We start from the raw sequence: 72,089 nt of genomic DNA, 5'->3' as shown, positions 1-72,089 counted from the left end.
ACTAAGCAATAAACTACAAGAAATCCCATATGTCAATGGGAGATGATGATACTTGATACCTTCATCCACTGAAGCAGGCAACTGCATACACACATAGCAATCCTTCACATCCATCGCATCAACATACTCATACAGCAGCTTTGCATACGCGTTAAGCTTAAAATCACCCCTCGACAAATCCATGTGGAGTCTGCGATCATCCCTCAACTTCGATGTTCCCTGCTCTCTGATATTGACACCTCTCTGTTCTGGGGTAATAGGTGTGGGTGCTCCCTGAACCTTTCCCTCTTGCCTGTGAGCCACCATGTACGAACTTATCACTACTGCAAATATGGTGACTATCACAACTCCTATCAATGTGCCTATTATCAATTTAGCCCTACGATGTGGGTTTGCAGGATCTGCCATCTTCGGAATATACTCAGTGTCCAATACAGTCTCTGAAATGGTAAGTCTCTTTCTCATTAATGTCTCTTTCGTGAACTTAGGCAAACCTCCCTAACTTTTCTTCGTTCTATAACGGAAAAATCCCTAATTTTGTTCTTCTTCCGCTCGGGTCTAGGTTATCTTCTTCTCTGCTTGCAACCCTCTCAAATCAATCCAACATAACCGCTGGTCCCAACAGCTCCAGGACTCCCTGCAATATTTCGAGCTTAAGAATGATCAGTTCTTGTGGGTCTGGCACAGTAGTGAACGTCGGGAACTCCAAATTGTCCAAGATCATACCTCGAATGACACTCAGGAAAGGCGGACTCGGTATATGAATTGTCAGAATTCCTTCGATCTCCAATCCCGGAACTTTCAACAACACTTCCACTCTCTGGAGCGGGACACTGTTGACCAATGTCATCGACCTCAATCTTCCCGTGCTCGGTAACCCTGGCATCAGTCACTTGATATGCCCACTCTGGTGAAGCGTACTTCCGACTTGGCACTCTTGTTCTCTTTGATCTTCTCACGCCTTGAGGATTCTCCTCGTCGCCTGATCCTTCTTCTGGCTCCTCCGAAACTGGTGCAAGATCTGTGTCCGGTACCGACCTCAGGTTTACCCGGTTCTGTCTTGCGGGCCAAACCCTTTCTGCTTCGGTGGCACCTCCGGTCTTCCCTTCGATACCCTGTGCACTGATCTCCTCCTCTTCGGCAGAACTCGATTCCGTACTACCCACTGCACCTCTTGCTCCTTCGCCTATTTCTGGGTCAGTACTTCTTTCACGTCCTTCCCCAACTCGATTCAGTGCCCCATCAGCCGCTTCAGCAACCCTTACAGCTTGTCTGGCCCTCTCAGGTGATTCTATCGGCTCAGCTGGACTTTCGATCTCGAGAGGGGCTGTATCTTCTAAGGGTGCTGGGACTCGGCGGGTATGGGAAGCATGCACCCAGTTCGGTAGACCTCCACACTTGACAGCTGTGTTCGTAATGAGGATCACTTGAAACGGGCCGCGCCACCTTGCATCCAAGCAACTCTTCCTCACGTGCTTGCGAACTAGGACCCAGTCGCCTGGACACAGGTCGTGGCACAAGTCACTCGCAGCTGGAACCGTTGCTGTCTGCACCTGCTGAGACACAGAACGGACCACGTCAGCAAGGCCTTTACAATAGTCCAGGATCATATCATCAGTGATATTTATCAGCGCAGTGGCAGGTATTGCAGGCAAACGCATCACTCTTCCCATGAGGATATCATGGGGAGACAACCCAGTTCTTCTATCAGGCACACTTCGGAGGCTCATAAGGACCAAGGGTAATGCATCAGGCCACTTCAGAGACGTAGACGAACATACTTTCGCCATCCGAGCCTTCAGAGTTCCATTCACCTGCTCCACTATCCCTGAAGCTTCTGGTCTATAGCTACAATGTAGTCTCTGATCTATATTCAGGGCAGCACAAAGCAACTTCATAACTTCGCTATGGAAATGAGTTCCTCTGTCCGATTCAAAGGACGTCGGGAACCCGTACCTTGGAATGAGTTCTCTCAATAGTAGTTTTGCTACCGTGAGCGTGTCACATCTACGTGTAGGGTATGCCTCCACCCACCTGGAAAAGACACATACTATGACTAATATGTACCTCAACCCATTACACTTTGGCATCTCAACAAAATCCAGCTGCATCCTATTGAAAGGTCCTCCTGACCTCCCTATGTGGCTCAACGTCACAGCTGTCCTCTTTCCTACATTCATCTGTTGACAAGTAACACACCTCTGGCACACGGTTTCAGCCACTGCCCGAAACTTTGGGTTGTACCAAGTCTGACGAAACACTCTCATCATTGCGTCTCTCCCAAGATGCACAGCACCATGTATCAGCCTCGCCATGGGGTTCAACAACCCTTCCGGCAACACTGCTCGTCCATCATTTGAAACCCATATATCCACATCTCCTTTCTCGCATCCAGCTCGTATCCAACTGTCTCGCTCCTGATCAGAAACCCCTTCCTGAAGCTGTTTCAGTTCCTCCCAAGAGTCTGCCATTGCTAACATTTGATCATACACCAATTCCTTCTCAGTTTCTTCAATGTGAGTCTCCGTAAAATTGCATCCCTGCTCTGCACAAAACCGAGCTACTTCATCAGCATAGTTGTTACCCAACGAAACAAAATCATTCCCCTTCGTATGTGCAGCACATTTAACAACGGCAATTTCATCAGGGCCTTGCAATGCCTCAAGCAATTTTCGTACATGGTCACCATTTCTTATGGGTGAACCTGACGACGTCATGAACCCTCTCTGGGACCATAGCTGTCCGAAGTCGTGAACCACACCAAACCCATATTGGCTGTCCGTGTAAATCGTTACACGGATCTTCTCAGCTGCCAAACAGGCACGAGTCAAAGCAATGTGCTCGGCCACCTGCGCGGAGTGTACTCCTTCTAGACAAGCGGCTTCAACCACACCCGTGATGGTGCATACAGCAAACGCTGCTCTCAGTCGACCGACACTGTCTCTTAAACATGAACCGTCCACAAAGAAAATCTCATCTGAAACTGGGAGTGGTTCATCGACAATGTCAGGTCTCGGTTTGGTGCATAGTTCCGTAACGTCGAGACAATCATGGTCCTCACAATCTTCCTTATCATCTATTTTGGGAACAGGTAACAGTGTAGCAGGATTTAAAACAGCACACCTCTTCAATGTCACATTATCGGCTGCAAGGATAACTTGCTTGTAGCGAGTCAGCCTATTATTCGTGAGGTGCTGTGTTTTAGTCCTAGTCATCAACAATTCAACAGAATGTGGCACATGTACAGTAAGAGGATGACCCATCACAATGCTCTCACATCTCTCGATGCTGACACCTGTTGCCGCAACGGATCTGAGACATCCGGGCAACGCAGAAGCTACTGGATCTAAAGTAGCTGAGAAATAGGCAACTGGTCTACGGACACCTCCATGATTCTGAGTTAACACTGCTAATGCGCAACCTTCTCTTTCGCAGCAGAACAATGCAAATGCCTTGTTGTAATCCGGCATTCCCAACGCAGGAGCGCTACATAAGGCTTCTCTCAGCCTCAGAAATGATTTCAAACAGTCGTCGTCCCATGGTACCGGATCACTTACATCCTTTCGCGTCAGCCGCTGTAAAGGCTTCGCTTCAAAGGAAAAGTTTGGGATCCACTGGCGGCAATAGCCCACCATTCCCAAAAACATTCTAACTTCCCTCTGGGTCGAGGGAACTGGCATTCTTAGGATCGCATCAATGCGATCTGGAGACACCTTCCTTTTACCCTTTTCGATTCTGTGCCCCAAATACTGTACCTCAGGTAAACAGTATTGCAACTTGCTTGGAGACACCTTATGACCATTTTCTCCCAAGAAGTTCAGCAATGCAATTGTATCAGTCCTGCAAGCGTCTTCTGTTTCTGACGCAAGAAGCAGGTCGTCAGTGTATTGCACCAAAACAGAATTTCGCGGCAACACAAGACTTTCGAGATTCTTCTTTAGGAGCTGATTAAAAATCGATGGGCTCTCCGTATACCCCTGTGGGATACGACACCACGTTAATATCCGATTTTCTAGTCTAAATGCAAAAAGAAATCTGCTCTCTTCGTGTAGGGGAATCGAAAAAAATGCTTGACACAAGTCAATCACCGTGAACCATCCAGCTTCACATGGAATCTGGAACAGTATCACAGATGGATTCGGTACCACTGGACAACATGGAACGACTATGTCGTTTATTTTCCGCAGGTCTTGCACTATCCTGAACTTCCCACTTGGTTTCTGCAATCCCATAATGGGCGAATTACATGGACTACCCATAATCTCCACCAGTATTCCCTGCCTAATCATAGACTCGATCACAGGTTTGATCCCAGCAATCGTTTCAGGGGATAATTTATACTGAGGAGTTCTCGGGAATTCCGCGTTTGGCTTAACCTGTATCTTCACTGGTTCCACTCCCCTGACTAAGCCAATCTCCTCTCCACTTAGGTCCCACACGTCAGCCGATACTGACTCCCTCAAATCCTGTGGAAGCTCCTCCACTGTCAAAGCAGGGTATATTTCCACACACACCCGCTGATTTGCAACCTTAAAGGTCGCATCCTCATCTCTTGTCTGCACCTCGACTCCTTTCGGGGTACAGTAAATTGTGCAATTGAGCTTGCACAATAAGTCTCTCCCCAACAAGCAAACAGGACTAGAATCGCACACCACGAACTGATGTCGATCCCTAAAGTTTCCTATCCTGACTGGAATCGGTTCTGTCAAGGGGCTAACTAGCCTTTTGTTCGCTACTCCAACCACTTGTATGCTTTCTCCCGAAAGGGCTACACCCGGAACTACTGCTGATCTTATAGTTGACCTGGTAGCCCCCGTATCAACCAAAAAGGTAGTAGGATGTCCGTCGAGTTCTGCTTCCACGAAGGGTCCTCTCTGATCCACCTCTAGAATGGCCCTAAGTATGCAATCATCGTCCTGGCCTAAACTCAACTGGGCCAGCAGATCCACATCTTTCTCTTCGTTTACTTCAAACATGGGCATCTGTAAATAAGTTCGAGCTCCCTGCTGTATGTTCTGTATTCTGGGTGGCTGGGGAACCTGCACTTGCGAGATGCCGGTCCCCCCTTGCATCATTCTCGGTACAGTCACCGTCTGTACCTGTTCCGCCCCAGGGACCTGACTCATTCCTCCCTCTATCTGTGGCTGATTATAGGGGTTCAAGGGACACTCGCGCCTCCAGTGTCCCACCTGGTGACACTGGTGACAAGCTGTCGTCTTTTTCAGTATTGCTACATCTATGCCTGTCCTAGGGTCTACGGGCCTCGGCCTCCCCTGACCCTGCACGTTCTGATTCCCTGTCTGGTAGTTTCCCTGTCTCCTTACCACTGGACCCCCATTCGGCGGTCCCTGAGCAGCTTGCATCTGAATGAGCAATAGGTTATCCTTCATCTTCTTGTGTTTCAACTCAATCTCATCCGTGCAGTACCTGGCGTACCGCAAGATTTCATCTACGGGCTTATTCTGCCAACAGATTAAATGCTGCTGTATCATGAGACTAACCTCGGGCTTCAAACCCAGCACGAACTTAGACACAAACTGTCCCATATCCTTCGTTTCCAGTTCATCTAGGCCACTGTATTGCTTAAAAGCCTTCAAAAGTCTCTCATAAAACTCATGTACTGTCTCCTTAGGCTCCTGCACCGTCCTGTCTATTTTCACCCAATCAATGTCTTGGGGTGAAACCTTCGATTTCAACCAGGTAATCACTTTCTCATACAGCCTCATCACCGCGGGCGACGGACCATTTGTAATCATATTCCTCTCAGGCTCATAGTCCGGCCAATCAACAGCAATTTTACATGCGTTCCACAGATCTCCTGGAACCACAATATCAAATAAGGTGTTCAGGTCTATCCACAATACCTTCGAAATCTTAACAAAACGCTCAACTTGCTTGTACCACTCTGCAGGCTTCTCCCTGAGCCTGGGAAAATCATTCGTAAATGATGCCAAATCCCCCCTGCTCCATGGTACATGCACATATCCTCCATTCGCCACTTCCCTCAGGGGAAAGGTCTTTGCTAGTAACAACCCTTCACCCGGGGTCCCTCCTTCCGCTCCCCTAGAGGTCTTTTTCTTTGACCATTTCTCTTCCCATTTATCCAGCGTCAACCATGGCCGCATGGCTAGGACCAGTTCTCTGGCATGTGACCTCAATCCAACAACCCTCTTCTCCTCCAACTCTCGCTCAGTATAATGCATCCTATGGCTTCCTTGCAACACCCTAGTCTTGGATAAATCCACATCATATTCCTTCGCCAATCCCCTCAATTTCTCGTGTGCCATTCGTGCTTTCCGCGTCACATCTTTCGCCACGAAAAACAGCTCATCTGGATTGTAAGATACTATCCCCTCAAGAGGTAGACTTCCATATATAATTTCATCTACCTCTGCCTTGAGCCTTACTATGTCTATCATCCCTGCCTTCAAGGCTCCTTTCAACACCTGACAACTTGCTCCACGTCCCTCATCATATTCGCATTCTGGTTCCTTCCCTCTCCTCTCTTCTGGTGTTTCTATGGGAGCAGAATAACTCTTAAAGTCATCTCGAGTTTTCTCTGCTTGGCCCACATTCCTGTTCAGGTGCCTCTCCGACGGTACCCATGACCTTAAATCTGATCTCGACTCCATCAGAGTCCTCGGCCTCTCCGATCTCTGGTCCTCTTCGCCCCTAGATGTATCTGACACCGCTGCTAATGGTGTACTCCATTGGACAGGGCTTGGAGGTCGGGCCGCTGCCCCTTCCAACCCACTTTCCCCGCTTTCTCTCCTCGTCCTTTCTGCCACTCGTTCTGACCTCTCTCTTTCCTCTGATTCCGGACTGTATATCGACACAATCGGTCCAATGGTGACCGGTACCCTCAATGCATCCGGTAACCTCATCTCTCTTTCAATCCTCCCACTAGCCTCAGACTGACCCTGTGAACTCGCTGTTTCAAACGAAACCAACCCTTCTACTCGGGTCTCAGGTTGGATCGTTACCCTTCTAGCTTCTCCCCTCTCACCCCACCTATCATCCTCTTCGTCCGGATTATAAGGAGGTGGTCTCTCGTCTAACAGTCTTTGCAATACCCCATCATCAGAGTCACTCTCCTCTTCCTGTGCTTTCACATGCCTTATCCCCGTCGAGTCTATCAGCAAGGGATACAATTTCTCTTCCTCAATTGTCTGCACTCTCCATCTTTTCTCCGCTGCGTCCCACTGAAATGCCCTAATCGACTTCCTCATCCTCTCCTGACTTCTTCCCTTTTCCTTATCATGCGCTGCTCTAATCCACGCATGTAATGCTTCGAACTGCGCCGGTCTTGGCAAGGGTCTTAAGGACCCCATCACCGTCTTCAGTTGGTACAGCACTGCTAGTCTAAATGAACCATACCTCGGGAACGCTAGTTCCCCTTCACCTTGTGTAATCTTGTGCCAATTCTCAATCCAAACTATAGTATGTAACCCCACATTCTTTGCCATGTAATGTGCTGGGGTGTCCTCAGGAGGGGCTTCTTCTCCCTCACGCACGACCACATGTTTATCGCCTCTACACAATTCTCGCAAAACCCTAAGACACTTCATGACGAGCGAATTTGATCTTGCGCTCTATTTACTTCTTGTTCTTAAATCCTCCAATAACAGCGCGACTCACACCAACCGGCCTATCACAGCGCGACACCCTCTGACGTCACCTTCCTCCGTTCGCAGCAGTTCCCTTCTCCAAACACGTTTCACGCTTGCTCTCGTCCCATTCATACACTGAAATAACCAATTAAGTTACTTCTCTGGCTGTCCGTCCACAGCCTCTGACTGTTCGTCCACAGTCTCTCGACCTTGTTGACCTCGTTTGGCGCCCGTCTGCCCCCGTCCGGCCAGACAGATCGCCACTGATAGGTTACTAACACTCCGATCCGCACACAACAACCCACGACCAGCGTTAAGTTGCCATACACACACACGTTCGCTCCCCCTATCTCGGTCCAGGTGATCGATGGTACCTCACGATCTCCTTTGGGTGGTCAACAAAATCTATCTCAGGTGTCTTCTACACCACAATGCCCGGGCTGCGCGCGCTCACAGCCTGATCTCACAATCACACGACATACACATCAACTCCGCAAGACATCACACAACAAATCAACACCGCAATCTACAATATCTCATTTTCATACTCACTCCTGGAACTGCTGCTTTCGGCCGCGCTGCTACTCGCCGTCGATGCTCATCTGCTGCCGTCTGCTGCTCGCTATCTGATGATTCAGCATCACTTATCGTCTTTTGGGCCTCGAGGATCACTTATCCTTATCTAATCTAATCGTCCCTCGCTATCGGAAGTAACCATCTGTTTCTGCTACCAACAGCTCCGGCCCATTTTAGTATCTCGCAATTATCTACTAGAACCCACTCTGGTCGGATGGAACTTTTTACTTGCCCAATAGCGTAAAGGGAATAAACACAATTATCAAAATTACTGTCCACCATTTGCCATAATCAAGGACGCGAAACTTAATCTCTTGGCTCTCTGGCTTTTATTATCAGCATAAAGATTTGAAGATACAGAGTCCTCAATACGAGGCACAACAAGTACATAGGCACTAACACAAATGCTACTCTACAAAGAATCCGCATACGGCTAAAAATAACTAAAAGCACAATTTCTAAAAGCATGAGGTAGAAAACTACCAAGCCAATGTCGATATTAGGGACACTGGACCATACCATCTCTGTCCCTACTCTGTACTAGATGACATCCCTACTTAGCAATCCCCAAGACCCTCAATCGAGTAAAAGGTGTCAGAGTGAAGCTTCCTAAGAAGTCTTCACTTAGAGAGCTTGATCTAAGTTGCCCCCTCTATCTCTTCGCCTAGCCTTCCTCTGCTCAGGGCCGCTCTGATCTGCCTCCACCCTCGGGGCGCTTTCCCTAATACAGAACCCCAAATCTCAGAACACGCCCTTTGCGCCTCCTCTTCTGCGGGGTCGACTTTCAGTAATTTTCCACAGAGCGCTGTCCAGTTCCATCGTCCATCGCTTGGCCTTGAATCCCAGACGCCATCCGCACTAGGAGTTACGATTGGCACATTCCAATGCACTCCCATGTCTGGCTTTTTCTACATAAGTCAATTTGTGAACAAAGAGCTTCTCTACTAACGAGCAACTGTCCTTGCACCTGGGGTGAGATCATGCAAGGCAGACATACTTCACATCTTTTAACTTGCAATTTACTACAGCCTAAAACCTCTACTGGAATAAATCTTTTTTGGCCTATTGCCCTTGGCTAACATAAGAAAATACCAGGCCTTTCGCCTCAACGATATATGCGAATTCTGGCCACTACTTCGGTTACACAAGCAGGTCTAAATCACAGTATTGACATTTACGTCTTTCTTTCATGTGTGGTCAAACTAAACAGTCTACAGACACGAATTCTAATCTACACGTTTTAACATCACATTGTTCAAAGGACTAAGCTCTATGCATTGCTTCAATATATACATAAGATGCTTGTACATAGCTAACACTTCTATTGAAATCAACATAGGTTATACAATTTTTAATACATTTCACACAAAATACCTGAGTACACATTTGATTATATGCGGGTGCCGACTAACAGTGAATATAACGCACCCCTACGATTTTCAACCTTCTAAGCGCTACATCACAGGAAAGGCTTTATTCCTGGAATATACAAGGACCGCGACAGCGATCTCCCTCTCTGTCCCAGTCCAGCTGGCAACTGCCCAACAGAGGAATCAAACGCACTGGCGTAACGAAACTTGAGGCCCCCCGGCAATGTACGTGGAGGGGCCCCCTCCAAACTAAATCGGGAGCTCTCCGGCCAGAGTTCCTTGCTGAGGGGGCCCTGGAGCTTATGGGCCCCCCACACTGCTGGGGATGCCCGTGTTACGCCACTGATCAAACGGTGAGAGGGCCCGCAGTCGGAGTCATACAGGGAAAAACAGAGTGCAGATCAATTTTAAAGGGAAACAGAGTATGGAAAACATGGAGAGGAATACATCATACCCCCCTTAAACAACAAAACGAATAGAGAACATAATCACGTGACTTAGAAGGTGGTCTGACGATACCTTGAGAGTGAGAAGACACATTCTTCTGACTCGTCACATCTTGCACAACAGAAGCATCAAAACAATTATCCAAATTTTGAAAAATGGAAGTGTCAGCACTTTGAGAAGTGTAACTCTGATCAGTGCAGATGTTCGAAGGACAGGATACTTGCTCAGAGCTTGGCTAAAGATCATAGCTCACAGTGTAATCCTCAACATCATCTCTATCAGCATAGACACGTTTAAAAATATCAAATTTTTGTTTATTTAAACAAATAACACTATCCTTGTTCAACCAAGCTTTCCCTTCAAATAAGACAGAATGTTTGCTGACCCTTACAATGCGTACAGGAAGAGAAAATATTGACTCCCCTTTGCAGACCTTATATGTTTTTTTAATCAGCACCCAATCATTGATGGCAAAATGAGTATCCTTGACCCTGTGTTTATTATCGTGCAGTAGTTTTTGTGCCTGCTGTTTTGTGGCCACTCTGTTTCTGACCAGTTAGGCATTGCTCTCCACGTTTCTACCCTCAGCCAAGTCCTGACCCACAGAAAATTTACGAAACCAATCAGGCATTAGACTAGAGTTTGGTTCTCTCCCTCTGAGAGCCTTGAAAGGAGTAACCCCAGTGGTGGAATGGGGAGAGGAATTTCACAGCCCAGACCTTTTCTTGCAGGAAATCTGCCATACAAATGTTAGCTGCCAAAGCAGTTTGGATCCCTTCTTTGAGAAATCTATTAGCCCTTTCAACAAGTCCATTGGAAGTTGGACTGTAGAGAGCAACTTGTAAATGTTTGACATCAAATTTATTCAAAAAGGCCTCCATCTGTTTGCAAACAAAATGTAAACCATTGTTTGTGACAAATGCACATGGAGGACCCTCCACCTTAAAGATGTTATCAAGAAAACGAATCACAGAGGAGGTGTTTGCTGTTTCGACAGAATAATAATAAATCCATTTAGAGAAGTAGTCAATAGTTACCAATAAATACCTCAATTCACCAGAAAGCAAGGTAAAAGGCCCAGCAAAGTCCAATGCAATGTTTTCCCTTAAGGGCTATCAGGAAAAGGAACAGGATGTAACGGTTTCTTGGTCATCTTCCAATGTTTGTTGGAGACTGCACATTGAGGACAGCACTCTATTACACTGAGTATCTGAGAGTCCATACCTGGCCACCAATAAATCTGCCTCAATTTCTTGAAATTGGCCAAAACCCGCAAGTGTCCCTCGTGAGCTATATTGATGATCTTGGGTCTGAGTTTGGTGGGAGGAACAAAAAGACCCTTACTGGTACAAATCCCATCCTCAAAAGATAACTCTTTGGAAACCTGATTGTATTATCTAATTTCAGTGGAAAGATTTTTCTCAGAGGGCCACCTATATTTTGTATAGCTGTCAACTTAACCCAAATTCACATCTTCTTTCAAAGCCTCATCCCACTCTTCTTGGGAAATGGAGCCATAACAAGGAAACATAGCAGCCACAAGTCCAACAAGTCCACAAGTCAGAAAAATCAAGCAAATCACCACTTTAATCCAAAGGCAGTCGAGACAGACAGTCTGCTCGGACATTTTTCCCCCTTGGATGTATTTAACCCCCAAATCATACTCTTGAAGTTTAGACAACAAACATACCAGACGAGCAGAGGCCAAACCCAAACCTTTACCTGCCAACAAAAATACTAAAGGCTTGTGGTCGGTGAAAACTTCACACGAGTTACCACAAATGTAGGTTTAAAGTTTTTGTACAGCCCACACTATAGCCAATGCCTCTCTCTCAATAGTGCTATAGTTAGTTTCAGGACTTGACAGTGCCCTGGAAGCAAAGGCAATGGCATTCTCTTGCCCATTAACTCACTGTCTAAAAGCAGCTCCTAGCCCCTTGAGACTGGCACCAACCATGATAAACAATTTGCCTGTGGAAACAAAAGGTTGTAAACCAAGAGCACTGAATACCAATAATTTGAGTTTTTCAAAAATGGCATTAAAAGTTTCTGACCAAATGAATTTAGCTCCTTTCTTCAAAAAAGATCGCAACGGTTGAACTGTGAGAGCATACTCAGGAACAAATCTGGCCTAATACTCGCATAGCCCCAAACATGAACGCAATTCATCCTTAACAGAAGGGGTCGGGGCTCTTTGAATAGCCTCCACAACAAAATTTAAGTTTAATACCCTTATTAGGAATAAGATGGCCCAAATACTCCACTTCTTGCACCAAGAGTTTACATTTACTAGGTTTGACTGTCATCCCTCTGTCTTGAAGAATACCTAACACCTTGTGCAAAGCTAGCACATGTTCTTCCTCAGTTTCTGTGTAGATAAGAAAATCATCCTGAAACGCTTGCACATGCTGCATATCACCAAATAACCCATCCATTAACTTTTGAAATCCACTCGCTGCCGATGCGAGGCCGAAAGGTAACCACAAAGACTTGAAGGCACCAAACAGAGTCACAAAGGCAGTGAGATGTTGAGATTACTCTGAAAGTTGTACTTGGTGATATGCCGAGTGCAAGTCAATTATGGAAAATAATTTAGAGGAACCAATGTTTGGGAAAATCTCATGGATGTGTGGCAACGGATGACATCAACCACTATGTTCTGGTTGAGAGACCTTAAGTCCACACATTGCCTGAGGTCCCCAGTTCTTTTCTTCGTCAAAACAATGGGAGAAACTCATTAAGAATAATCAATGGGTGCTATGATGTTCTCCTCCTTGAGCTTATTCAATAAGATTTTAAGATGCTCCCTTATACTCAAAGGCACGGGCCTAACCTTATGAACTACCGGCTGGCCATCTTTCTTAAGTTAGAGGCAGTGTTCAAAACCAGAGACAGTGCCAACTACATCCTTGAAAACATTGGAATAAACATCAAACAACTTGGGTATTACATTGGCATTGGGGTCCATGTAAAGCATGTCTATGGCTGGTTCCCCTAAAGTGATAGATGGGTCTTGCCCAGGGCGTAGAATGATTCCAAGATTGGCCAGGTCTTTCCAACCCACAATATCTCTTCCGTTGACCGCCACATAGACTTCTGTGGTAAAAGACCTCCCCAAGCACTCCACAGAAGACCAAAGAAAACCAAGAAGATCAATATCTTACTCTCCAAATGCTATGGGATTGATGTCAGGAGGAAATAGAACCATTCCAGCAGGCCAAGCGTTAAATAAAGTAAGATCTGCCAAAATTGTAATAGGCGCACCGGAATCAGCCATGAAATGCACATGCTTCCCATCAATACATGCATCCATAGTGGGTCCCCTGATAGGTTTCTCCGAACTGACAGATGCAACAGTTGGGAGATCCACTGTTAACAGTACATCAGAAAACTTGGATGTATTTTCGCGAATCTCAACATTCTCAAGATTCACACTGCTAATTCTAACTCTGTTGTTGTAAATGCTTACGGCAGCCATTCCCTGCACACTCCTTGAAATGGACCTAATTTCCAACATTTGTTACATTTTTTGCCAACAGCAGGACAAGAAGGATTGCTACCAATGTGGCTCCTTGAAACACATCTATAACATATTGGTTGAACACGAGTTTGCTGACTCCTGAAAGGTCTCTCGTCATTAGTAAATTTATCCGAAACAGCACACACAACATCCTCATTTATAATAGAACCCACAGACGGTCGTGATTGTGCAGCATAATTTGACAATACTTTCGAAGTCACCATAGATCTCTCAATACCCTTAGCCACATCCAAAGTTTGTGCCAAGGTAGGATTACGACATGTAAGTAAACGCTCTTGGATTTCTTTAGAGAAACATTAAAATACAAACTGGTCTCGTATATAAGTGTCAACATTTAGTCCAAATTCATAGTTTGCAGCAAGTACCCTAAGGGTGGCCACATAGTCTTCTACAAACTCATCTTGTGATTGCTTGCACACAACAAAATTAAATCTCTCGAATAATACACTGGATTCATCAGAGAATTGTTTTCTCATTCTTTCCTTGGCTTCCAGATAGGGGTTCCAAGGAACACCCTCAGAGCCTGTTGCAGGAACAGAAGGAAGGTTGTCAAATACTCCCTGGGCTGCTTTGCCAAGATGATTAAATAACAAAGCCAATTTCCTGGTGGGAAAATTTTTGTCAGCGTCTATGGCAGCTAAATAATTTTCAAAACTTCTGTGCCATTCTTCCCATTTGACTTCCGGTCTGCCAGGCTTAGAGAGAAAAGGTGGAGGTTGAATCACTCCTTGAGCAGAAGCCATTTGAAGTTAACAAAATAATGCAGGTATGAACAGATCAAACAGTAAAAACTCCAGGGACTAAGAAAAGTAAGCAATGGTTCAAAATAGCAAATGCTCCAAGATGTACTTCCCACTTACCACAGTGTAGATACAGAGAAGCCAAAAACAGAAAAGTGTAACTTGCCAGGAAAATTCTTAAGTCGCTGCACTGCAGGGAACAAGAAACACTCACCTTCGTGGCAAAAGGGAACTTTGAAATTTAAAAATACAGCTGGCTGCCAGAAGACACAGTAACATTAACAGCTGATCTGAGTTAAAATGGCCGCACGGTGACATGACGACGTGAGGAAGGACCTGATGATGAGATGCTGCAAGGTGCACTGCTTAGCAATCCCAGAGGAGAACTCCGTCACAGGACGACGTCCAACTGTGACTCGAGGACCAGGAAGTCGGGCAGGTCGCGAGTGCAGCGGTGAAAAACTCTAGGTGCGAGCCACACAGAATAATCGTGCGGGGCTTGCGACAATCCCGAAACTCACCACTAGGCCCAAGCCGAACAAGGGCAGCTGACCCAATGAAGCAGAATGGAAGCTGTGTGAAGAAGGTGAGAGATATTTAACGGGGAAGCGGTGATCCGAACATCGGAGAGGCAGGAGGACGTGGCTCCGCGGTCGGTGGGTCAAATGCTTTCACCTCACTCCTGGTACCAAATGTGGAAGGGGTGACAGTAAACTCCAAATGCTTAGAAGTCGGTAACACAGGAAAGACTTTGGGGCATATCTGCAAGGGCCGGCGATAATTATCACTCAGCGCTCTTAGCGTGAGGATAATTATCGCCGGCCAACTCTGAATTTTATCGCGGAGATAGCGTGCTATAAGCAACGCTTATCTCCAAAGCGATAAAATTCAGAGTGCAAGCTGCCAATTGTGAGATTATCGCTGGAAATACAGAGATAATCCCACAAGGTTTGGCGATAGCTTGCTGATAGGGATAGACATACTTAGCCATGATATCCACCTTACATAGGAAATCATGGCTAAGTCAGAAAAATACCAGACGTAAAAAAGCAGCGTTAACCACGGTTAGCGCTGCTTTTTTTATCGCTAACAGGGTTAACGATATTCTTGATAAAAGGAGAAATGTCGCATAGCGACATTTCTCCTATTATTTTACTCTGGAACGCCCCCTTTGCATCTCATTAGAGATGCAAGGGGAAGCGTAGAGTAAAAGGGTGCTAACATGCACATTTGCGTGTTAGCACCCTGTTGCTGATAGGGCGCTAGTTTTATCTCTGCTTTTTTGGCTTTTAAAGCCAAAAAAGCAGAGATTAAGCCCTTGTTGAAATGCCCCTTTATTCCTGAAATATACAAGGAGCCATGACAGCGAGCTCCCTCTCAGTCCGAGTCCAGCTGGCAACTGCCCAACGGAGGAATCCAACGGGGAGAGGGCCTGCAGTCGGAGTCATAAAGGAAAAACAGAATTCAGATCAATTTTAAAGAGAAACAGAGCACGAGCAAGAAAGCATGGAAAACATGGAGAGGAATACCACACTCCTTGGACCGTTCTTGGGTTTAGTCGTTAAAATGTCAAGAAATTCCATAACTGCAACTTGTATACACTTGTTGTACAAGTGCCCACCATTGTGGAGTAGCAAACTAAAGCAAAGAGAGAAAATATTGTAATCCTCCGAAGACACAAGTACAGTGGAGAACTTTTACAACCAGTGAGTACGGTGATACTATCATGCTGGAAACGCACCTGAGCATGTCAGGAAGACAATTATAACAATAACAATAACTTCCTACTACATTTCTGATGTTTCTATGCAATGTAACTACAAGCGTAGTATTAGCCCGTCTACTGCTATGCTCTTCACCGACCTTTGAAGGATGAGAGGCCAAGTCAGCCTTGACGTGGTGCAAACTTTGGCAGATGTGCTCGCCTTACACTGACAAACGAGCATCACAATGAGGCATTCCGCCCGCACATGATATGTGGATCCAGAGGTTTAAGTGGGATGAAAAAACTAGGGGGGTGGGGTTCTTTCAAAGGGGCGTGGTCGACGAAATTAAGGGTGTGGCATAAAACATTTCAGCAAAATAAATCTGTGGTTACCATAGTGTGCCGCCCGACTGGTATTTTGTCTCTTTGTCATTATGTCCAGATATATAATACAACAGGTAACATTACACCTAGTACAAGACAGGACTATTGGCTTTGTCAATGGTTGTTAGTTGCATAAGATAAATAAGCAATAACTATAGCTCTTGCTGGCCTCTGATGATGTGAGTCCCAGATCCCAAGGAGGGGCCTCGCCAGTTCCTGGACCCTTGGAGGTATCAGAGAGAACACCTCCTTGCTTAACGGAAGGGTCCATCAAATCTGAGGCGAAGCCCTGCAAAGCCCCACCTTGCAGAAGCCTTGCAAAGCAACGTTGTGCAGACCTTGTAGAAAAGACATAAGGTACAAATCTTAGCGGACCAAATGTGTCCCTGTGCTCAACCTGTGCTCCTTCACGGTCGGCCTAAAATTGTGACTTTGTCCCAGTCCAGCACTGCCAGATTCCCTCGGTTGGGGCCATTTTCACTTAAACATTTAAAATTCACTCTCTCTGCTTCTATTGATTTATTTTTTGTTGTTCTGATATCATTTTACTTATTAAAATGTACTCTATTTTCTAAATTGGTTTGGGATTTTTCTTGTATTATGTTTCCACTTTATTACTGTTTGCGTGCTGCATAAGTACTTTCCACATGGCTTCCAAGTTAAATCTGACTGCTTTTGTGCTAAGCCACTAAAGGGTTAAGCACAGGTTAATTTAGTGACTTTTGTGGGTCACCCTGACAAATCAGGATAGTGATTGTTGCTTGAGGAGAATAAAAAATTTGCTAGCATTCGCGCCAATAATTTTCAATTCTATTAAGGACACGGAGGCGAGGATTATGCTTTCTCTTTCTTTACTGCAATTCAACAGCAGCCACTTAAAATGCTTTTAACATACATTGAAAACATACATTTCCCAGAATGCTTAGTATAACATCAACAACCATAGAGACTAGCCCTATAAATGACTCTATTCCCATGAACACTTCCTCTTTCTTTGCCCAACGAGCATTGTTCATGACTTAATTGTTCATTGTCCAAACAACTTAAAACTTTGGCCAGGGGGGCGTGGCCTGAGGCGTAAAGATGGCGGTCGCACTCTAAGAGTGCTCCGGACCCCTCCGTCATCCGCCTCGAATCCAGCCCGTATCGGCAGCCATCCACGAGTCCTACCTGCATGTAGGGGACCCCTGACGTGGTGACATCGTTATCCTGAGTCCGGAATTTTAGTGCGAGGCCGGCAGCAGCCAGTGGCCTGCGGCGGCCTGTCTTTCCTACGGCGGCAGCGTCCTGCCGACGGCGCCGAGACACCTCTCGTGAGCCAGAGCGGGTGGGAGCCCTGCGAGTGGTGGCGACCGGGCTGCCTCTGGTGCCGTGACCTTAGGAGGAGTGCCGGTGACTGGCGGGCGAGATCCACCCTGAGGAGCTCTGGGGGCCCGACCGCTCGTGGAGCTGGTGGTAGCGGTCTCGGAGTCTGCATTCTGCATACTCCGGTGATCGGCCAGCGTATCAGCTGGCATGCGGTACGGCATACCGGCGGTGGTGAGGGGTGCCTGCGGATCCTTTCAACTGGTTGGTCCCGGGCTGCGGGCTCCGGCTATGGACTCTCGTGGCTGTTGGCTCAGGCAGCGACGCGGGAAGACGCGTTCCCCGCCCTCCCCGGTTTGGCGAAGTGAACTCTTTGCGCCCCCCTCCCTGCTGAGAGACTGATTTCTGAGCTGGTCCTGCTGCGGGGGGCGCCAGGACACACCCGCGGCCTGCTGTGCTCACATTATTGGGCCTACTCTGCATTGGCACCGTCGACCTGGTGGGATAGGCTGACCTCCGACTGGGACTGAAGGCGGTACCAACCCCGGGTGAGGCGCGGACCGGCTGTCAGCTCGGGCAGCGGCACGCGTGGAGACGCGTGCCCCCCCCCCGGGCATAGCATTGTGGGACAATCTTCAGCTACTCGCCGCGGAGCGCGGCCTCTGAGACCGGTGGGCCCTGGCGTTTCCCGCCGCTCTTGCTGAGTGAGGGGTGGCGAGGCCTGCGACACAGCCTGCGGAGGAGACAAGGCTGTGACTGTCGGCCTGCCGCGCCTGGGACCTGAGCTGATCTCCTGTTGGGATTGAAGGCGACTATACCACCCGGTAAGTGGGGTGGGGATCGACTGTTGGATCGGGCAGCGGAGCACACGTTGTATTGCGTGGCCCCCCCTTTCCCAGGCCTGGCGTGGTGGGGCACTCCACAACCCCCCATTTCTGGATGCTGATCTCGAAGCGGGTGTGCTCTGGTGCGCTGGGGGGACAGTCTCCCGCCGGCCCCCGTGTGGATGACACGAAGACCTGCAGTGCGGCCCGCTGCCTGGACGGGGACGGGCCTCTCCTTCGCTGTCGCCTGCGGCCTGCTCCTCCGGGCTAACCCCCTACCGGGCCTGAAGGTGTCTCCATCCTCCTGTGTGTGGGGCGGGTGACCAGCTGTCGTGTCGGGCAGCGGGACAGGTGGAGAGGCGCGCATGCCCCCCCTCTGTTGTCCTCTAGCGCTCTGAGACTGTCCCGGGGCCGGGGCGATCCGGTACATTGCAGTGGCCTTCTTTTCATCTGAGGTGCAGTGTGAGGATCCGTGAAGTCTGGAGCATGGCCTGCTGTGTCAACGGGGCTGGATCTGTCATACTCTGTGCTTTTGGGGCCCGGCCTTCCGGGGCAAGTGTCTGCGGCCATCGCATCTGGTGGTAATCCGAGGCCCCGCATACGGTCCCTGAGTGACTGCCTGGTTCTTTCATGCGCCGGTGGGGTTCCGACCTCCTGGCAAAGTTTCTGTGCCTGTGGGGTTCCCCCTTATACCTAATCCTTGCTACTCAACCAACGGCTGGACCTGCCACCAGCTACGGGGAGAGACAGGGTCCCCAAATCCACGCCGGCTCCCACACAGACGAAAATGGACCGGTTCACTACCTCTGAGCAGGATCCCTGCGGGAGGGCTGCGGGGGGCCTTCCCCCTCCCCAGGATAGGAATCTCGACACCATCCTTCAGGCCATTAGTGCCTCACAGGCGTCCGTTGAAGGGAAGGTTGGAGAGGTCAAGGTGGACGTGTCTCTCCTCCAGCAGGATCTCCGTAATGCCACTGCGAGGCTGATAAAGGCTGAATCTCGTATATCCACCGCGGAGGATGACATCTCACAGTTGAAAGAACAAGTGGCCCACCTCCGCACTCACACCAAGGAGCTTCACCGGTGGGCCGAAGATGCTGAAAACTGTGCCCGTCATAACAACCTCCGTCTGGTGGGGTTTCCCGAGGGGGTGGAGAAGGGACAGGTGGCCACCTTCGTCGAGGCGTGGTTCACATCATGGATGCCTAAAGACACCCTCTCGTCCTGGTTTATGGTGGAGAGAGCCCACAGGTCCCTTGCACCCAGACCGCCTCCGGGTGCCCCTCCTCGCCCCATCATCTTAAAAGTTCTCAACTTCAAGAACCAGGACGCCATCCTGCGAGCGCCGCGAGTTACGGGTCCACTCAAGTTTCAAAACCATACCATTATGGTATTCCCGGACTACACCAGGGAGGTGCAAGAACTCCGGCTCTCCTATACGAATGTTAAACAGAAGCTGCGGGCCCTTGGCTTACAATATCAGCTCCAGTTCCCTGCACGCCTGCGAGATATTTTCCAAAACCAAACACAGTTCTTTGATACGCTCCAGGCAGCGTGGACATGGCTAACGGAGGAACGTCCCATCCGGCAGGGGCGTGCCCCCCCGTGGCCCGTGGGCTCCCAGCCCAGGGGGCCAAGGTCGCCGGGACGCCGGTGCAGGCCCCGCACGTAATCTTGTAGGGGGCGACAATCACAAACAACAGCACCCAGATCCTTGAGCGTGGCGGCCCATGGGTCCCGAGACTCTTCCAGCCAGTCGGGCTCTCTGCCACGCAACAGGCACCGTTCTACCTGAAGACCTACCCGGACCAACCTCATCGCCATCCCGGGTGGGCTCACCCAGACCAGACTCGGATCTTTCCCGCACTCCTACTCTTTGAGGGCCCTTTGGGCTCAATGTGCTGGCCATTGACGGGATGGGTAACTCCTGCGATGGGGTTCTTTGACATTGGTAGACTTCTAAGTTTAATGTTTAGTTCTAATGCCGATCCATTGCCTACCCGTCCTTCTGGAGGGGTCCTCCCCGCACCCAATACGAGCGTTGTAGTTTGGTATTGTTCATATGGGGGGTTGACAGATGCTTCTGTTCTCAAAGTGTAGGGTGGGGGGTGGGGGTGAAGGGGGTGGTTTGGGAAAGTTTTTCCTTTTATGTTATTGTTTGTTTGCCTTTTTGTCTCAGCACCCACGGAATGACGCATGCTTCCTCTGTAAGAGACAGGTATGTCCTTATTGCAAGCGATTGCCCATACATTTGCGGGCTCCCACACACGTTCACACAACCCTCCCACACCCCAGAGTAGTTACCTCCTGACCTGACTGCTAGTACTACACCTAGGGCGTCTCTCCACGTGCTCTCATGGAACGTCAATGGTCTTCTTGACCGGCATAAACGCACGGCGGTCCTGCGCTATGCACAACGCCTCCACATAGACATCCTCATGCTTCAAGAAACGCACCTCCTTGGAAATTGTTGTCCCTTCCTGGTGCGCTATGGATACGATAGAATGTGGCACTCCGGTTTCTCCAGGGGCTCCCGCGGGGTGGCTATCCTCTTGAGGCGCACTCTGTCCTTTCCCAGGTGACTCACGACCCTCAGGGGTCATTTATATCAGTTTGCGGCTCATTAGCTGGCTCCCCCATCATCATGATATCTATCTATGCCCCCCGCTCGATGGTCTCGCCTACACTCACGCACACCGCTGCCCTGGTGAACACTATGCCTCTGGGCACCACAATTATTGGAGGCGATTTTAATGCAGTTTTCTCCCCGGCCCTTGACACAACAGGTCCTCCCTCCACCTCTCGTACAGCACAAGCGAAGCAGCTCAAGAACTGGTCCGAGTCACTGGGCCTCTGTGATACATGGCGCACATGACACCCGGCACCACGCAATTTACACACACCTCCGCGGCCCACCATACACAGGCGCACATAGATGCGATCTTTGTCCCTGCACCTGACTGCTCAGAGATTTTAGATGTCCGCATCCTGCCTCCAGGTATTTCCGACCACTCTCCAGTGCTCCTTAGCACGGGGGCTCCTCCTCCTTCGGCCCGCCAAACATGGAGAATGAACGCATGGTTCCTCCAAGACAAGGAGTTCAAAAAGGTGGTGGGGACGTCACTCAAGCAATACTTCCTCACCAACGACGGCTCCGTAGCCTCTCCGGGTACCCTAGGGGAAGCAGAAAAGGACACTATCCGGGGGCCGTAAAGGGACAGCTCAAGAGCCAGAGGCAAGCACAATTGCGAGAAATCTCTTCGAGCGAAGCGCAGGCGCTTCGCTTGGAACAACTACTATCTCTGTCAGACGATGCCGCCCAGGCCTGACAGCTTGCTCACCTTCAGGACGAAATTAGGCAACTCTCTCTGGATGCTGCTAAGCTCCTATGGAGGTCGTTGGTAGCGAGAATTTATGGCTGGGGGGACAAGAACGGTACAATCTTGCATAGGCTAGCCACGTATCCTAGGGCGAACTGCATTATCCCAGAGGTGCCAGAAGAGGCCGGAACGGTGCACTGCGCCTCCATGGCGATGGCTAACACCTTCGCCACGTATTGTCAACGTCTATACGCAGTGCGTGCCCCTGACCTATCACTCGCTGAATTCCTTGAGCGAGGTAGGATGCGTCTTCTTCGGCTGGAGGCGACCGCCCAGAAGGACTTGGAACACCCCATTTCTATGAAGGAAATCAAAGAAGCGATCTCCCTTACCTTCTCGGGCAAGACCCCAGGCCCAAACGGCCTTCCCCAGGAGTATTACGCGGCATACTGCGAAATTCTAGTGCCCCGTCTGGCCGACCTGTTTCAGGAAGCGGTGGAACGAGGGTCCTCTCCGCCAGAAACGGACATTGCCACCATCATGGTCCTCCCGAAATCCCAGCCTCCTTCGCATTACTGTGCAGACTATCGTCCCATCTCCCTCCTCAATACAGAAGTTAAGCTGTACGCCGCCATTCTAGCTCAGCGGATGAAGCCCTATTTAACCTCTCTGGTCCACCCAGACCAATGTGGCTTCATGCCTCAGCGTGGGACCCGCCATTGCCTCCGGAGGCTGCAACTGGCTCTAGCCCACCGGCACATGCTAACCCCATATTTGGGTCTCCTGTCCATAGACTTTGAAAAAGCATTCGACTCGGTGGATTGGACTTATTTACAGGATGTGCTGGCCGAGTTGGGGTTTGGGCCTCAATTTAGAGCCCTGGTTCAGGTTCTTTACGCCCACCCGCGAGCGCGTGTGCTGGTCAACGGTGTGCTGTCAGAGGCCTTCCCCATTAGCAGGGGCACTAGACAGGGTTGTCCCCTCTTACCATTGCTATTCACCCTGGCAATGGAGCCCTTGGCCTCCCGGGTGCGGGCTGAGGACCGAATTCGTGGCTGGGAGTGGCCCAATGCAGAAACGGACAACCTCCTCCAGGCCATATTGCCTCCAGATCTTGCAAGCCTTCGTGCAGGCCTCTGGGCTTCGACTGAACCCCGGGAAGTCAGTTTGGGTTCCGCTGCACCTCTCTAGGGACTGCTACAATTGGCAATCCACCATAGCGCTTCGGCGACAATCCTTTAAATATTTAGGGATATGGATCACCCTTCTTCCCGAATTGGGCTGGTCCCTCAATGTCATCCCACTAGTTAAAAAGGCCAAAGAGGATCTCCATAAGTGGAAGACGCTACCCCAACCCCCTGGGAAGGGTCGCCCTTTTTAAAATGATGATCCTCCACAGATCTTTTTATGTCCTCCAGAATACCCCCTTCTGCTTCCCCAGATCCTGGTTCCGGGAATTGGACAGTCTAGCTACCAAGTTTCTCTGGACTGGGGGGAGGGCACGCCTAGCTCTGTCTGCATGCCGGATCCCCTCCTTTGACGGGGTAATGGGGATGACACATTTATACTTTTACTTCCTGGCTGCACGTCTTCTGGTGGTCCATGACTGGTTTAATGGGGGCTAGTCTGATCCGGCCTACCGGCTCGAGCTGAGTGAGCTGGGACTACCTACAATCCAAGCAATACTGTATGGGGGGCCCATTCCATCTCAGCTACCTGACGTGATGCGCTCCGTGTTCTTGGCCTTGCGGGCCTCGTTGCGCCACACCGGTTGGACGCGTAAGCTGACTCAATGTACACCCTTCTGGCATGGGGCTTGGCTCCGGGAAGTTAGTGGGCTGCAGGGGTTTAAATCGTGGGACCTCATTGGCATTTCACACCTAGGGGATGTCTGGGCTAAAGGCCATATGCTTTCCTTCCAGAAGCTCCGAACTCATTACTCCTTACACTCTTCTCCATTCTATAAGTATCTGCAGCTGCGGCATGCCCTCCAAACACACATCGCGGATGACACAAGGCTCCCCTAATATAGCCCTACGGAGGCGCAGACAATGCTGGGAAACCTAGGCAAGGATGGCATCTCCCGCATATACCGCACCCTAGTCAACAACACCCCCACCTCCCTGGATAAGTTGAGGGACCAATGGGTGGAATGGGTGGGCCCCCTCGACGAGGTGGATTGGTGCGACGCCCTCATGGCACCCAGGACTGTCACCACCTCTGCCAAACTTAAGCTGATCCAACTCTATTATTTACATGCGGCGTACCTCACTCCACTGCGCCTACATCTAGCGGGCTTGCGCCCAGACGCGTCTTGTGCTAGATGTAATCATGCCCCGGCTGACTTGTTCCATGTGGTTTGGTCATGCCCCTGACTGGAGCGATTCTGGGGGGTCATTGAAGAAGAGCTTACGGAGGTCCTGGGTTGGGGGGGTTCCTCATAATCCGCGGCATTCGCTATTGGGAATCACGGATGGGCTAGATGTGTCCAGGAGTGACAAGCTATTTTTTAATACAGCCATGGTAGTGGCCAAACATGACATAGCGGCTGCATGGAAATGTCCTGACCCGCCGGACATTGGGAGCTGGCGAAGGGGGGTGGACTGGTGTGCGACCCAGGAGAAGGCCCTTTATGTGGCGAGAGGGTGCCCCAAAAAATATCGAAGGGTGTGGGGGAAGTGGTTGGGTACTGTGGAGGGTTCGGAATGATTTGTTTCATTACTTTTGCCTGTGTATGTCTTATGGGGTGCGGAATTGTGGAATGCTCTAACTGTGAGAATGTAATTGATTTATTGTCCTCCGTGCTTTTGCTGATTTGTTCTATGCGTTGTAAAACAATAAATTTGATTATCAAAAAAAAACTTTGTCCAAACAGCAACCAAGAAAGATGTAGACTGAACTGCAGGCTCTGTAATGAAGACAGGAGAATACGCCTTCCTTCGAGACCAATGCAATTGCTCATTCACCTTTCTATTCTGCACCTGCAATACCTGCAATAGAAATCGTACTCGTAATAACAAAATAACCCTTGTCTCAAGGAGGGTAAAACATGACAGTTATCACCAATAAATGTACACTGGGTGGGATAATCCTCGCCTCCGTGTCCTTAATAGAATTGAAAATTCTTAACGCGAATGCTAGCAAATTTTTATTCTATTACAGGCCTGGGGGTTTCGGATTATGCTAGTTTAACGCTTATCTAGAACCACAGAAGCAACATCGCCCACAGGTTTATAATAAAATTGTTTGCATGTAGAGCTAGACGACCAATCAGCTGCTCTCATTATATCATGTATACTGGTACCTAACATAAAAATTTTTGAGGCCATAGCTCCTCTCACAGAGTGCGCTCCAAATAATTCTGTGTGAATGCCTGCCTCTGACATTACATACCAGAGCCACCTGGCAATAGTAGCAGAGGTAACAGACTTAAAAGGTTTTTGTAAAGCAATCAGCAACCTTGAACAACCGACCAGTCTGATATGCCGGGTACATTCCTTATACACCTTGAGACATTTCACTACACACAATTTATCATTCAGTGGAAAAGCATTGTAATCAATGGACCTGGAGAAAGTTTTAGTTCGAGCAGAAATGACAAATGATACTCCCTCTGGAGAAAATATCCTACCATCTAAATCCAAATCTCTAACATCAGAGACACAGCGGCATGCCGATAAACATAGAAGCATAGCCAATTTAGCAGACAATTGTTTCCTTGAGAGTAACTCATTTCTAGGTCAGTTATCAAATAAATTCAGAACTTTAGACACATCCCATAAAGGAGAATACTTAGCCTTAGGTGGATTTGCAACACGTATTCTGTTTAGGAGTTTACATACCACCGGGTGCATACCTACCGGTTTTCCCTCAATGTTCGCATGCCTCGCAGAGATGGCCAATCGGAAATTGTTAACCGATCTATACGATAGACCATGCTAGGCCTTTTTGGGAAGAAAATTTACAATGTGGGAGAGATCCACCTCAACGGGATTCAGGTGCTTCTCCAAGCATCAACCCAACCATACTCTCCATGCAGAACCGTATTGTTTCCTGGTAGAGGGAGACCAGGCTTGTTGGATGAAGCTTGAAGCCTCTTTCGAAATTCCTGGCAATAACCACCGTTGCCTGAAATCCTCCAGGCCATCAGGGACAGCTGCCCCGCTAGAACTAGAGGGTGCAATTCTCCCTGAGGGCCCTGGTGCATCATCGGGAAAGAAGGAAGATGAAGAGGTAAGCCGCACGTCAGTTCCAGCAGCACTGGAAACCAAGGTTGGGCCTTCCATAACGGAGTGATTAGTATGATTTCCGCTCTCTGCAGAGTTATATGGTTCGCTACTCTGGGTATCAAGACAAAGGGAGGAAAGGCTTAATTGCCTGTCTTGGACCAATCCTGTATGAAGGCATCTGTGGTCTTCGCCAGGGGATCCGGTCTCCAACTGAAAAATGACCCCAGTTGCCGATTCAGCCTGGAGGCAAAGAGATCTATGTGATAAGGGCCCCAAAGTGACTGAGTCATTTGGAAGAGATCCGGATGGAGCTTCCAGTCGCTGTAATCCTTCAAGTGACGGGAGTTCCAATCCGCTATTGTGTTGTCTCTTCCCGGAAGATATTCTGCTATTACCGTTATTTGGTGAGCAAGGTAGTAATGCCAGAAGTCTTTGGCGATCTCCGCCAACATCGTGGACTTTGTCCCCCCTGGCTTGTTTATATATCTCAACGCAGAGATGTTGTCCATCCGTAGGAGGATGCAGCACGATACCTTCCTGGTTGAGAGAGTGCAAATCGCGAATGATCCCGCCAAAAGCTCGAGACAGTTGATGTGTAATGATAACTCCTGGAGAGACCATCTGCCCCCCGTGGTAATCTCCCTGCATCGAGCCCCCAACCCAATCGGCTGGCATCGGATTCTATAACTATCTCCCGACGAGAGCAGAAGATTGCCCGGCCATTCCAGGCATCCACGTGGGCTAACCACCATTTGACCTCCTCCCAGACTTCGTCTGTAAGCGGAACCTGGTCCGCGTAGGAAAGACCTTTTTGAAGGTGTTGGACCTTGAGACGCTGAAGGGCCCGATAATGCAGCGGCCCCGGAAAGATTGCCTGTATGGAGGAAGCTAGAAGACCTACGAAGTGCACAATTGCCCATAAAGACATGACTTGTGTGTTGAGAGTCTTCCTCAATTCCTTCTTCAGATCTCTCAACTTGAGTTTGGGCAACTGGAGCTGGGCCGTCTGAGAGTTGATTACAAACCCTAAGAACTCCAGTGATTGCGGTGGGACCAGAACAGATTTAGTCTTGTTTATTACGAAACCCAGATTCTCTAACAGTGTCATTGTCATCAGCAAATGCTGCGATGCTAGGGAAGCGGAGGGAGCCATTATCAGTATATCGTCCAGGTAACTGATTAACCGAATACCCATTTCCTGGAGATGTGCGGTCACTGGCTTCATCAATTTGGTGAAACACCAAGGAGCCGAGAAAAAAAACAAAAGGCAGGACCAAATATTCCAGACGCCTGCCTCGCCATAGGAACTGCAGGAAGTGCCGGTGAGGGGGAAAAATTGGGACCCTCAGGTACATGTCTTTGAGATATAGACGGACCATCCAGTCCCCTTGTCTCAAAATGTCTGTCAGAAGATGGATCCCCTCCATCTTGAAATGTCTGTACAGGACAAAAGAGTTGAAATCTTTCAGGTTTAGAACTAGCCTGTAACCCCGCCTCTCTTCTGGACTAGGAAGACGTTGCTGCAGAAACCCATGGGCCTGTCGTCGCAATAGGCTACCCCGTGTTTCTTCAGCAAGTCTGCTATTTCTTAATCTATAAAAAGTCCTTCTTGTTGGGAAAAAGATAGAGGGGGAGGAAAAACATTTTGAAGAGGTGTTTGAAAGAAGTCTATGCGGAACCCCTGTACCATCTGTAAGACCCAGGCATCCAGAGTAATGACTGACCAATTCTCAAGGAAATGGCAAATGCGACCCCCCAGAGGACATAGAGCTAGAGGCATTGGTCTTACCTGCTGTAATCAGGGGCTGGAAATTCCCCCTCTGTCCTCCACGGTGTTACTGGCGATGACTAAAACGTCTCGTGGAATAGAACGTGCCGCCTCTGGTGGGGTCCTGATAGTCTCCTCTACCCTGGCAGTATCCTCGTCTGGGAGGGCCTTGATGATACTGGCGGCCTGGCGAGCGGCCCCTGCCTCGCCTGGCCCGACCAAACAGGCCAGCTTGGAATACCCGCTTGATATTTGATTGGGCCTTATCCAGAGAGGATAAGGTCCCGACATATTTGGAGACGTCCTTAACGAACCTCTCACCAAACAACAATCCTTCCGTCAAGGGGCCTGGTTCCTCAGAAGCCAGTTCGACAAGATTATTGTCCATTTGCATGAGAAGGGACTTCCTGCGCTCAGTGACAATAGCACGGTTTGCGTTTCCAAGGAAACAACGCGCTGGGTCCATCCCACGAGGATGTCTGGGTGAATTGATACACCGGTCTCTTTGGCCACCAAGGCCCTTTCTAAAATCTTTGCCAGGGGCCCAGTGGTATCCGTATCCAAGAGTTTATCTTGGCAACTGCGCCAGGCACAGTCAATGCCCTTTTTGGGATCCTTAGCAAATTTGTTAAAAAATGGTAGCATATTGGGATCAATGTCAGGCGTTTCCGCAACTTTATCCGGGACGTTCGGACGGGGGCGCTTGGACCTCAACCTGCTCCGAACCTCCCTGTCAAAACTTTGCCTCAGGATTTGGTGCAAATAGTCCGCCACCTCTGGGGGAGGAGCCCAATCTGAGATTCTCGGGTGGATGATGTCTTGCGGGTTAAAGTCAAAGGGAGTTGCGGCCTGGTAAAGGGCTGAGGACTGGGGATCTATGGAAACCCTCTTAGCCTTCTTATTCTTAGGGGAAGCGGTATGCCGTGTAGAGTCCGTGTCGGTATCTGTGTCGGTGTCATAAGCCTTCTTAGAAGAGGATGGAACAGGCTCTGTGGACCCAGCGTATTGATGATCCGCCGAGGAGGGTGGGGGTAACTTAGTTAGGGCCTGTGCGTGCGGCCAGCTCGAAGCCTTGGCTTTAATCGCAGCTGATCCCCCCCGAGAAGTCTGCGGCTGGTCTTGTTGACTCCTGAGGATGCATCCCATGATGTTTACCAAAGTTTTCAAGCTGCGCAGTGATGGGTTTGAGGGCGGCTGCCAGCACCTTGTTGACCGTCTGGGGGACTGCCACCTCCACCGCCTTATTTACAGACTGCTGCACCGATGCATCTAAGGCATCAACCAGGTTGTCTTCCAGGAGGGAGCCATGCTCATACCCATATTCACCCTCCTCAAAATAGGCCCAGTCTTCCATCGCTAGTTGATATGCTGTGATTGAGACAATTGTTTGCCAAGGCTAAATAATTCCAATTGGTCAAAGGGGAGCATCCCTGAGTACAAGGAAAAACTTTTACTGCTCCTCAGCAAAGCTGTACTCAAAATTATACCCGCCCACCAGAGGGCGTCAAAAAGCCAATCTGTACAAAGCCTGCACTCGGCCTGGGCCATCCTGATTATGCCGCCCAGGAATAGGCGTCAGTAAGAGGGAGGAAGAACAACCTGCTCTCCGATCCACGTTTGTAAAATGCGCGTGGAGCGATGAGGAAATGAAATTGGGCGTCGCGTAGCCCAACGTAGCCCAAATCCAGCCCAATTGGGCTACGTGAAGTCTGGCTCAAGAATAACGTGGGCCCGTATGAGGGAAGGCACCACAGACCACTTTACAAGCTTGTGGTAAGTGTGGGCAGCCACGCAGGGGTAAAGGCACTCTGGTGGGGGCGAGACGCGTCAGTGAGATCCTAGTGTGCTCGCCACCATCCGAACACCCTGAGGGGAGTCTCCCCGATACTCGCTCTGCACGCTGCCGCCAAGACGCGGCTCAAGCATAACAAAGCAGTGCAAATAATTAAAGGTCAGCAAATACGCAGGAACAATCTCACTGTATACAATAACGATTACCAAAACATACATTAGAGCATATAATAAACCCTGAAGCAAGGTTAATCAAAATCGGAACACTTAACTCAGCAAAGAAAGAGGAAGTGTTCATGGGAAGAGAGTCATTTATAGGGCTGGTCTCTATGGTTGTGGATGTTATACTAAGCATTCTGGGAAATGTAGTTTTTCAATGTATGTTAAAAGCGTTTTAATTGGCTGCTGTTGAATTGCAGTAAAGAAAGAGAAAGCATGCTGCGAAGCCTCCGGTCCTGTAATAGAATTTACACCCCCTCAACCAATAACCAAATTATCTTACAGACCGAAGTCGGCGCACAGAAATGTCAAGTCACCCGCAATTTAAAGATTTCGGAGTTAAAAAAATATCTTGTCACTGATTAACACTGTGTTGCTAAATTTCCTTTAAATGGATAGAACTACAAACTTAAATTCCTAAAAAAGATAATAATTATCAGTTGTTCAAAGGAGTATAGTGTTACTTAAAATGAATGAGATTAACATTTAAAAATTATTAAAAAGGATAGACATCAAAGATTATTCTGTTGCTGAATAAATTAGGCATTAAACGCTCATCTGCCATGGTTAGCATGCAGTGTGAAAGTACTAATCGATTACAGCACATCTATCAAAGGACATAAAAAAAACTTGCTATAGAGTTTGCAGGGTGACACCTGGGATTTGTGACACTGCTGCCTGAACCTGGGGCTCCATGTTTTAATTTCTAACCACATGGCCACACAGCACCTCTTCAATAAGAATTCTATTCTGTGCTTTCTTCAGACAGTGAATTACTTCTTACATATCCCAGAATTTATTACTAGCTTTATAGGGTTTTTAATGAGTTTACTTTTGTTACCAAGTAATACTACACCTGGTAATCACCGATTTTACTGCAGCTGTTATTTGGCATAAACTCCATTTTGCGCCCAAATCTGAATTTCTGGCCTACACAGCATGCCAGCCTTGGAATCTGGATTGCCCGAGACAGGAAATGTAAATCTTACAATTTATTTTTCAATTGTGATCAAAGGCACAGCCTCATGTGAATGACCTCTGGGGAGCTCTGCCAAACTATCTCTGTCACAGATCTGTATTCGCACAGCTGTGTTGATGTCCCTCCTGTCACAGGACCTCCTCTGTACACATCCTCGGAGCTCTGGCAATGTACCTCGGTCACAGGACTGCGTTCACAGTGCTCCACTATGACGAGGAAGACTATGGCTCGGAGTAATGAAGATTACCAGTAAGTAACTGAGTCATTCTCACACTCTGACAAAGTACCTCGGTCACAGGTCTGACTTCAGGCTGCATTCACAGGGTCACACTGATGTCGGAAACCTCTGGCACGCACATGAGTGACAGGGCTGACTTCACAGGGCTACACTGATGTCACAAACCTCTGGCACGCACATGGGTGACAGGGCTGACTTCACAGAGCCACACTGATGTCGCAAACCTCCGGCACATACATGAGTGACAGGGCTGACTTCACAGAGCCCTACTGATGTCGCAAACCTCCGGCACGCACAGGAGTGACAGGTCTGACTTCACAAAGCCATACTGATGTTGCAAACCTCCATCACGCACATGAGTGACAGGGCTGACTTCACAGGGCTACACTGATGTCACAAACCTCTGGCACGCACATGAGTGACAGGGCTGACTTCACAGGGCTACACTGATGTCACAAACCTCTGGCACGCACATGAGTGACAGGGCTGACTTTACATGGCCACACCAATGTCACGAACCTCTGGCACGCACATGAGTGACAGGGCTGACTTCACAGGGACACACCGATGTCACAAACCTCTGGCACACACATGAGTCACTGGGCTGACTTCACATGGCTACCCTGATGTCACAAACCTCTGGCACACACATGAGTCACTGGGCTGACTTCACAGGTCCTCACTGGAGCCACAAACCTCTGGCAAGCACATGAGTGCCAGGGCTGACTTTCACAGGGCCACATTGGTGTCACAAACCTCTGGCATGCACATGAGTGACAGGGCTGGCTTCAGTGTTAATTCACAGGGCCACACCGATGTCACAAACCTTTGGCACACACATGAGTGACAGGGCTGACTTCACAGGGCTACACTGATGTCACAAACCTCCGTCACGCACATGAGTGACAGGGCTGACTTCACAGGGCTACACTGATGTCACAAACCTCTGGCACTCACATGAGTGACAGGGCTGACTACACTGGGCTACACTGATGTCACAAATCTCCGGCACGCACATGAGTGACAGGGCTGACTTCACCGGGCTACACTGATGTCACAAACCTCTGGCACGCACATGAGTGACAGGGCTGACTACACTGGGCTACACTGATGTCACAAACCTCTGGCACACACATCAGTCACAGTGCTGACTTCGGTCTTCATTCACAGAGCCACACTGATGTCAGAAACCTCTGGCACGCACATCAGTCACAGTGCTGACTTCATTCTCAAAGCAGCACTGCTGTATCATGGCCACAGGGCTGCCCTTGCTCGCCATTATACACACCCCTGATGTTACACTGCTGATTCCATGCACCTTTGCCATTACACCTCTTTCAGAGAGCTGCCAGTCCACATTCCACACCCTGGACGATGTACATCAGTTGCAATACTGCTTTCAATCATCATGCAACGGCTATAACAAAGGACTGCTTTCAATCAGCATTCAACAGCTAAAACAAAGGGCTGCCTTCAGGCTCTCAGCATGTTTCTCTGTGATGCAGAAGTGGCACAGGGCAGCACGGATTAGTACTCATTCGACTTTGATTGAGCAGGCCCTGCTTAGAAATGGAACACTAATAGTAACGTTTCATACTGCACCCCTGCCGCTTCTAGGCACTGTAAATACCCATATTCTATAATCCAATTTCTGGTACTCTGTTTATCTACCTCAGAAGGATGAAAGCTTGACTCTGGATTGCCAAGTTTGAAACTTGTAATCTCCAAAAACACTGCATTTGTGAGTAGCAAGTGTTCAGTTCACTGAGCCACCCTTCTAGTTATTAGACTCAGGGATATTGTAAATTCTCAGACGGGGAATATCACTTTGGAAGGCACTTGTCTCTTGGAACAAGAGTGATGACAGGTGCGGTCAGTTGATTTGTGAGGCTTCAAGCACAGACCGCACTCTGCTTAGGATTGTGAACTCTGCACTGGAGCTCGACCATCCTGTAGCACTCCCCTGCCTCTTGTCTAACAGCAGCAGGTATAAGGGGGCCTGAGGGTTGAGCCCAATAAACAAACAAACAAGCATTGGCATAGCCAATAGGTCTCGCCTTTGGGACCTTATAAGTGTTTAGCCATGCAACAGTTGCATAACTAAATACTTATAAGGTCCCAAAAGTGAGACCTATTGGCTATACCAAGCGGCGAAAGTGATTGCGATCAAACATCAAAGCGGCCGTGCGGCCGCGAAAGTGAAAGTAATCGCAGTAAAGGGCAGCACGCGCGCCCGCGCACATGCACTGTAGCTCTAGGCTGGCCTGGTAGCACTTTTTTGGAGCCCTCTCAATAAGTCTCGCCAGACCAGCGCATGCGTTGGGTCAGGCGAGACCTAAAAAGCAGAGCAACGTCAACAAACGTTTTCTACTTTGCTTTGATTGATTGGGCGATCCGCTCTCCTCTCACAAGAAGCAAGGGCAGGAGCCCAGACACCTCTCTGTATAGCTCACCTACAGGAGGCTGAGGGAGCGCGTGGGGGGAGTGTAGCCACATGTGAGGTACATCATTGTTAATGGCTATCTCCTTTATAATAAGACCTCACCTGTTGCTGAGATCTGTAAATCTGGTTCAAGGCATTTAACAACCATTATAGCCCTCGGCAGAGAATTATATGGCTATAATATATACCTGTTTTGAAGGGCCAGTGGGAAAATACTCCCCCTCGCGCCTCCCCCCAAAAATATTGGCCGTTGAACTACACCCAGACCTAAAAGTGTATAAATGTTTAACTTCAAAGCCATGTTTATCCTTGAATGTACACCCCAACGGTATCTACCACATATTGTAACTTATGCTGGTGCAAGAAATGAATTTTAAATATACAGACATGCCCAAAGGACTTGTGAGATTTTTGCTTTCTGTCTGCTTTACTGGGGCCACTGCCTCATTCTACCACAGCCCTCCCGGCTGTGCACTGGCTTTCATGGGCTGCTGCCACAAGTCCTCTGCTGGCCTTCTTCCTATTGGCGTTTCTCCAGTTTGCTAGGAACTTGCCAAGACACTAAATTTAGAAAAGCATTTCCAAGTAGGGCTCTGTTCTTTTGATGGAGCTGGTGATGTCAGTGGGGCAGATTCTTTCTTCCAGAATGAGGGTCGGCCAGTGATGTGCTCAATGTCTGAATTAATCTCAGCCTTTGGTAATGACTCTGAGCTGCATTTCACTCCATCATTTTTAAGTTTGTCTGTGCTATTACTGTCAGGGACCAAACATATTCATATTCAAAGGGAACAGTTGATACGGTTTTTAAATGTTTTTGCATTATATTAACATTAACATGTAAACGCATCAATGCTATTAACTGAGTATTATTCATGTTTATATTAATCATAGCTAATTTAGCCTGTGTTTAGTATCACTAACGTTTGGGTGTAACCTTGGTTTATGATACTTACTTTAAGGAGAAGCTGAACTCACAGTTCACAAACACGACGCGTCTTTGCTTTCTTTCTCATGTGAAATGTTTTAATTTACGTGATAATTGCAGAATGTTTTGATTTGTTGCCACAGTACCCTGCAGAGTCCAGGCTGGCCCAAAGTATCTTGTGTGCTGCAGATAAGTGTAAGTTTGAAGTGTGCTCAGAGAAGATGCCTTGTGTAAGAATAGTGGGCCCGATTCACAGAACTAACTTAAGACAAAATCCTAAACTTACTACCATTTTGGTATTCACAGAAGGCACTTACTCATTTCGGTATTCACAGAAGTTAGGAGTCCTAACTTTAGGACTCCTAAATGCCTTCTGTGAATACCGAAAGCCTCAAAGTTAGGATTTTTCTCAGTTTAGGAGTAGTAAACTTAGGAGCCCTAACTTTACTACTCCTAAACTAAGAAAAATCCTAACTTTAAGACTTTCGGTATTCACAGAAGGCATTTAGGAGTCCTAGAATTAGGAGTCCTAACTTTACTACTCCTAAACTGAGAAAAATCCTAACTTTGAGGCTTTCGGTATTCACAGAAGGCATTTAGGAGTCCTAAAGTTAGGACTCCTAACTTCTGTGAATACCGAAATGAGTAAGTGCCTTCTGTGAATACCAAATGGTAGTAAGTTTAGGATTTTGTCTTAAGTTAGTTCTGTGAATCGGGCCCAGTGAAACTAATGCGCCATAGATTCTATCAGTATGATGTAAACTGACTGGAGCGTTATATGGGAGCTGTGTGTAGAGGTGGCAAATATTAGAATTTTGCAATTTAAGCTGGTGTAGAGCCACGTGTGTAAAGGCATGGCTTGTCCACTTTTCGAAACAGCTTAGAGCAGAGCAGGGTGCTCTCTTTATGGGAGAAATGATTTACTTAACCTCTTCCTATGAGACTACTTTATACTAATTTGTCCTCATACATATATAATGTTATGTTCATTAGATTTCTATAGCCCATTGCCAGAAAGGGTTTCCCAGCGCTTTGCCACCCAAAGAAGTCCGGATACACTCTAGAAGATAATTCCTACTCCAAACAGTTTAGAACACCCAGGTTTTCATTTTCTGGAGAACCAAAAGGGAACGACAGGACCTCAAATCCGGAAGGAGGGACTTCCATAGCTTTGGGACTAAGAAGTAGAAGGCACAACCTCCTTGCCGAGATCTCTTGGTTCTGGAGACCAAAGCAAGGTCAAGGACATATATGACTTTGATTGATTTGAACTTCATATTTACTAAATGCATTCATTTATTGATTACTGGTTGATACTAATTTGATGATTTGGAGTTTGTAAACTTTTTGACCTTTAATAATCCTTTATGGTTTGAAAACTCAACCACTCTCTGTTTTTCCTGTGCCTAATGTGTTTCACGATATTTAAATGTATTGATTTGATGACAAGCCTCAGTTGTGGTTTTAGCTTCATCAGATAGCGCTTTATGGACCCCAAATTTGCATGAAGAAGAGCGCTAACACAGTCCAGCCCAAGCAGATGGCAACACCCCCTCCGAATGGAAACATAAAAAAACACAGAGGGGTTGGGGTCAAAAATTGTATGTAGAGGCACGCTATCCACATTATTGGATATAAAAGACATAGATTTCCATGTGCATAATAGTCCCAAGTACCAAATTGGAGGAAATGTGGGAAATAATTGCAAAAAAAGCTCAGTTCATAAAGTCCACGCCTACCTGTCAAGTTGAGGGTATGAAGCACACCATAGAAGAGGCAGTGAGACCCTGGGGACGTGCAGCAAACCCTTGGGACACCTGACACCACTTCAGGGAATACAGAAAAACAGGAAGCTAGGGGAGAAAAAGGAATATTTGGAGAGATCAAGGGATGCACAACAAGAGACAAGCTCCACCAGGAGTAGATAAACAAGTGTGCCAGAAGGATAATTGAAGTAAAAGAGGTTAGTTTACCCACCAAGCGTCTGCTTCCAGGATCCCGGTGCACGCTGCGCTGCAGCTCTGCACGCGAGAACACCACAATCCCGTTGTGCTTTCTTCTTCACCACCTCGCAGTATAGAATGCATTTCATTACAGAGTGCGCCTATCTATATTTACACTCCTGTACAGATCAACAAAAGACATGGAGAATTTATTTTTTATGATAAGCTTTTTCAATACTAAATTGGTGACACTGATGGTGTATGTGTACATAGGGTCAGAGCAACTGCACCACTGATATTTGCCACCCAAATGATATATTAATATTGAAGGTCCATAATTACTGAATCCTAATAGGCAAAAATAATTAGTCCCATTTGGACAGGTGAATCAAGCGCTCCCATCCTCGTTATGCTGCATTGAACTATAGAAAAATGTATTACCCCATTTCAATTGAAATGACTTTATTGTGCATAATAAACGGCCATAATCATCGCATCATGGGTGCTCCCATAGTCAGTGAATCACATATCCAGGTTCAGTTCATCATGGGCTTCACTGACTTCAGATATTTTTGCTTAGAGTCCGATTGCTCCAAATAAATCCAAACATATTCCGGGAGGACAATGTTTATTTGTTCATAGAGGGCCCATTACAACCTAAGTTAAAATAGAAGCGTTTTATAAACCGTAGAAGCATACATAGTATATCCGATAACACAGGTACTGGTTCACCTCCAAGATGTGAGGACAGCTGTTTGCCCAAATTAAGGACTTCCAGTTCTAAGGTTCCCATTCTATTACATACTTGTATTCTGCTTGACGGGCTCCATGGACCTGTCAGAGACAGAAGTAATTCCCCTGCCCACTGCGCTCCGACCACCGGTATCATAATCCGGCTGTCGGACTGCTGTCCTAGATGTGGGGCGGACTGCCACGGACGGTCTGACGGTGGCGGTCCGCCCGCATTGTAATCGGCCCCTCAGGGTTCACTGTGCACTTTGTCCTTCGAACTACATTAGAGAATATTGCTTATGTCAACTGATATCAATTGCACCCATATGCATTTAACGTTTTTTGGGTGGTTGAGCACTCCAAATATTTCATAGTATACTATAGTAACACACAGGGAACCCCTTGAGGCCTTTTCATTGCAGTGATGTCCTCTTGCTGCTACATGCAACATCAGCCATGCACATAAACTTTCCTGTCACTGGGCCCTGCACAACCTAGTGTAAAGTCTATGGCCTGATTTAGTTTATGGTGCTATTTACTCTGTCAGGAGGGCGGAGGACATTCCATCCACAACCCTGATGGACAGAGGACTGAAATATTCAGAGATCACCGCCAGCCCGCTGTGATATCTGTGCGTTCAACAGCTGTCTTTGAGGCAGCCGTGCACAAATTAATTTTGTTTCCCAAAAACAAACTCCAAAAGCAGGAGTTTGTTTTTGAAAAATAAATAATGACCCTCACACTCTGAGAGTTTTCTTCCAGAACGTGGGGGGTGGGGTCATTATTTTTTTTCAGTTCAGAACGCCTCGTTTTCCCAGGTGGTGATGGGCAGAAAAAAAGGGTTCTCACACTGTCCACTCTATATAGGGTGATCAGTCTGTTGTTCTTAATCTGACAGCCTCTACTCTGTTGGACGGTCAGAGCCTCTACTCTGTCGGACGGTCAGAGCCTCTACTCTGTTGGACGGTCAGAGCCTCTACTCTGATGGACGGTCAGAGCCTCTACTCTTTTGCACAGTCAGAGTACGTTTTTAGACGGCGGAGCCAGCGGGGGCACGAGGATCAGAAAACTGACGGTCCACCCTACTCAGAATAGAGGATAGAGAAGGTGACCAAGGGTTTGGTGATGGAGTACCTTGTTTGCCAAACACTAACTCAGGCCCGAAGTCAGCACATCTACCCCAATTAGAGAATGTAGGATTAGTCCATCAAATCCGGTGATTAAACTTGGATTAATGTCGAAGAGCACTGTGGAGGGGAAAGTACTGTTTAGTGAGCAAACTACTGCCTCTCCTTTCACTCAGAGATACCTGCCTACTTGCTATAGAGTTAAAACAAGTAAAGATAATAATAAAATGTGCCTCCTGCTAACTTTTCTGTCTCGTCTGTTTTAAATACATGTGTTTTGGTGCCTCTTTGAATTCTAAGATAAAAAGTGGTGTCTTTATTGTGTCTACATGCTCAGGTAATTTTATGTATGTCTTAACTTCCAGGTTTTTGCTAACAGTGTGGGGAAAGGCCTAGTGGATGCCCTGTCTCTTGCCCCTAATTTCAATCCTTCAAACACCAGCAACCCGGGTCGCTCATTCATTCCCACATCTCCCCACTTAGCGCTGTGAAGAGAACCGCTACTCCCAGACCATAATGGCGCGGTGCTGTTTCCATTTCGCAGTACAAATCCTCGTGACTCTAATCTGCGGCTCAGTAGTTTAAGGGAGAGGATCAGACACAAAGCAGGCCTCGGCTCCTCCAGAGACAACCCAGCACACAAACACTGGGAGTGTGAGGGCTAATTAGTGCGGCCACCAATCCCGTTAACCTCGCCTCTCTCCATGAGATGGACACTAAGGGTCCATGACGCCTAATCCCTGCTGCTGTTGAAGCGTTGTTTCGATGGGACGTTGGGCACGTTTCGCTCCCTGCTCTCAGACAAGCACTGGCAGTCGGTGCAGGGATCCTTCAGTCCAGAAACAATCAGGCATTATGATGCTTTGTCCCTGAGACGAGCAGTAATCTGCCCTCGCGGCACGTTGCCTAGGTGAGCCGCGCGCTGTTGTTTACCTCAGGCCTGAATGAAGAGAAGGCCTTCTTCATTGTGAGGGATGCGGATGAATAGAGCAATTGTTCGGTGCATAAATTATTGAGTGCCGGGCCTTACATCATGCGATCATCTCTGCTCGTTCGCGCCGGGTATTGGCGTCTAATTATAGTTGCCTCGGACTGGCAGCAATCAACGGTGCCGCCTGCCTTCATTTCTCGTTCGTAATTGAACTGAGTAATTGAAATGGAGGGCAGGCGTGGAATTGTTTCTGCACCTAGCCCCCCCTTAGTATTTTATATTAAACTAATTTATTAAGTCAGTTTAATTTCAGACAGGTGCTGGGGAAGGGCTGGGTTTCCCTCTGTTCTCTACAATTACGTGTTTGAGGGATGTTGGTGTCTTTCCAAGGATGGCAAACAAGCACAAATTTATTGAGATGCTGCCAAAGGGAATGACTCTGGGCAGCGGCTGCCACAGACCAGCTGTGGTTAATTATTCATCCTGCTAATAGTTTTCTTTAAATTTACTTTGTTCCGTCTCCTAGCGGCAAACTTTGAGTCGCAGGCCAAAAATATAACTGTTGCCTAAACCCACGAAGGAACGCTTAAAAACACATAACTTTTGTAGCCATGGATTCTCTTATCATGGTTGCTTCCTTTCAGAGGCTTAGTCAGCACAGAGCACAATGACACTGAGGGATTGCCAGCTGCTGAGATTTTGCAAGCATTTCACCTTTGTTGTTTACATTTTACACCCTCATTGTGAGGTGGCAGCGCACCCTGCTCCACACAGACTGCAACACCCCCCTGGAATCTTCCAAAGCACTCATACATACTGCCTTGAGGGAATCCCCTACAGGTGCACCCCCATGCAGCCTTCTGAAGACACAGGGGCTTATTAACAAAGGTAGTTAGACCAAAAGTCTAACTTAGACCCAAAGTCTAACCTTACTACTTTTCGGTATTCACAAAGGTAAGTTACCACTAGTAACTTTACTATTAGTTAACTTACTACTAGAAAACTTGCTTCTAGTAAAATTACTAGTAGTAAAGTTACTAGTAGTAACTTAGCTTTCTCAATACCAAAAAGTAGTACAGTTAGACTTTTGATCTAAGTTAGACTTTTGCTCTAACTTTACCTGTGTGAATCAGTGGGGACTCACCGAGGGAGTGCTACGGGGCGGTGGGGCGGGAGGTGCAGGGGAGGGGGGGGGGGGGGTAGTGATCTCCGACAAACGGCGGAACGGAAGAAACAAAGTAAATAAATAAATAAAACGATTTACAAAGTAAATAAAGTCTGAAATTACTGACTGTGGGCCCTATTCACACCAGTGGCGGCTCATCGAGGGAGTGCTGCGGGGCAGTGCGGCGGGGCAGGGGAGGGGCACGGTGGAGGGGCACGGTGGAGGGTAGTGGACTCCAACATACGGCAGAACGGAGTAAACAAAGTAAATAAATAAATAAAACGATTTACCTTGCGCGCGCTGCATCGCCAACTTGGCAATGCAGCGCGCGCAAGGTAAATCATTTTATTTATTTATTTACTTAGTTTACTCCGTTCTGCCCTATGTCGGAGTCCACTAGCCCTCCACTGTGCCCCTCCCCCGCCCCGCAGCACTCCCTCGGTGAGCCGCCTCTGGTATGAATAGGGCCCACAGTCAATAATTTCAGACTTCGCTGTATTCTTGGAACCCTGGCATACTGAGGTCCTAGCCTGTATGCTGGGGACCATGCCCACTGCCATCCTTCCGGGGAGCACCATCTATATTTGTTCTAACTCTGATGTGTTTAGGGGAAAGCCCCATCTGTGATACCCCAACCTCAACCATCAGGACTGAACAAGTAGATAATTTAATATTCCTCGGTATAGACGGATCGAGAGTAGTCTAGAAGCAATTAAGTTATGCAATATACTCTTCTGGAGCGACAGCCAGGATCGGACTGAGACAGAAAATAGGCCCAGACGCCGACATAAAAGTAGCCCCATTAGAGAATTTGATAGCTAAAAAAGAGGCTCAGGTTTGCAAATTGGGTCAGTTTTGAACTTGTAAAGACACACTGTGTAAGTGTTTTGCACGGCATGGGAGACTGCATGGATTTAATCTTTCTGCAGTTAATGTTTGTTTTAATATCAGGGAAACAAATTGCCCTGTAGACAATAAAACCGGCCCTCAAACAACCAAAAAACAGGCCCACACAATGATCTGTCAGAGAAGCCCTTCAGGCACTACCTGACTGCCCTATAAACTGAGCGCAAAGTAGGTCTTCAGGCCTGCAGGGAAGCAACAAGGTCCTACCTCTTCCACTCTAACTTGATGCACTAGAACAGCAAGAGACCACCTCTGGCTGCAGGGCTCCGTACCTTCCTTTCTCTGGCGTGACTGCCAGTAAACTGAGGGAAAAATGACTTTCCTGTCCAATTGAGTGCTTTGCTCTGGTGCTGTCAGTGGACCACCTGACATCTGGAACCCATCTGGACTGCCTGCCATGTCCGTGAGTTCCCTTGGTGAGTCCTATCCAAGATGTGGCATCTGCCAGTCCACAGCCTCAAGTAGTTGCTTTATTCGCACAGCGAGCTACTGTGGCATGTGTCTGGATTCATCATGTATTGCAATCAGAGCTGCACCAGAGTAATATTTATCCTTCTTTATTGCGTGTTCTGACCTCCAAGCTCCATTTGACATTACCTGTACTGGGGAGAAGTAGAGATTGCTTGATGGGGCTTTGGGCCATGGGCCCTCAACTAGCTGAATGGCCAATGCTGCGATCCCTAAGTCCAGGTGGGAACCACAAGAAGTGTGGAAGAAGAGTCAGCAGATAGAGCTGGCAGACATGGCTAAAGCTCCCACTCACAAGGTAACCTCACCATTGGGACTCCCAGGGGCTACGTTATTAGGAGAAACCCTTACACCTGCCACTGCTAGCAATGGCCCAATGGTTTGTTGGGGGGCGAGAGGATATAGAATACCGCTGCCAGGAGCCTTCAAGCATTAGAAGGGCTCAATCCTGAGAGAAAGGTCTGTCGCTCTGCGCACCTCAGTGGGCTTGGACGTCTATCATATGTTGCCAGTCCAGAAGTATATAGGATATGCAAGGGGCTGTGGTGGATGGACTGCCTCTGTGCTCCCTTGGCTGATTCTTCTGGAGCCTGCTAGATTTCCTCTTTAGTGTATGCTGTGATTTAGATCTGATTCCTTTTGCAGATCACCTAGCGACTGTAAGAGCTGAGCTTTCCTTCATTTTGCCTTACCGTCTCACCCAAGGGGCAGCAGACCATCCAGCCTGCGAGGGATTCTATATGCCTGTGTGTCGGGTTTGTTCGGTTTGGGTCTCCGAATTTATTACCTCTGCTGTGGTCTGGGTCCTGCTAAACAGGCCTCAGCCAAAGGCGCTCTCTTAAAATGATGTGTTTTTGTATTCCCAGTGCAGGTCCTGTACTGCAGGTTTACTATGATTCCATGTAATGTCACAGCACTGTCACTTCGAGCTGTTGGATATGAATAAGCAAAATAAAATGATGGACGGAGTGTTAAAACGTTCACATAGTTATTTTGCTCGCCATGTCACCGCAGTTTGGACCCAGCCATATGCAAATCAGTCTTGACCCCGCTCCCCATGGTAACAGTCCAGCCAAAACTGCCAAGCCAGGTCTTCCCTGGACTGGAAACAATCATCCTGGGCTGGTTTCGGAGTATCACCCCTCATCAGCCAGGCTAGCCTGAATCCAGTGGTGCAGCGAGCAAGGGACAATTACGAGACAATATCCTGAGGTCAGTTGAGTCGCAATTGTTTCCTTATTGCTCGCTCCTTGTGGTAAGGGTAATGGAAGAATTCAGGTCAGAAACGAAATTGTGTAACTCAAGAAGCTTTAATCTTCAAATTGTAGGACCCACGACCACGAACGCGTCTAGATGCTTCTGAGAACACAGCAGAACTGCCGGAGCAGAGCTTACGTTCCTAGAACCATACAGGCGGTTCCAAAGAACGCAGGAAGGCGTCAAGTAGAATGCAGCATGAGGTTTGAAAGATGCCGGAGGGCGCTGGGCAGAGTCTGAGGCCAAACTGAAGCAAAGTTAGGTAAGAAAGTTTGGACTTACATCAGTGATTCACCGGCCGAAGGAAAACAAATTCCAAGTTAAAGCAGGCACTAAATCCGTAGTCGGTGGGTCAAGCGTAACAGCTCCTCACGAAGTGGAAGAAACGCTCCTTGTTTTCTTTTCTTCTTTTCAGAACCAACCTTTTCTTCACCCCACTCCTGGTACCAGAATGTGGTTGGGGTAATAGAAGAATTCAGGTCGGAAACGAAATTGTGTAACGCAAGAAGCTTAAATCTTCACATTGTAGGATCCACGACCACAAACGCGTCTGGATGCTTCTAAGAACACAGCAGAACTGCCGGAGCAGAGCTGACGTTCCTAGAACAATACAGGCGGTCCCAAAGAACACAGAACACATATCAAATAAGTACAACTAATACAGTAATAGCATACAGCACTCCTGTTCATCGTGGGTCTCCGCAGTCTCCAGTTCTTCTCGCCATCCTGCTTTGCTTTCTACACCAGAATCCTGATTCCAGCCTGCAAAAGCTAGAAGGTTTTATCTGAACTCCAGTTATTTCCCTTCTTGTTGAGTTATTCCCTGGAACAGTTCTGGGCTCCAGATTGTTACTCTGGCGTCTGCCCGATCTCTGACGATGAACAGCCTTATCTTGACATCAAGAAGTTTTCTCCAGAAGACCAGCTCTTGACAGGACCACCCTTATTTATGCTATTTCCCCAATATTTGTTGGTTTGTAGTTATTGAACTAAATCTCACCCTGTTTTATTAATGTATTTTCCCAAATGTTTTTCAGACTGGAGTTAAAATAGTACATTTTACCCCTATTGTGTATATCTTTTCTGCACATTTTTTTGTCTGGAGCTAGAATGCAATGTTTGTGGGGCGGGTGGTAGAATAGGACACCTCCTTCCTTGTATCTATGCACCTCACCAATGTTTATGTCAGTGAAGTAAGAGTAAACTACACCCCATTTTTTAATATACTTTCCCCAGTGTTTATTGGCCCAGAGTGAGATTAATAAAGCTTGCCCATCCATTTTATTTGTGCACTTTCCCCAATGTTTGTGAGACTGCAGATAGAATAGTAACTCCCACCCCTCTGGTTAATGTATTTTTCAAAATGTTTTGAGACTGTAGTTGGAGCAGTAAATTTGATCTTCATAAAAATTAATGCACTTTCTCAAATGTTTGTTATACTAGAGTTACAGTAGTCATTGTAGTCCCTTTTATTTATGCATTTTCAACTATTTTTGGAGCAGTAAATTTGATCTTCATAAAAATGAATGCACTTTCTCAAATGTTTGTTGTACTACAGTTACAGTAGTCATTGTAGTCCCTTTTTTTTTGCATTTCCAACTATTTTTGTTGGATTGGAATTAGAATTGTAAATTTGGCTGACTTTATTTAAACACTTTCTCCAATATTTGTGAGTCTGAATTTTGAATGCCGTTTTAACTTTCCCTCAGTATGAAATTTTACTCATATTTTGTGGGATTGTAATTAATATACTAAGGGCCTGATTACGATGTCAGGCATACCGCCACTGACAGGCCGTCGGTGGCGGTCTACCCGACATCTAGAGCCTAATCCCTTGAATGGAAGTGGTGCCTGCGGAGGCACTGCCGTAGGGATTAGGATTTCAGTTTCCACAGCCTTTTCATGGTGGTCCCACCGCCATGGAAAGGTTGTCGGAAACAGACTTTGGGGGCCCCTTCATGGGCCCTTAGGCCTTCGCATTGTGGCCTCTGGGGCACATGGTGCCTAGCACACGGTGCATGGATGTTTAAAAACATCTCTTTTTCAATTTCGGCTTGTGCTGCGGACCTTTTCCGGGCTACAGCACAAGCCGTAATTGGAAAAGAGATTTTTCCGACCGCCTACATGGCGGTCACATAGTAATCTGAAGGGTGGGACAGCCTTGTCGGGCGGTCCCAATCCCGATACGATGGCGGTCGGATACTCATCTGACCGCCATCAAAATGACCCCCTAAATTAGCAGCTTATTAGTTTACCTTTAAAAGGTCTGATTTCAATTTTATTGTTGTAATGTTTAATGAAAAAATAATTTTACAAAATTAATTATTTTAAATATAATTATCTATATATCATATTATATGAATACATTTATTTTTATATAGGTATCTTTTTTAAGCAAATATGCATTTTACTGCAAAAGTATTTATATAAAATATAGTTTAGGTTAAAATACATTTATTTTACAAAATTACATTATGGTGCCGATTCCGATCGGGTAAAACCCGGGTACGAATGGTCGTACGGAGCGTATTCTCCGTACGACTCGTACCTGGGAAATCCTCCTTACAAACCAGCAAGTACGATTCGTACAGAAATACCATTTCCGTACGAATCGTAAAAAACTACGTGTGGCAAAAAAATACCCACAATTCCGATCCGGGACATCGCGCACGTGACGTCCGGACAGAGTCAGGCAGCGTTCTACGGACCAGCAAGTACGATTCATGCCTACGTCACTCCGCACGGATCATTTTTTACGGCAGCCAAAAACTCCCGGGAAATTGAGGATGACGCGAAGAAGGAGCAGCGGTACGCGACGGACAGCCATGGACCCCATCCTACGTGTCATCCCGGCCCTCCTAGCCTACGACCTGGTGCACCGAAACCGCCGCGTACGCCACAGAAGGTCAGCACAACACCCAGGGGCAAAGGGGGGGCGAGGGGCAGGAAACATAATCTCTACCTAATTTTAAAAATACCATATACTGTCCATACATTACCTCTAGGGTCTGGTCACTTCGGGGGGCGTGTCCACCAATCCCCGCGTACGCGTACCCTCACATGTCTCTAAACACTGCTGGGAGTGATAGGCACCCACCCCTCACATGTCTCTGTCCACTGCTGGGAGTGATAGGCACCCACCCCTCACATGTCTCTGTCCACTGCTGGGAGTGATAGGCACCCACCCCCATGTCTCTGTCCACTGCTGGGAGTGATAGGCACCCCCCATGTGTCTGTCCACTGCTGGGAGTTATAGGCACCCACCCCTCACATGTCTCTGTCCACTACTGGTATTCCTCTGCACCCACCCCTCACATGTCTCTGTCCACTGCTGGTATTCCTCTGCGGCCCGTACCACCATTGTAGTGGTGATGTAGGGGTACGCGTGGTACGGGCCGTACACACGCTCTGAGGGCGTGGGTACGGCCCGTACCACCATTGTAGTGGTGATGTAGGGGTACGCGTGGTACAGGCCGTACACACGCTCTGAGGGCGTGGATACGGCCCGTACCACCATTGTAGTGTTGATGTAGGGGTACGCGTGGTACGGGCCGTACACACGCTCTGAGGGCGTGGGTACGGCGCGTACACCTACATCACCACTACATTGGTGGTACGGGCCGTACCCACGCTTTGAGGGCGTGGGTACGGCCCGTACCACCATTGTAGTGGTGATGTAGGGGTACGCGTGGTACGGGCCGTACACACGCTCTGAGGGAGTGGTATGGACCGTACCCAACCTATGAATGAGGGGGTACGGACCGCATCACCCGTACCCCTAGGGCACCATTACATTTGTGATACAAGGCGTACACACGCCACAAATGTTGGCTTAGGGCCTGGTGCAGCATATAACCATTATATTGGGGTGTGTTCATGGCCAGGACAGCAGTGTACAGCACCAAGGGTGCGGGTGGGTGGGTGGGTGTCTGCCTAGGAGTCCCAGCAGTGGACAAAGACATGTGAGGTGTGGGTGCCTATCACTCCCAGCAGTGGACAGAGACATGGGGGTGGGTGCCTATCACACCCAGCAGTGGACAGAGATATGGGGGTGGGTGCCTATCACTTCCAGCAGTGGACAGAGACATGTGAGGGGTGGGTGCAGAGGAATACCAGCAGTGGACAGAGACATTTGAGGGGTGGGTGCCTATCACTCCCAGCAGTGGACAGACACATGGGGGTGGGTGCCTATCACTCTCAGCAGTGGACAGAGACATGGGGGTGGGTGCCTATCACTCCCAGCAGTGGGCAGAGACATGTGAGGGGTGGGTGCCTATCACTCCCAGCTGTGGACAGAGACATGTGAGGGGTGGGTGCCTATCACTCCCAGCAGTGGACAGAGACATGTGAGGGGTGGGTGCCTATCACTCCCATCAGTGGACAGAGACATGTGAGGGGTGGGTGCCTATCACTCCCAGCAGTGGACAGAGACATGGGGGTGGGTGCCTATCACTCCCAGCAGTGGACAGAGACATGTGAGGGGTGGGTGCCTATCACTCCCAGCAGTGGACAGAGACATGTGAGGGGTGGGTGCAGAGGAATACCAGCAGTGGACAGAGACATGTGAGGGGTGGGTGCAGAGGAATACCAGCAGTGGACAGAGACATGTGAGGGGTGGGTGCCTATAACTCCCAGCAGTGGACAGACACATGGGGGTGGGTGCCTATCACTCCCAGCAGTGGACAGAGACATGGGGGTGGGTGCCTATCACTCCCAGCAGTGGACAGAGACATGTGAGGGGTGGGTGCCTATCACTCCCAGCAGTGTACAGAGACATGTGAAGAGTGGGTGCCTATCACTCCCAGCAGTGGACAGAGACATGGGGGTGGGTGCCTATCACTCCCAGCAGTGGACAGAGACATGTGGGTGGGTGCCTATCACTCCCAGCAGTGGACAGAGACATGTGAGGGGTGGGTGCAGAGGAATACCAGCAGTGGACAGAGACATGGGGGTGTGTACATCATGATCAGATGACCACAACTCCATGGGTGTATATACACATCCCTAATGTTCGATAGTGCCATAACAACACATCACTGACAGCAGTGTCCCACTCCCATGAGGATGGATGTCTTTCCCCCACTGCATGACACACCACATGTGGGTGTGAGGACAAATGACACATGCATACCCACCCCTGGCGGATGCAGCACAATACACACACAGAGATCATGCCACAAGACTGTATAGTCATGTCAATGCCTACTAAACTAAGAGAGCCAAAGGGAACACACACTGTCACGCACATCCCAGGACTGATAGGAATGTACAGGTGCTGGGACAGCCACCAAGATGTTGCATCTCATGGAAGGAATAGGGTGGAGTTCCCACAGATACAATGCCCACAATTGTCAGTCAGGTGCCCAAATACCCTGCAGAACAAGTACCAATTGTGTGCTAGGCTGGGATAACACACATGCATAGTGCGGAAAATGGTGAATTTCGCCATTAAGGCATTACAACATACTCAATACACAAGTACAGTGACTAGCAAGGATGGCACAGACGATGCAGCCGGATACATTGCTGAGCAGGCATGGCCATAGTTGAAGGGATCCGTCACCAACAAAGGAAATGTAGACAGAGGTCAGCACAACAATTGTGCAACTCCCTGCATGGAAGATGTCAGGTGCCACAGAGGAAGGAACACTCCTTGGGACAATGTCTCCAAACACAAATAGCACACACGACCAAAGATTCTTTGCAGAGACCTTGTGATGGCACGCAGATACCATGGTCCACCCCATGAGCATCAGACTACAACATTTCCCTGAAACATAACACATTACCACAACCCCAACTCCTGGAGCATCAGCACCCACATCAATACCTGAAATGCAATAGTGTTCAAAGTGAAAAGAAAATGCTTTATTCAGTATTAAAATCAAAATATTAAAAGGACACTATTTACAAAGGCACATGGCCAGTCCAGATCAGAAGTCCTTGGGGGGACACATGGCCACGCGTCTCCCCTAGCTTGACTGCACATTAGAACCCTCAGGTTCGTCGACTGGGGGGGCGGGCATCATGTGGGGAAGGACCAGGCACCGCAGGGACAGGAGGTGTAAGGGTAGGTGTGGTGGGTGCAGGGACGGACGCCTCCACCACAGGGGGTGGGGCAGCGCCAAAGGTGTAGGTGAGCTCGGCGCTGCACACTGCTGCCAGGTCGTTCAGCGTATCCCCTGCACCCGAAGAAACCACAGGCTCAAAGGAGGGGGGGGTCGGAGGGATGGGGTGCAACGCTACTGTGGGAGGGGGTGAACAGGGGGGGTGACTCAAATCTCCTACCCGTGGAGTGCCGTTCCCGTTTGCGGGCTGGGAGCCAGAGGGGCTGAGGCCCAGCACCGCCAAGTAGGCCTCCTTGTCAGATTGTGTGGTAGGGGAGTGCCATTGGAGAGACTGGGTAGTGCGGCATGCGGACTCGGACTGTGGCTGCGTGTATCCCTGTGTGCCCCAGACCCAGTGGGTGTGCCTTCATCCCCCTGAGTGTGCGTGCCAGGAGGTGTGCGCTTGCCCTTACGTGTTGGTGTGCTGCCTGTGTCTGGTGGGGTGCGTGCTTGGGAATGTCTGTGTGTGCTTGGGACATGCATGGGAGTGGGAAGTGTGGATGGTGCAGGGGTAGGGGGGGACGAAGAGCTGCAGGAGACTCACTGCTGCCGTCAGTGAAGAGTCCATGGACCTCAGCAACATCCGTTGGTCAGACATCGCTGATGACATGCCCTCCATGTACGACACCATCTGTGTCATCAGTCTGGTGTGGCCATGGAGGACATTCAGCATCGATGTCTGGCCAACCTGCAACTGCTGCAGAATCTCCACAGACTATGCAGTGAGGGCAGGAGGGGGGACAGGGGCAGGGGGTGCGGTGCCTGGCACGAAGGAGACACGGTGGTGCCTTGCACGGACAGAAGGGACCGTAGCAACTGGGAGGGCGGTGATGGGAATGGAGGGGGCGGTGACAGATGTAGTGCTGCTGCCAGGTGTTGTTGCAGCCTCCGCCCCCTCGAGGAGTTCAGCCTCGGACCCGTCAGCGTCGTAGTCAGTGTTGCCACTAGACAGGTCCTCCGCCTGACTCCCCTCGCCCTCCGTGCCACTTGCTCCCGCAGACTCGCCAGCAGTGGTGGCAGCGGTGCTGGATCCCTCCTCCAGGTCCATGCAGGTGTCTCCCTCGGTGTCCCCCGATGATGCTGTGGGCAAGGTGAAGATACAGAAAATAATCAGTCACCTGTATACATCTGACACATGAGTCCAAACAAAAAAATGTCACAGTGCATATCAGGAAATGCATCATGAGTAACATCTAGAATACTCCGCACATATGTAACCCTGCACTCCCCAGTTGGTTGACCCACCATGCCACATGGAAACAATGGAGATTATGACACAACAGCAAATAACTTGATATCGAATTATACTGAGAAGCTAGTGTCTGGGAACAGTTGAGCACAGCAAGACTATGAAGGCATGCCACCTCTTGTTCACTGTGAACGAAACAGTATTGGTGCACCCAAGGCCAAATAACAGACCTCAATGCTGAAGGTGTCCCCACACTCAGAGACCTGTAAGTACTTTTGAAACCCAAACAAAAAACATTGTGATCCCTTGGGACTCAAACACTTTACACAATGTACATGTTTAGAATGTGTGAATGTGCCACTTTGTGAACAGAACAGACATGTGCCTGTATAACAGAAGTCACACAAGGAGGTGCACACAAAACTACATTTACAGTCATTGTATGAGCTGCCAGCCGAATTCAAATGAAATGAAATGAAATGAAAGGTGAGGTTTATATAGCGCAACTGTCACTCCTGTCGGAGTCTCCTGGCGCTGCAGATAACTGAGACTGACTGTAACTGTCCAGGCTAGATCATAGCCAGAGAGCAAACATCTGTTAGGCCGAAGATCCAGGTCTTAAGGACTCTTCTAAACAGATCTTCATGTTGAATCGCTCTCAATTCTTTTGGCAAGCTATTCCATGCTTTTGCTCCCAAGACCGTAGCTGATTTCCCTCCTTTAGATGACAATTTAAACCTAGCTATTGCAAGTAAGTTTGCAGAGCTAGATCTTAGTGTCCTTGTTGTGGTGTGTGATTTAAATCTAGTGGAGAGATAAGCAGGGCCTACTCCACGAGAAGCTCTAAAAGTAGTCAAAAGCAATTTAAACAGGATTCTTTTATGAATCGGGAGCCAGTGCAGAGTCTTCAATGCAGCAGAAGCAGACGCTCTACGAGGAAGTCCCAAGACCAGTCTGGCCGCTGCATGCTGGACTACCTGAATCCTCCTCAGGGAAGACGTATTCGTCCCTGCGAGGAGGCTATTACAGTAGTCCAGCCGTGATAATATAAGAGCTACTGTCACCGTTTTCCTAGCTGCGAGCGGGATAAGATTAAAAAACTTTTTCAATGTTTTGATATAGCCGAAACAGATCCCTGTTAATTTTGAAACATGGGGCTTAAAGGAAAGAGAAGAGTCAAACAGTACTCCCAGATTTTTTGCAACCTCAACTGTTGAAGGAGGGGCTACAGTATCATCTGGCCACCAGTCTTTGGGTCGGAACAGATAGTTTTTTCCGATGGGAAGGATTTCTGTTTTGTCAGTGTTACAGCAGAGATGGTTGTTGTTCATCCCTTTGATGACTGCCGTAAGGCAAGCTTTAAAGTTTTCTTCCGCTTTTGTCGATCTCTCTTCTAATGACAGAATAAATTGGGTATCGTCAGCGTAAAATGTAATTTCAATCCCAAAGGACGAGATTAGTGAGATGAGCGGCGCCATGTATATATTAAACAACAGGGGACTAAGAGAAGCCCCCTGTGGGACACCCGTAGAGACAGTGAATTCAGATGAAAAACAGGAACCCAAAGAGACAACCTGTTTTCTGTTTGACAGAAAAAATGTAATCCAGGCCAATGCAAGGTTAGTGATGCCACATGATCTTATTCTGGCTAACAGGATGTCATGGGAGATGGTGTCAAACGCGGCAGACAAATCCAAAAGGATCAAGACTGCCTTCCTGCCACTATCCGTGATGAATTTTAGTGTGTCTGATATCTCAAGTAAAGCTGACTCTGTCAAATGTTTTGGGCGAAATCCAGACTGGCGGGGATGAAGAATAGATGTAGACTCAGTGTAGCTAGAAAGTTGTTTGTACACTATTTTCTCTGTGATCTTACCCAAGATTGGTAAGAGGGATATGGGCCTATAATTAGATAAAATTGATGATTCAACGTTCTGTTTTTTTTATAGGGGTTTTATGATAGCAAATTTCCATTCCTTGGGTACAATACCCAAGGCTAGGGAGGAATTCACTATACTATTGATAATCGGGTTCACAACATCAATGATGTGATGTAAATAAATTGGGGGACATGCGTCCAATGGTGAACCAGATTTACAAGCTAATATAGCCTCTTTCGTTTGGACTAATGTAGCAGTTTGAAATGATTGCAGGACAGGAGAGTTCATTCCGTGGTCTGGTATTTTTTCGTCAGTGAAATCTTGAGGCCTATAAGTCTCGAAATTCCTTTGAATGTTCTTAACCTTGTTATCAAAGTAAAATGCAATTTTGTTGCAAAGTGCAAAAGACGGAGGGATAGCAGAATGCAAGGCTTTAGGATCTGTGAAGGATTTTACAATTTTGAATATTTCTTTTTGATTGTGCTTAGCCATGATGATTCGGTTGTGAAAGTATTCTTTTTTAGCAGCTTTGAAAGCCAAATTACATTGTTTCCTAAATGCTTTGAAGATTTGCAGATTGGTTGCTTCATATCCCCTTCGCCACTTGCGCTCAAGCTGTTTGCTGTGCAGGTGAAGATCTACCAGAACTTTTGAGAACCAGGGGTCATTGTGAATTTTCTTTTTAGAAAGCTCGAGTACCTCCTTTTGGGGGATCTAATTTATTCCCTATAGATGTAAGCCAGTTGTGCATTCTAGTCGAATCCTCTCCCGGTTCCCCGATAAGTACAGGCACCGTATCTTGAGCTGTAGCTAATAGGAGGGGGTTAGAGACTAGCGAGTGCCATTTCCGCCTGAATGCGTTGGTAATGCTACTATCACTTATGCCTATACTGGATTTTTGAGGAATCGAGAAGGCGAAAGGAATAAGGCTATGGTCAGACCATACCTGTGGCATTGGATTGCTAGTCAGTAAAGACTTAAGGTTAGTGCAGACTGTATCCAGCGTGTGCCCTGCACGATGAGTTGGACCTTGGAGCATTTGTTTGAGGCCCAATATAGAAATCATTTCTAGGAAAGATGAAACTCCTGGGCTATTATCACATTCCAAGTGTAGGTTAACGTCCCCAAGCAGTGTAGAGTTCGAGTATCTAAGCACTACCTCACTAAGAGCATCTCCTAAAGATTCCAAAAAGGCATTGCAGTTGCCTGGAGGGCGATATAGCAATACCCCAGAAAAGGAGAAAGAGTTATTCATGGTACAGCAAAAGCCCATAAGCCACTGTAAAGAAGAAATGGGGTATCAGTAAGTACATATACATGGCACCACGGTGGTCTGGATGACTTGACACTCGTAAGTTGGTATCAGCAACAACCAAGGACTTACCCAAATGCAAACACACTGTGGGAACATGGATATGTATAATCAGAAAACAAGTGGTAATCGAACTGTGCCTTTCTTTAAAATGTGCCAGCATGTCCCCGGAAAGTGTAAAGGTACTTCCTTTTGCACTTCCTTGGGAGACATCTGTCATGCAGGCACATTATTGTCCTTCACAACAAAACATCAAAGTCACGCATATGAAAAATTGAGACATGTTGACAAGTGTAGTGAGTGCACGGTACAATACTTCTTGACTAACAACTTGAATCATGCCACCTGTCACATGGCCATCCGTACCATGATGACACAGTTGGCAACACATCTGACCCACTGCCTGTCATGTGGAGTGGCACACATGTCCTAACACAGGACAATGCATTAGATAATAGGCCTGCAATTGTGTCGGGATAAGGAGCACCTGCACTGAGGAGACTCCCTCATGGGAACCAAGAATGTCCACACAGATGTCAGCACACACAGACCAAACTACGTAGCATCTCAACCACACACTGGTGGCAAAAATGGATGAGCATGAACCATGTATTTAAAATTTTGACACATGCTGCAAAGCACAAACATTAAACCCTGCACAACATGACTGGGTCACTGCATGTTGAGTGTCTGTCCAGACAATTATCACACACAGGTCAGAACTGGCAAGGAGACATAAGGTTTGGACATGTAGGCCTTGCCCGCACAAACCCCCCATACCTGAGACAATGTGATTGAGACAGATCAAGAAGTTACACCTCTTAATCTGGGTTTACTAAAAGGTGCATCAAGATTTCCTAAATGTACTCCACATCACCTCGTGAGGCTGCCAACACTTATTTGTAACAAACAACCATCAACAGATAGTTGTACATAGACGCACAGGCACTGCCCAGTGTGAGGATGCACAAGCCAAATGGGGTCAGCCTGTACAATGGGCACATGTAGCACACTTTAGATAAATACAAATGAGGCCAGGGAACAATGCCACAGAGGCCAACTTATGCTGAACACTCAGAGAATGAGCACAGTGTTGGATGACACACATGATTCCGAGGCAAGGGTGTCTTAGGGGACTGTAGTGGGCACACTGCTCCATGGTCCTGGAATGATCTGACTGTAACATGAGCTACCGTCCTGGCACTATGCAAATCTCCCACTCATGCACATCATGTCTGAGGCCACAACATCGGTCATGCATGCTGCAAGTCTGTTCATTTGAAAACTCACACTCCTATGTTGAGACTCAGCATCAGTGCCAACTAATATGGACCCCCAAATGACTGAACAGGACAGGGCACAGGCAAGGTAACAACATATGTCTCAGACCCCCTCCCCCCACATGATGCAGAAAGCAATGTGCACTTGGATTAACTGGCAGCCTAGATGACCATGTGCAATAGTGATTACACACAGACCAGGGAACACATGTGAAGGAGCGGAAGGGAGTAAGAACAGCACCGGTTGACTTTGGGGAACAGGATATGCACTGCACATATTAACCCTCGCAGTGTATCCAGGCGACTGAGCACTTCCAAAAGCTGGTGACACACAACAAACACACATGTACCTACCCCCTTCCTGCTGCTGCAACTCCTGTAACCGCCTATCCCAGTCAGGGAAGACCACCGCCAGGACACGCTTCATCTGGTGGGTCAGGCGTCGGCGCCCGCCGTGCTTGCGTGGAGGTGAGTCCTTCAGCTGGCACCGGGCGATCCTCCGGGTCCAGCACCGGATGTCCTGCCAGCCTTTCCACACTTGCGCTAGGCGCCGACTGCGACCCTCCACCGATCTCACAGCCCTGACGGCCCGCTTCCAGATCTTCCCCTTCTCGTAGGCAGTTACCTGTGAGGATGACAAAGTGAGACAACATCACTACACCTGCTCCATGTCACAGAGACACACATTTGAACATCTTTGATATGTTAAACAGGGCATAGTATGCTGGCAACAAATAGCACCTTTGTCATAGGGACATTAGCCTTTGTGGAAGCCCCAATGCACTACATGGCATTGAAAGTACACAGGTGGCATGAGGGTTGCAACACACTCCCTGATCATGGCACACACTGTGCATCACATGCAACACCAGGCTGATGGACAGCACCTCCAAGCAGTTACATGCCCCAGGCCACTGACATAACCTCAGCAGAGTACACAGACACACACAGGCACAGATCAATCACCTGCCATTGGCAGCAGCGGATACAAACCTCACTCTGCACATGTGCCACTTGCCTGTGGGGTGTCACAGGTGTGGTGCTAGCTCAGCAAGTCAGACACTCCGCAAGGCTTACTTCTCACATCAGATGGGTGGAGCTGTTGCCTCCTCCATGCAGCTGTGGTGCAACACTCCACATAGACACTCACCCACATGACAAGGAACATTCACACACATCAATGTCCAGGGGGCGTACACATCATTTGGACACTCTCACCACTCTCACCACAGCTCCACTCAACTCACACACATCTGTGGGTACAGTCACCTGTCACACCGGGGGGCCCACTGAATCACCTCAGGACTATAGAACAAAAAGGGCCCAAAGGATTGGGCAGGCTGAATGTGCCATGCACTATGCAGTGAATGTCACAGTAAGCACAATGCAAGTGAGGAGTGCACACATGAACTACATCATGCTCTGCATGAGAGACATAAGCCATTCCCACCCCTGGGACCCACTCTAAACAACATTGCATGTCTGTCACACCTGGACAAAATGCCAGAAGTGACAGTCACAAAAAAGGTGCACAGTCAAAGGTAGTGGAGTCAGCACTCACCTGCTCCCCTGGTCTCCCATACAGGCTGGGGTACTGTGGGAGGATGACATCTAGCAATGCCTCATTCTCCTCTTGTGTGAAAGGCTGGGCCCTCTCCACAGACCTTGACATGGTGCCAGAGGAAGCACAGGCAGCAGCAGTGGTGTCGACTGAAAGGTTGTGCAGGCAAGTGCCCTCTCATGGGTTCTGGCTGACTTCTATTTGCCTTGCTGGGCTGTTTCATTTTCAGGAGTACAGAGTGATTGGTCAGACTCATTTGCATCCTACGTTTGCTCCAATCCCTTTAAACATACACCAGTGAGTGCCTTTGCATGGTTCAAAATTTGAGCATCATGTGAAGTCAACAACCACTTTGCAACATTGTATTTAGTTGCCAACTGACTTTTACAGGCACCTGATGGAAAAATTTGAACTGGAAACTCGGTATCCATGACAACCAGCATGCATTTAGGCCCTAATACTTGTCCCTCATGTGTCCCTATGTAATTTAGCAATCCACACACAGGTACGGTGCGTTTCACACGTACCCCTACGGCACCAGTTGCACAGTGCGTTTGACACGTACGTGTACAACCAGTGTGTACACGTACGTGTACTACGGTCATACACGTACGTGTACGACCAGTGTGTACACGTATGTGTACGACCAGTGTGTACATGTACGTGTACTACGGTCGTACACGTACGTGTACGACAAGTTTGTACACATACGTGTACTACGGTAATACACGTACGTGTACGACCAGCGTGCAGTGTGTACACGTACGTGTACTACGGTCGTACACGTACGTGTACGACCAGTGTGTACACCTATGTGTACACACTGGTCGTACACGTACGTGTACGACCAGTGTGTACAAGTATGTGTACATCGGTCGTACACGTACGTACGTGTACGACCAGTGTGTACACGTAGGTGTACACACTGGTCGTACACGTATGTGTACGACCAGTGTGTACACGTACGCGTGTACGACCAATGTGTACACGTACGTGTACGACCAGTGTGTACGTGTGTACGGTCTGTACACACACCCGTACTCCGGCGGCAACACCAATATAATGATACGGACCGTTCACACGCCCTCAGAGCGTGTGTACGGGGCGTTTCACAGCTTACAGTGGTGATAGGAGGCGCACACGAATGGAATGGAGGTGTCAGACTCGTGCACGGCTGTACTTCAAGTCATTGTCATTGCAGTCCTTCATGTGCAGGGCCTAGGTGTGTCAGGCAGTGATATGGCACATGTCTCCTCATGTTTTAGCATAATAGATGTGTGATGACCTGTGTACACATGTCATGTGTGATGGGGCAGTATGTGGCACACTTCCCCTTCCCACTTTGCACATGTGTGCATGTAGTACAAACGTGTCAAGCACTGCATCACTGGTATGGCACAGTCACCAACACCCGCAACTGTCCCCTGATGCCAGGGACAGGGACACTAACACCTGACATCTAAGTACCAGCGTGCCCGATGTGACTATATCCAGTGTGTGTCATGTGTTCCCATGAGCTTGCTGTTGGTGTTCCGTCAACTGCATCTGCTGTTGCTGCATCCAACATGTGTCTGTGTGTAGATGGGCATGGCACACATATACGCACACCATGCCACATGTGGATTCACACGTTACGTGTGTCTGGATGCTTCGAAGATGATTTTTTGACATGAGGACATATCTGCGCCGTATCCATGTCTGTGTTTTTGTTTTTCACGTGTACCCCTTCATCGCAATATGTGTGATCTGTACATTTTCAATGACATGTGACCTGTGCATCTAGCTTGCCGCCAGCTGTCTGTATGAGATGACATCCTTCAAATGCAGATATGTGGATGTATGTCACTCCTGTGATGTCTCTGGCTGTTCACTTACACTGGCCCACAGCTAGTTTCGGGGCATGTCATGTAGAACTTGGCAATCAACGGGTGTAGCTGGCTTTTCGTAGGAGTATCACCTGGCTGGCTTACGTGTCCTGGATGTATTGCACAGACCAGACTCTGTATTTAGCAGATGTGTAGTAGCAGTTGAGCATGTGCTCAGTTCATTGACATTGATGTTGTTATGTACTCACTCTTCGTTATTCGTTCCAATTTTCTGCAGGACACCGCCTCTCCCCCGACCAATGCCAGACTTGGGTGCCATGAGGGAACGTGACTGCATAAGACGTTACCGCTTCTCGCAACAGTTGATTGAGAACTTGACCGCAAAGCTGGAACCACACCTCCAACCGCGAAACAGGTATCCTACTGCGCTGAACCCCAAGATGAAGGTGATGGCAGCCCTACATTTTTTTGCCACTGGTACGTTTCAATTCACCATAGCTGATGTGGGTGGCATGTCACAGACCATGTTCAGCCGTGTCCTGCATGATGTTTTAGAAGCCATGTTGGAGCACCTGGATGGATTCATCCATTTTCCGACTCGTGAGCAGTTGACAGGTGTCAAGGGTGAGTTCTATGCCCTGGGAGGGATGCCCCATGTAATTGGGTCAATTGATGGGACACATGTGGCTTTGGTACCACCACGGGCACAGGAGGTTGCCTATCGCAACCGTAAACATTACCACTCTATAAATGCCCTTGTGGTGTGTCTTGCTAACATGCTGATTTCCCATGTCTGTGCACGTTTTCCAGGGTCAGCACACGATGCCTACATCATGAGGCGTAGCAGGGTGCCAGAAATGATGCTGCAGCTGCACAACGAACGAGCATGTCTTGTTGGTGGGTATACTCTGTTTGTCCTTTGTTTAGCGCTATCTTTGTATCTTACGGCATCTCCTGACCCACTTCTTTACATGATGTTTCCATGTAGGGGACTCTGGCTATCCCAACATGCCATGCCTGATGACGCCTCTCCGCAACCCCAGAATAGCTGCAGATCACCGTTACAATAACGCACATGGGCAGACCAGGCGAGTGATCGAGAGGACGTTTGGCCTCCTGAAGAGCCGATTCCGGTGCCTTCACAAGACAGGCGGGTCCCTCCCATATGCACCGGTGAAGGTCTGCAAAATCTTCCTCGTGTGCTGGATGCTGCACAACATGGCAGTGGAGAAGGCTGTGCCACTCATCCTGGATCCGGATGAGCAGGAACATCCACCCGTTGAGGATGAAGGGCTTGGTCACGAGGCAAGTGAGGATGAGGAGGAGGAGGACGACGACATCCGGAGTCAGCTCATACGCAACTTCTTCTCATAATGGTGAGTCCATGGGTCTGAGTGTGCACGCTTGGAGCCTTGTGTGGCATGTGTTGCAATGTGTGTGTCCAGCTGACTGTATGCTAAGTGACTTAGAGGTGTGTTCAGATGTGTCACTCGAGTGATGATGTCCTTCCACACATTTTAGCTTAGACACTCAATTTTAATATAGCATGGTGACACACTTATTCCTGTAGAGTAAATGACCATGCGTGCGGATGACAATCTTTTCCCTGACTTATTGTGTGTCTGTCATCCCCAGGTAGTTTCGCATGCTGTCTGCTCGTGTCATCCTTGGCCTCCCGCTATTCCTCATGAGTATTGCAACGTGTGCTGAATCAGCGTCCCATGCACTGACATGGTGAAAAGTCTTTTTGGTTAAGGATTGCTGCAAGGCATTTTGGTGTTGGTAGGTGTTTGGAATGTGTGGCCACTGCTCCTGTGCATGTTGTGTTACTATACATACATGTCGACTCACCATGGGGCACATGACATGTTGCATGACTCCCATGAATTGATAGTCACCCTTCGTAACAGTCATCTGTAATGGGACTGTGGATTCTGATGAAAGCATCGATGTGTGTACAACTTCCCTCTGAAACATACGGGATGCTACGGGTGGACATAATGTGGGACATCCCCATGCGAGGATCAATGGGGAATTGCAGCCCCTCCGTGTGCATCAGGGGGTGTTTGGCTCACCCCCTTCACTTGTGTGCCAGTTCAATGGATTTACAGCATCTGTGTTGTGAAGGGGGTGTCCAGTGTAGGTCTCACATGTTCAGCCAAATGACCTGTGAGTCTGTTCATATTGATGCATTTCCCTAGGTGTGAACCTGAGTAATAAAGGTGTTCCTCACTGTTAGACGGTGACCCCAGAGGAGCCCGGAAAGGGGGTCCTGACTTCCCTGAGTCCCACCCGTGTTGTATCGTAGCCGGGCACTGGCGAGAGATTCCCCAGGGGGAGGAATCTCGTAACTAGGATCGTACTTCTGGCACCACACGATACAGAGAGACCACACTGGGTATTCTCAGAAACAAGCTTTATCAAATAGGTATCACTGCAAATATGTACAAGGTGAGCACGGGCTCAAGAGTCTCGGAAAGGTAGGGGGTAGCGGGACAGTCTTTGGTAACGGTTCACAGCAGGGACGTATCCGGCGCACAGCTCACAATCCTCGAGCTGGGGGATACGTGGTCGGAGTCGGGGTCCGGCGGGACCGTGAGAGTCTGGGGGAGCCGCGAGTCACTCAGCAGGGCTCAGGTACAAGTTCGGAGGTCTTACGATCTTCAGGGAGCCGCGAGTCACTCAGCAGGGCTCAGGTGCACGTTCGGAGGTCTTACGATCTTCAGGGAGCCGCGAGTCACTCAGCAGGGCTCAGGTACAAGTTCGGAGGTCTTACGATCTTCAGGGAGCCGCGAGTCACTCAGCAGGGCTCAGGTACAAGTTCGGAGGTCTTACGATCTTCAGGGAGCCGCGAGTCACTCAGCAGGGCTCAGGCAGGTTTCAGTTCCAGGAGCCGCGACCACGTCAGCAGGCTCTCGTCGTTCCAGCGTCGAATCTGCCGGACAGTCTCAGAGCACCCCTTGTTATAGGTCGACCCCGCTTTGATGTCCGGAGTCTGCGCAGGCAGGGGTCTTGTCACCTGGGGGCCGCTTGTCGGGGTTTCCTGCTATTGTCTTTTGATCCCTTCAGGGCCGGGTCGGGAGGAGTCCTAGACACCCAGCAGGCACGGAGCCAGCCCGCAGGGAGGCCGGAGGGCCGATCGAAACCCATCGTCCCAGGGGAGTTCAGAGGTGCGATAGAAACTGCTCCTCCCTCTCTCATCCCCTGGAAGCGTGATGTCCTCCAGCCGGAGTGGCGCCTCGAGGCCCGGGTCGCGCTGGGGCCGGGCGGCCATCTTGTTGCAGGGAGTGGGCACGCGGGCCCGGGGTGGCCGAAAGGAGGGAGGCCATGGACGGGGATGTCCGGGGTTGGTGCAGGTGTCCTGGTGGGAAAGGTCGGCTGGGCCGCGTGCTTGGGCTGTAGGCACCAGGTTTCGGTGGTGCGGGGGCACGGAGGGCCTTTCTACGAGGCCGGGTCCAACACGCGTCCCCCCCAGCTGAAAGCCGGAGAGAACTGCCCATCACCTTGGGGGGTTCTCTTCGCTGAGGCGGAAGAACCGGGAGAGGCCGTCAGCGTTGGCGTGGTCCGTACCAGGGCGGTGTTCTACGGTGAAGTCCATTCCCTGGAGGGAGATTGACCACCGCAGTAGCTTGGGGTTTTCTCCTCGCATCTGCATGAGCCATCGCAAGGGCCGATGGTCAGTTTGGACCCTGAAATGAGTGCCGAACAGGTAGGGTCGTAGTTTTTTGAGTGCCCAGACCACGGCAAAGGCTTCGCGCTCTATGGTGCTCCACTTCTGTTCTCGGGGTAGCAGCCGCCGACTGAGGAAGGCGACGGGCTGGTCTAGGCCTTGATCATTCACTTGGGACAGGACGGCCCCAATGCTATACTCGGAGGCATCGGTCTGGACTACGAACTCCTTGGTGTAGTCGGGAGCCTGGAGGACGGGGGCCGTGCACATGGCCTTTTTTAGAGCATCGAAAGCTTCCTGGCAGGCAGCCGTCCATTGCACCTTCTTTGGCTGTTTTTTAGACGTGAGTTCCGTGAGAGGGCTGACCAGGCTGCCATACCCCTGAATGAATCGGCGGTAGTAGCCCGTGAGTCCCAGAAAGGCTCGGACTTCCGTTTGGGTGACGGGTGGGTCCCAGGCCAGGATGGCGTCGATCTTCGGCTGTAGAGGAGCGACCTGGCCACTCCCGACTTGGTGCCCCAGGTAGACTACGGATCCTTGCCCGATCTGGCACTTGCTGGCTTTTATGGTGAGGCCTGCCTGGCGCAGGGCGGTTAGCACTCTCCGGAGGTGCTGGAGGTGCTCACTCCACTCTGAGCTGAAGACAGCGATGTCGTCCAGATAGGCCGCGCTGAACTGTTCTAGCCCGGCCAGGACCCTATTTACCAGTCTCTGGAAAGTGGCCGGGGCATTTTTCATCCCGAAGGGCATCACGCGGAAGCGGTAGTGCCCATCGGGGGTGGAGAAAGCCGACCTCTCCTTGGCCCCTTCGGTGAGCGCAATCTGCCAGTAGCCGCAGGTGAGGTCGAAAGTGCTGAGGAACCGGGCGGCCCCTAGTCGGTCAATGAGCTCGTCGGCTCGTGGGATGGGGTGGGCATCGGCTCGGGTAACGTCATTGAGCCCCCGGTAATCCACGCAGAACCGGAGCTCGGGGGCGACACCGGGGGCTGCTGCCTTCGGAACCAGGACCACGGGGCTGGCCCAGGGACTGTCAGAGGGCTCGATCACCCCCAGGGTCAACATCTTCGAGACTTCGGCTTGAATACAGGACCGGACCCGGTCAGGAACCCGGTAGGCTCGGTGTCTCACCGGCGGGCTGTCCCCGGTGTCCACATCGTGAACACACCAGTTGGTGACCCGGGGGGTCAGGGAGAAGAGGTCAGAAAATTGTCTGAGGAGTTGGCGGCAGTCCGCTTGTTGCTGGGCAGTGAGGGCTGGGGAGAGGTTCACTCCCTCCACGGAGCCATCCTGCTCCTTGACACACAGGAGGTCCGGGAGGGGATCCGACTCATCTTCGGCCCCGTCATCGGTGGCCAGCAGGAGGCTCAGTTCTGTCCGCACGAAGTGAGGCTTGAGGCGGTTCACGTGCAGGACCCGGAGGGGATCCCGAGGCGACTGGACGTCCACCAAGTAGGTGACTTGGCTCTTCCTCTCAACCACTTTGTAGGGCCCAGTCCATCGGTCCTGGAGAGCGCCAGGCTTCACGGGGGCCATGACCCACACCTGCTGGCCCGGCTGGAACTCGACCAGAGTAGCATTCTGGTCGTACCAGCGCTTCATTTCTTCTTGACTCGCCTCCAGGTTGGCCTCGGCCAGTTCTCGGAACTTCCTGGTCTGGTTCCGGAGGGCCAGGACGTATTGGAACACATCTCGGGGGGTGGTCTGGGGTGCTGCCTCCCACCCTTCCTTAACCAAACTGAGGGGACCTCGGACGGGGTGCCCATAGAGTAATTCAAACGGGCTGAACCCTAAGGACTTCTGGGGGACCTCCCGGTAAGCGAACAAGAGGCAGGGGAGCAGGACGTCCCACTTACGCCGGAGGGGCTCTTCTCGGCCAGCGATCATCCCTTTCAAAGTCCTATTAAACCTCTCTACTAGGCCGTTCCCTTGGGGATGGTACGGGGTGGTGAACTTATAGGACACCCCACATTGTTGCCACAGGGACGTCATATACCTTGATATAAAATTAGTGCCGCGATCGCTCACGACCTCGCGGGGGAAACCCACCCTGGAAAAGATCCCCATCAGGGCCCGGCCCACCACGGGGGCCGTAATGGTGCGCAGGGGAATAGCCTCTGGATAGCGGGTGGCGTGGTCTACTAGGACCAAGATGAAACGGTGACCTTGGGGGGTGGGGGGGTCCAGTGGCCCCACGATGTCGATTCCGACTCGTTCGAAGGGGGTACTGACGACCGGGAAGGGTTGGAGGGGAGCCTTGCGCTTCCCCCCACTCTTCCCACTGGCTTGGCACGTGGGGCAGGACTTGCAGTGGGCCTCTACCGCTGCTTTCATCTTAGGCCAATAAAAATGGGTCACGAGACGGCTGTAGGTCTTGTCCTGACCCAGGTGACCGGCGAGGGGGACATCGTGGGCTAAGCCCAGGAGGAAATCCCGGAAGCGGAGGGGTACCACCAGTACCCGTCCGGATCCCAGCTCCACTGATTTCTGCTCACTATACAGGATGTTATTTTCCCAATAGATTCGGTGCGTTCCGGTCTGGTCACCTGCGGCTTGGCCCTCGGCCTGGCGCCGCAGCCCGACCAGGGAAGGACAGGTGGCTTGCTCCCGGCAAAATTCTTCCCGGGTGGGCCCGCCCTCGTGGCGCCAATGGGCCAACTCGGGTAGATCCCCCAACTCGGGGACCGGGGCGGGGTCGGATGGTGCGGGTTCGTCGCTGGCGACGGACCCTTCTGATGGGGGAACGGGAGGACCCTCGGCGGGGACGGTACGGGCTTCTTCGGCCGGGGTGCTCTCGACTTCTCTCCGGGGAGTGAGTCGGGCGGTCATAGATCGGGTGGTGGCACACACCCACTCGGGGAGTCCCATCATTCCTAGGTGGGCCTTGCGCTCTACGTGCTTCCAGGGAGAACTCTCCAGGTCGTTCCCTAAGAGGCAGTCGACCGGCTGGGAGGTCCTTACGGCCACCTTGAGTTTACCTATCACCCCTCCCCACTCAAATGGCACCAGGGCTACCTGACACATACTTTCCCTATTGTCTGCAGAGATTACGGGGCAAAAGACATTGGGGAGGATCTGCTCCTCGGGAACTAGGTGCCTGAGGACACCGGTGATACTGGCCCCGGTGTCCCGCAGGGCCTCTACCTGGTGGCCATTGATCTTGACGAGCTGCCCATATTTCTGTGTGTTGGACGGTAGGAGGCTACCAGGGATCATTTCCCTATCTCCCAGGGATACTAGGGCCATAGCGGCGGGTTCCCACTCCTCGGCTTCCTCAACCTCCTCCCCCAGGGCTACGTTGGCTATCTGTCTCGCAGGGGTGACTTGGGTGGCCATGGGGCACTCTGGGTCATTGGCGTAGTGCCCGGGTTTCTGGCAACGAAAACATGTAACGGTCACCCGGTGTCCTCGTCTCCCAGGGGGCCCTGTTACTGGTGGGGGGGGCGCCGGGAAAGGTGGAGGTGGTGTCTTCGGGGGGCTAGGCTGGGACTCTCTCGGCCCTCCCTGGTTCCCTCCCCCTCTCTGGCGGGGTGGTCCCTGACTGGTTCGGGGGTACTCTCCTACCATGCCCCGGGAGACCCGGGTGTTGGTCCAGCGGTCGGCCTCCACAGCCAGCTTCCGGGGATCTGTGAGCTTGCTATCCAGCAGATGTTGACGTAGCTCTACGAAGCAGTTCGCAGCCAGATGTTCCCATAACATGAGGTCAGTGAGTTCGGCAAGGGTGGTGACCTTGCTGCCCTTGACCCACCCATCGAAGGCCCGACTAAAAAAGTTTACATACTCCACCCAGGTGGTGCCCGGGATCTTCCGGCAGTCCCGGAACCGTTGGCGGTACATTTCTGGGGTGAGGCCGTATCTTGTGAGGAGAGCCTTTTTCATGTGGCTGTAGGAGGTCTGCAGGGAGAGGGGTAGGTCGAGCAGGGTGTCCCTTCCTTCGCTCAGAAACCGCCCCCACAACCCCGCCCCCCAGTCCTTCTCTGGAATCCGATGGGAGGTCATGGCGACCTCGTAGGCCCGAAACCATTGCTGAATGTCATCGTTTTTATAATATTCTTTGACCACATCCTTGGGGATGTGGACCTTCTGTTCCGCTGGGGGGGCCGTCTCTCGGTTTCCCGGGGGCCTCCCTTCCTCGTTTCTGGCCTTGAGCTCGAGTTCCTTCAAGCTGCGCTCGTGCTCCAGTTGGAGCTTTCTTCCTTCGTGCTCCCGTTGGAGCTTCTTTTCTTCCAGTTCGCCTTGTACGCGCATTTGCTCTACCGCTAGCTTTTTCTCCGCTAACTTCAATTCGCCCTCGATTTTGAGTTTAGCTAACTCGAGTTCATGACTGCGGCGTCTCTCTCTGTCCGCGAGTTCTCCCGGGGATAGGCCCCCGTCTGGTACAATGCCTTGCACCTGATTGTCGTTGCTTTCACTTGGAGGGGGTTCGGCTTCGTCGGGGCGCTCCCCCGTGCCTTCCGGGTGGGATGCCCCGGTCTCCACCCAATTTTTCAGTGCTTTCTGCAAGTCTTCCTTAGTGTTGAGGCCAGTGGTAGCTATTTTAAGTTCTTTGCAAAATTGTTTTAGCTCTTTGTGTGTGTAGTCTTCCAGATGCTCCACCTGGAACACTCTGTTGGCGTTGGTTTCTGCGGAGCTCATGGCGCTTCCTTCTGCCATCTCTGTTGGTCGTGCGTTCGTTGTTCACTGTACGATCTCTAGGTGATGGGCCCGAATCCCGTCGCTTGCCACCAATGTTAGACGGTGACCCCAGAGGAGCCCGGAAAGGGGGTCCTGACTTCCCTGAGTCCCACCCGTGTTGTATCGTAGCCGGGCACTGGCGAGAGATTCCCCAGGGGGAGGAATCTCGTAACTAGGATCGTACTTCTGGCACCACACGATACAGAGAGACCACACTGGGTATTCTCAGAAACAAGCTTTATCAAATAGGTATCACTGCAAATATGTACAAGGTGAGCACGGGCTCAAGAGTCTCGGAAAGGTAGGGGGTAGCGGGACAGTCTTTGGTAACGGTTCACAGCAGGGACGTATCCGGCGCACAGCTCACAATCCTCGAGCTGGGGGATACGTGGTCGGAGTCGGGGTCCGGCGGGACCGTGAGAGTCTGGGGGAGCCGCGAGTCACTCAGCAGGGCTCAGGTACAAGTTCGGAGGTCTTACGATCTTCAGGGAGCCGCGAGTCACTCAGCAGGGCTCAGGTGCACGTTCGGAGGTCTTACGATCTTCAGGGAGCCGCGAGTCACTCAGCAGGGCTCAGGTACAAGTTCGGAGGTCTTACGATCTTCAGGGAGCCGCGAGTCACTCAGCAGGGCTCAGGTACAAGTTCGGAGGTCTTACGATCTTCAGGGAGCCGCGAGTCACTCAGCAGGGCTCAGGCAGGTTTCAGTTCCAGGAGCCGCGACCACGTCAGCAGGCTCTCGTCGTTCCAGCGTCGAATCTGCCGGACAGTCTCAGAGCACCCCTTGTTATAGGTCGACCCCGCTTTGATGTCCGGAGTCTGCGCAGGCAGGGGTCTTGTCACCTGGGGGCCGCTTGTCGGGGTTTCCTGCTATTGTCTTTTGATCCCTTCAGGGCCGGGTCGGGAGGAGTCCCAGACACCCAGCAGGCACGGAGCCAGCCCGCAGGGAGGCCGGAGGGCCGATCGAAACCCATCGTCCCAGGGGAGTTCAGAGGTGCGATAGAAACTGCTCCTCCCTCTCTCATCCCCTGGAAGCGTGATGTCCTCCAGCCGGAGTGGCGCCTCGAGGCCCGGGTCGCGCTGGGGCCGGGCGGCCATCTTGTTGCAGGGAGTGGGCACGCGGGCCCGGGGTGGCCGAAAGGAGGGAGGCCATGGACGGGGATGTCCGGGGTTGGTGCAGGTGTCCTGGTGGGAAAGGTCGGCTGGGCCGCGTGCTTGGGCTGTAGGCACCAGGTTTCGGTGGTGCGGGGGCACGGAGGGCCTTTCTACGAGGCCGGGTCCAACACTCACCCTCCAAGGTGCCTCATCTCTGTCAATGCAGGTCTCTTGCCACTTTGCATGCGGCATCTCTGGCATAGTTGTCAAAGATTGTGCATTTGAGTCTATGTGTAGTTTAGCAACATGCATGCAGTTCTTCAGGGATTAGAATCTCCATTGCGCATGATGTCCATGGTTGTGTATGTATTTGGGCATGTTGGTGACCACAACGGGCCGTCAACACCTGCTGAGGGTGTGTAACCTGTGCGCAGCTCGGCCTTCAGTTTCCTGATCCTGTGTCAGTCATCTTTGGTGATTGTGCATCCATTGTCTATGGGTGTGCCATGGGAAACCGGACACTCCTTCCTTTACATACGCCTGTTGCAGTTGTCCTTTCTGACATCCTTGTCTTTGTGTGCAACTTGTGGCATAGTTTCCAGGACATGCCGCCTGCTGCTGCGGCCCCTGCAGCAAGGGCCCACAAAGTTTCCGGATTCGGCAACACACACACCTCAAAGATGCTCCTCCCTTCCTCCCTCCACCCATTCATTTGGCTGTCATCAGCTTGTCTGTGCCACTGTTGCGGCCACGCGGTGCCAAAGGCTGGACCATCAGGCATGCAACGTGCACATTGCACGACCCTCATGTCCTTACATGACCCACATCACACTACAGTCTGATGTCGCAGCCACCCTCCAAGCATTGTCCATCTGAAAAGCTACCGCCTGCTCTCAGGCATACCCTAGGCGCACACACAACACCTTTGCATGATGAGTGTGCAACTCCAACTGCCTACACAGTGCTGCCCCGCCTTCCAGGCCCTGTCACACCAACCAGGTCATGTCCCTCCTACTCCCCACCGGCTCCGTACACCAGCAAGGCCATGGGAGTGGGACTCAAGCCTTCAGCATGTAGTATAGTGGCATCATCTGGCACATGGCCCAGGTATCATCTCTCAGCGTGCCAATCTTCAATGTGTCCAGGTCCCCCTCTCCGGCATCACATGCGCACAGCACCTCATCATCAGCTTGTATGCTATTGACAGCCAGGTGCTCCTCACCCTCACCAAAGACGCAGCGATTGCCAGTTCCAACATTCAAGAAGGCATGAGATCCATTGATGAATGGCTGAACATCAGCCACCTGAGGCTGGACTTGTACAGGACTGAGGTAATCATCTGAGGATTGTCCCCTTACAGCTGGGTCAACTGCTTGTGTCCCACCCGCAAGAGCCCTGCACATGCACCCAGTGCCCACGCACACAAGATGGTGTGCATCATGGATTCGTCACTCACATTTGCCATGCTAATCACCAGCATCTGTACCTCAGGGTGCAACACCCTCTGCATGATGCACATGATCCACAAATAGATCCACTCCAAGGAAAGACAGACCATCGCCCAGGCCCACGACACCAGCCGTGTCAACTACTGCCCCGCCCTCTACGGAGCAAGTACATCCAAACTCCTGGGAAACTTGTCCACATCCAGGCTGCATGTGCACACCTCAGCTTCAACATCTCGCGCCCCAGCCACATCACCGTCCACCAGAGATAGCTGCAATGGATCACTGTGTGCTGCAGGATGACCTTCAGACTCCTCACCCACACTCAGGAGGCAGGCCACAACCCCAGACCCCAAACCAACCTTGGCCGTCTGTCATCCGAGACCCCGTTGTGCCAACTCCGTGCATCCAACCTTGTCCTGGCCACCATTCTTCACATCCACCGTACTACAGCATGCAGGACATAGTTCTCCCACCTGGCAAGACATACCTGCTACTCCCTCCCCGGCAATATCCACATGAGCCATGACCTCTACGCCTTCATGATACTCTTCCCAATTGGTCTGTCCGCACAGTATTGCATGCCCCCCTCAGCAGCTTGAGGCCATCACGGGTGAGTATTGTGCTCCATGTCTGCATTGTATGATACATTGTGACCCATGTGTGTCCTGTGCCAGACTCAGATTCCAGGGTATGGATGGCTGGAGTTAGTTCAACACTCAGGCATAGTTTGACATTTCCCCACACGTAGGTTGTATACTCATGCAAAATGAATGCAACATGTAATTGAAGAAATTAAGATTTATTCTCGGTAGGGGGCCTGTTTAGTGTGGACAAATAGGTGCTATATAGTGTGCATGGAATCCAAAGTTCACAGGGGGAGATGGGATCCTTGTCATTTGGAGTCATCAGAGTCCAGACCACAGTGTTGGTCATCATTGGTCAGACCAGCAAGTCCATGTTGCAGAGAATGTCATGGGATGAGGTGCTGCTGTTGCGCATGAGGGCCAGGTGCCAGGCCAGGTGACCTGGGAGATGTGGATGGTCCGCTGCCTCTCACTGTCTTTTCCGTGGACGACCCACCTTCCTCGGGGGACCCTCAGATGCAGGCCTTGACGATGTTTGTGACGCTCCGTCGGACGATTCCTCCTCCTCCTCCCTCCCTGTGGCTGGTGGTGGTCTTCGCCTGGGGGCACAGGGAGGGTTGGCCATGTTGTCGGCGATCTGATGGAGTGAACGGCTTATGTCCGTTTGCACTGCCAGGAGCTCAGCCAGTCTTGCCTCCATCCGTCCTTGGTGTTGTTGTTGACTGGCGTGTTGCTCGGCCTGCTGGTTCTTAATCTCGTTGAGGGTCGCCATTACCTGGCTGATGCCCCTGGTGTCATGCCGGTATGTGTCCAAGATGTGGCGTATGTGTGACATACCGGTTCCCTCAGCTGACTGGTCAGGTTCACGCCTCCGCCTGCCTCCACTCCCACCACCCCTGCCCACACGAGCCTGGCCTGCCATTGTGGGCACATCGGGTCTACGGGACCCCTGAGGGATGGCATTTGCAGGGTTGTCTGCCTCCTCCTGGGTGGCCGGAGAACCTTGTCCCTCCAGGTCAGACTGGCTCAGTTGTTCTATGGGGGCAGGGCTCCTGGGTGTCTCCTGGGATGTGGCAAGAATGGGGGTGGTGGTTGCCACAGATGTACCTGACGCAGGTGCTGCAGGGGCTTGGGCACCAGAGGGTCCAGGTTGGTTGGGGTCATCCACAGAGTGCTGAGAGTCGTCGCTGCCGGTGGGATCATCTTCCTGCCGAGCCTGGGCCTGTGATTGTTCCCCCCCAGTGTTGGGGGGAGATCCATGACGTTGCCCTGTGTGTGAGAGAGAGACAATGTTAATACTGTTTCATGCGACATCCATGTTTCATACATGTTCTAGTTGCCACAGTTCCTCCAGGTAGTTGTATGTGCCTAGCATTCACATCAATGTTCACTTGTGGATGGGTATGTTGCAGGGGACTGATTGAAATGTTATCCAGGGTCTTTGACATGTCGCATTTGGCCTTGGATGCTTTTTTGCCTCTGGCTTGATCTTGTTATGTCACATGTCCATTGTGAGAGTGTGTGACTCCATTGGGTGTGTGCTTGTGTAAGGGGTGAGTGATCATCCCTCAGCCCGACGCTGTTCAACATCCACATGGCCCCCCTCACACAAGTGGCCCGCCACCACAACCTCAAAAACATCTCCTACGCCGATGACACCCAGCTCATCCTCTCCCTCACCAAGAACACTCACACCGCCAAGACAAACATCCACGAGGGTCTGAGGGCCATCGCCGACTGGATGCGGAGCGGCCATCTGAAACAGAACTCGGACAAGATGGAGGTCCTCATCCTCGGACCCACACCCTCAGCCTGGGATGACTCCTGGTGGCCGATCGCTCTGGGGACATCACCGACACCCATCAAACACGCACGCAACCTAGGATTGATCCTCGCATCCTCCCTCTCCATGTCCAAGCAGGTCAACGGCGTCTCCTCCTCCTGCTACGACACCCTACGCACGCTCCGCCGGATCTACTGGTGGTTCCCGACCTAAACAAGTAGAACAGTGACACAGGCCCTCGTCAGCAGCTGACTGGACTACACCACTGCACTCTACGCAGGACTCCCATCCACACACCAACGGTGGCTACAATGCTTCGGAAACGCCTCGGCACAACTGATCGTCAACGCCCCCCACCACAGCCACATCACCCCCCTCCTGAGAGACCTGCACTGGCTCCACATCGACAAGAGGATCACCTGTAAGCTCCTCACCCACGCACACAAGGCACTCCACACCGCCGGACAAGTCTACCTGCACATCAGACTCAGCTTCTACACCCCCACCTGCCAGCTCCGCTCCGGCATCCTCGCCCTCGCAGCTGTCCCCCGCATCCAACGTATGCCCGCCTGCAGCAGATCCTTCTCCTACCTCGCCGCCAAGACCTGGAAGACCCTCCCAACCCACCTACAACCGACACAAGACCCATTTGCCTTCAGGAGACTCCTCAAGACCTGGCTCTTCGAGCAGTGGTGGAACCCCCCCCCCCCCCCCTCAGCACCTTGAGACCCTCACTGGTAAGT

This window comes from Triturus cristatus, chromosome 6 (assembly GCF_964204655.1).
Source record: "Triturus cristatus chromosome 6, aTriCri1.1, whole genome shotgun sequence".
NCBI lineage: Eukaryota > Metazoa > Chordata > Amphibia > Caudata > Salamandridae > Triturus > Triturus cristatus.
This window is presented reverse-complemented; position numbering follows the sequence as displayed.